Source organism: Corvus hawaiiensis, chromosome 1 (assembly GCF_020740725.1).
Source record: "Corvus hawaiiensis isolate bCorHaw1 chromosome 1, bCorHaw1.pri.cur, whole genome shotgun sequence".
Classification (NCBI taxonomy): Eukaryota; Metazoa; Chordata; class Aves; order Passeriformes; family Corvidae; genus Corvus; species Corvus hawaiiensis.
In genome coordinates, this window is record NC_063213.1 from 81,020,767 (window position 1) to 81,076,928 (window position 56,162).

The window sequence follows — 56,162 nt, forward strand, 5'->3', positions numbered from 1 at the left end:
GTTAATTTATTTTTCCTCCTCTTCAGCTTTTTTTGGACAACAGCAATTCAGGGAATTATTTGGTTTTGCTGCCCATGTGCAAGCACCCAATAATTACTTCTTTTACACAGGTTACTATACCTCACGACTTTCATGAACAAACTAACTTCAACATGGATTTCAAAAACTGAAACACTGAAAATATAAAGCAAGGCAGAAAATAAACCGTAAAGCAAGAAACAAAATGCTGCCAGATTAATTTTTTAAGTTTATTTTTATTCCCTTGTAGCTCCCAGAAATTTTCAGTAACAAACTAGTTGATTTAGAAGGCAACAAAAACATGACAAATATAACACTTGAGTACATGGCAACCCTCATTAATGTGTTTAAAACACATTTTAGAACATAGTGAATGCATATTTTCATTGTGTATATTACCTTTCACAATAATGGTTAACAAATTAAATTCAACTAGAACAGGAGAATTTTGCATGCCACTTTCTCCAGAATATTCAAATGAGAAGTTTTTATAACCTTATCCCATTTACATAAGAAGGCTTTCTAAGAGAGGCCAAGTGACCTGTGTATGACCAGCATTTCAGTTAAATCAGTTTTCACTCTCTTGTTCCAAAAGTCATCTGTAGGATGTACTTCTACTTGAACCTAAAAGCTTCATTCTTTAATTATTTTTATAAGATTTGTAAGCACTTCCAGCATCTGATACATTCTGTATTCTTTCAGTTTAAAGCATCATGAATAACTAAGCAGAAACAGAACCTCCCACATCTCCACTCTTGGGAGGAGTAAGCTGCACCAGACATTTCCATCTGCTGCACTCCCTGGACAAATGAAAATCCTCATGTTCTCCAGAGCAGCTGCCAGAGAGGATTAACACCACAGGAACAATAACACGAACAGAAATGAAAGTTAACAGGCACGTGGCTATCTCCTATCAGCTGTCATAACTTAAGTGGGAATTCTGTGTAGTCTTTGAATTTGTGACTGACTATCAAACAACTTTTATACTCCCTTATCACATTTGCCATGTTCCTCTCCACGGGTTGAAAAAGGAAGAGCAGCTCATTTTCAGTGTAAGACAGCTGGCTTCTAAATAAAAGACACTAATATAGGAAAAAACATCCCAAAGCATTAGAAAACTTTTAAGTAATGTCTCTCTTATAGTATAAACCATGGCAGGCATTAAATTTCAACTGCAAAAGAATTGTATTACTTCCCAAGACCCAAGATTTGTATAAATGGCTTCTAAGCACTATTACAAATATCAGCCAAGACACTGCCACCTTACTTTCCCAGAAGTTTCAACTGCCATTATTTTGGGGAGCAAAAGCTTAGCTCAGCTCTTACCACAGAGCCTCACTAAAAAATAAAAGGAATAAATCTATAGTTTTGGCAATTCTATCCAGAGTAAGTCCTTCAAAAAAAAGGACTGCAGAAGCTTCCTTTTTTTTTTAAATAGAAAACAAAGCCATGCTTGCTGAACTTTTACTATTTAAGATAGTACCTATTTGATACTTTATTTCAGATGTCAACTTCCAAAACACAGATTCAAGTTGTTGTAGATTTAATCACACAGATTTTGTCACTGTCCTGTTTCAAGATAGCATGGGAAACCTCCACAAGCAGCATAGGTTTGTCTGCTGAAAAATCACTTGTTTACAGCATCGTCTCTTGGCACATTCTGACTGGAATATTATAATGTCTGTCATCTTCAGTTATGAGAGTCACCACAGGCCAGTCCTCCTCCGGGTCATTGGGGTAAAGTGTGATGAACTCATCAGTGCTGTACTTATAGAGTCGGTACACTTGGATGGTGTACTGCAGAGCATAAGCAAGAAGAAACATTTCCACCTACATTGGAAAAAATAAATATTTGTGTAAAATTCAACATACCTTCGACAAGATTTTTCCCATAAAAATATTAAACTAATACCTATCAGATGTAATTTTTCGAAGACAAAAATTATGAAGTGAGAAGGCATATACATGAACATCTCTCATTCAGTATCTCCATCATACACCTCTATGATACCATTCAGTTAACAAGAAAGTCTTCAGACCCACAATGGCATAGTAGGAAAATAATCCTAAAGGAAAACTACTTTACATAGAGTGTCCTACTGCCACAAGCAGGGAGGAAAGACATTCTCTTGTATCAATATTCATCCTGTTAAAACACTTAAAACCACACAAGAGCAGGTTTCAGGCAATGATCCTTTCATTCTTACAGCGTACTTTGAACCTTCCAGCCAAATAAAAAGAAAATGGAAAGCCCTTACAAAGCCTGTTGACAGGAGAAGAAATTCAGAAAAAGAAGCTGTAAAAAGCTTCTACCTTTTCTCCTACAGTGGCAAGCATATCAATAACAATTCACAAAGAATCTTACTGAAATAAACAAATCTAGTCAGCACAAAAACAGGCAACATAACTTCTTGACTGAACTGAGCAGCAAAAGTCACCAATGAATCACCTATTTTCACAGAAACAGCAAACTCTCTGCAGTTGTCAGATTTTTAAGATTAAAAAAAAAAACCAAAACATAATACTTCCATGTTTCTAGTATTTACAATTAAGTAGTGAATCCAATGGGACTTTTTTAAAATGGATGCTTCCAAAATCCTTCAGACTATTCAGCTCATTAACTACTACTCTTTTCGGTTTGGGGCTTTTTTTGTAATATGTGTACCATTTATGCTACGTATAAAGCCGTAACTGTCATTAGCTTATCCCAATTCACCACATGTATGTGCTACACGTTGTCTTCATAATTTGAGTATCAGCTGTTATCCTATTTTTTAAAAAGCTAACAACTAAGAGATCAATACAAGTGTTCTATTAATAGCAAACCCTATTTCCAAAGAATGCGACCTGCCAGCCACAAGACAAAACCTGGTGTTTCAGAGGAGGCCCTTTACAGACTCTCACTACAAGCCAGCAGTTCTAACATATTCTTCCCAACAAAAGGCCACACACTTCAGCCAGCCCAACAAAAGCTGGGTGATTTCTTAAACCACTTGAAGCTAAAATCTCCAAAACAGGAAAATAATGCTGTATGAGCAATCTCTCCTTACTTGTTCAAGGCCTCCACTGTGACCAATATGATTCAAGTGATTTTGCATTAACTGACAAGGGTTGCTGGATGTATCCCGTGCAAACAGGAGCCAGGAGAAGACAGGCACTCTCCTTCCACTTTTATCGGCGTTGTATAATTCAATGGCAGTGTTAAGCATCAAAAATTTCAGTGCTTCATAGAGACTATACTCCTCCTCTTCGTTTTTAAACAATTTATCACAAGCCTCTTGTTTCTCAAGGGGATCCTTTATTTCACTTATATTCTTCCACTAGAAAAAACAACAAACAAACCATCACACACAACACAAATGAACAGCCATCACCCTGCAAGAGCTGCAAAAAGCCACTTGTGAGTTGTCAGATGCTCAGCACAGGCACTCAGAATTTAGCTTATGAAGAGCTTTGTGCCTTTTAAAAAACACTCAAGAATATTTCCACAACTGTATCCCTATCAAGGTCAGGCTGAGTTAGTCTGATTTTGCTTAAATTGATCCACAAGCAAAGCAAAAGGAGTGGATGCTAGAAATTGCTGCAAGGTGGCAGAACAAATATTGTTGTGGGACAAGCATTAAGGTAATAACCTTTTTGTTTCCTGCACCATAAATCCTACATACTTCGTATTCTTTACATTTCTGTTACTCAGAATGCATATTTCATTCCAACCCTCAAACTGCTGAATGCAGTATTCCAAATACTCTTAAAAGCCTTCATAAAAAGAGAATTTGCACTCACAGTAAGACAGGAACAACTGAATAGTTTTTAACAGGTTCCAGTGTTCCAAGAGGGTGAAAGCATGGGGCTAGGTAATATAGTATGAACACTTAAGGGCACAATCATGTTTCTATGACCCAGAATAAGTGTATAAAAATGAACAAAAACTACTCCTTTGAAATTACTTAAGTGTTGTGCTGTGTTTTTCTTCCCTTAACCTCATCCAGACAGCAAAAAAATTTGTCCATAGTATAAATCATTCTTTCAATACAAGACATAATAGAGGAAAAGAGCTACTCTGTTACATTAATTTTTTCATTGAAATCTGTCTAATTAATAGTTTTCTGCAGAGCTGCTTGCAAATTAATTCCAGCATCAGGCTATTGCAAGTAGTGAAAGACCAGATGCCTGGATCTGAAAATATGCTCTTTACTTGAATTTTTTGTAGTATACATACAGAAAAGGGACTTCCACTACTGAAAGCATCCTTACGATAAATTCACCGAATTCAAAAATCTTTGTCACTTTTCTTATTTTTAAGTGATGAAAGAATATACAAATACTTTTCCAACCTTTTTCCTTAGAAGTATTAAATACTCTTTTATTTCATCACTTATTTCTCCCATCTTCTTGCCAGGTTTCTGTTTTAGCTGCCACTGCTTGATCCAGTCATACTTGCTCAGCAAGTTTTCAGGAAGCTGGAAGTTGAGAGAAGAAAAGGCAGCTTAAGTCAAAAGTCTGAAAAGGAAAAGCCACCAACCTGCATATTTTATTTTTTTTTAACATTTTGCACCTTAAAACCATACGTCAGATGTCCTTCTGAAGAGATGTCACAGTAAGATGACCATAACCAAACACAGCTGGGTATTTATAATATTTGTTGGGTAACAGTCTGAATGCTGGTCTATTACTGTTTCCAGATCTAACAAACACACAAGCACTGGATAATCACCAAGTTACTCTTGCCTTTTTTTTTTTGTTGTTTTGAGGTTTGTTTTTTTTTTTAATTAAAACACTCCCCCACCAGCAGATAGACGACAGTTAACTGTGTTTGAAAGTGTCCCTGAACCAACAGAAGAGGATCCATCAGATCCACCCAGAAGTCTTGGTGGACTGCAAACTACTTTGTCCAGAACTCACGAACTGTTTCCTTTTCAGGGAGCACAATTCAAACACTCTGAGACAGGTTTTTTATTAAAGAAGAAAACAACCTGGGAATTAGCTGATGAATCGGATCATGTTTTAGCCTCAGAATTGCCTCTTTTACTGCTCATGTGCTACACCTGCTCAGTTCAGAGCTTTTACACTTCCCTTTAAGGACATCCTGGCAGTTGCATGTCCAGTTTTGTACCCTCATCCATTAACCCATCTTACTGCTAGAACTGCAAGAGCAACTTGTCTCTCACAATGGATTAAATACTTGCCTAGAGCAGCACTCATGCCCCCAGCCACTACCAGCCCATTTTCAGTTTATTAGGACTCCAAACCAGTGATGTGTTCTCTTTAGTGGCAACAATATGTGTCAGATAGGCACAGACCTTCCCCCACCCCAGCCAGACATCTTATGCTAAATGGACACAAAGAACTAAATAATCAAAAATTATATGCCAGTAACTTCTACAACTAGAAACGTGCATGTAATCACCATGTTAAATTAAAAACAAGAAAAAACAACAACAGTTATATTTGTACTGCCAGCTGTCACCATACACATTTCTCTTACATGCCTTCTGCTTTGATGCATAACAATTTATCATTTCAGTTTGTCTTGTAGCTGTACAGCCTTTTCAAAAAAATGTTAATTATCATATGACACTTTCCTCGATGAATCAGTAGCAAAAAAACCATGAACATCATTAAAAATTTCGAAGTACATAATTTTTAAAAAGTTTGCATGCTCTTTAAAGGAGCACTGGGAAACTACATTCTTTAGTCTGATAATGTGGAAATGGTTGAGAGCTTCAAGAATGTGTTTTTTACAAAAAGGAAAGCATTTTGCAATGTACTTGCAGTAAAACACTTCATAGAACTGTTTTTATCAGTAATTACAAAAATATAATCATTAGGCGTTTACTTAACAATGACAGTGGCCAGAATGAGAAATGTTCAGATTTCCTCTAAAGTTATACAGAAAGGCACTGTGCATCAGACGTTCACCATTCCAATTCCCAGCAGCATCCTGACAACTGGAACCATACTCCTCTCAAGTGGCTCACTTTTGTACAGGCAGCTTCTTACATGTTTGTTCCATGTTCACCAATACCATCAAATGGACTTTGTTAACACAAGAAAATTTCTGGAATATTCTTCTTCTACTTGTAGGAAGATCCCTGCTTTTCTTACACATCACAAGAAAATCATCACTCCACAAGAACTGTTCTTCATGTCAGGTTGGAGTTGCTCTTGCACTTATTTTAAGCAACATTTAAGACACAGGTAATTACACATTCTGCAAAGCCTACAGCATCCAATTTGTTACTCCACTTTCTAGAGAAACCATATAAGGCACAAAGAATAGATATTATAATTTTGAAAAGCTGGGGGTTTCTCAAATGTTAGAATAAATTGTCTGTATTTTTTGTTATTGCCAGCTGTCTTGTGGAAAACCTCTTACTGCCACACTACATGCAGTAAGAAGAAACCAAGAGGGCAAGATGAAGACAGACAAGACACATTCCAGTCAACACTACAGTAACATTTATACACATTATAAACTGGAAACCAAGGGCACCTGGACTCAATTCCAAATTGAAAGAATCACTGTGCACTAACAACAGTCTTGAACACTACTACTTCTCAGTTCAAGGATACTGAAAAGTGAGCATATATATCGCATAACAGAGAAATGGGATCATAAAATTATCAAATAGGTTAGACCCAGTATTACTCTACTGTCAGAAGATCAGCTTGACACATACCGTAGTAAAATCCTCACTCTGCAGCCACCTTGGTAACTGGGTAGCTTGGCTTAATGCCTGGAAAAGAGTTGCTCTGAAGGCACAATAGTTATCACCTCGTATTCTCCTTATAGAGGCAAACTTCTGAGCAACTGCTTCATAGCCCTAGAAAAATACAAAATCCAAAGAACATTAAATCATTAATAAAACATTTTAAGTATATATTATCATCCAAATGCTAATGCTATTTTCAAAAAAAAAAAAAAAAAAAAAGAAAGCTTGACACACTAGCCTTTTTGGAAGTTCAAATGCTTTTATGTCACAAATTATGCTTTGAAAAAACCAACTTAGTTCTGCTGAAAAACAAACAAAAAACTGAAGAAATCTAATAGATAGTTGTTTGATGTATTTGTTTGATGACAGAACATAAACATCATTGAAATATGGGCAGCTAACTCATGTAGATTTCCAAAAAATATCAAACATCACACACACAAGACTACACATCATGCTTAAAAGAAATTTCAGCAACAGTTAATGCTACTTACCCAATACATGTCACACGTAGTTTGTTTCTGCCTCAGGGTAAGTTTGTGTTTACGCTGAAATATCTTGACACTTGCCTCAGCACATTTGTTCCCTCCCTGCTGTTCCCATACACACAGTTGTAGCAGAAGCCACAATGCTGAAATGCAGCTTCTGCAGCTCAGCTACCCTGGCAAGGGCCAATGCCCTGTGTGTCTGTATTTCTCAGGGCAATCTCCTGAGAGTGGCATGGGGAGTTTTTGACTTTTGTAAGGTATTTTTTATGTTTACTCACATATATCACTAAATTTTTCAAGCAACAAAACAACTTTGCTTTATTTTCTACCATTCTAGCTCAAGATTAATATAAAAAAATTAGTTCAAAAACTGGAATAAAAAAAATCTCAGGAAAAATTTTTAAAAACCCATGCAATTCACCAATTTCAGCTACCTGCCTTCCACCTTAAATTTTGGTCATCTGCTCTGCACTTCAATAGTCCACAAAATTAGCATTTTATGTCCATAAATGAAATATAAAACTTCAATTGAAAGCAGTAACAAAGGACAGTATTCAAATCCCTAAACTATGTGCAGGTAGCTTTACTGAAAACACATTTGGAATGAGAACAAAGAAAAGTATCTGCCAGTTGTAAACCACTTATAAGACCTCACAACATAAAACATTGCTACAGCATTTCCTGTCTTAAAAGATTGACCCCATAGGAAATAACGTAGCAAACAAAAACGAAGAGCCTAATACAATTCAACAAAAATAGAACTGCTACCTTTCTCATCCTTTTTGCTACTGGTGTATTTCCTCTCCATTCTTTTCTGCAATACTCCATGATGTCCATTTCAGGTGAAACACTTAGTTTATATTCTGTCAAAACAGAACATGCAATATTATAAAGAAAACAGAACAAGGTAGAAAGCACATCAAATTTCTAAATATGCTATCACTTTAAAATAACTTTAGTGACAAATGAAACTGGCAGCACAACCTGTAGCTACTAAGTCATTATTACTATGGGAGGGGATAAAATCTGTTTGCTCTCAAAATGATGTGTGAAGAAAAGTAATGATGTAGTTCAACAAGATAGAGAACACTCTGCTCCTCTCTTCTGCAAAAGTTAATTGGCAAAGAGGAGAAATTAGTAAAGTACTCTTCATTTTCTTAGCAAGCAGAAAAATATTTGACAGAAGCTTCTCTTCTCATAACATAGACTATGTGACTGCTTTCCAAAGAATTCACATTAACTCGTAAAGTAACTACAGAAACACAGGGAATGACATACTAAGAGCAATTAATTTTACAGAGAATTGATCTTTTTACGAATCAAACTGTACAATGCACTCAGTCATAAGTAACTGCTATTGAACACAGACATCTGTGCACAAAAGTCCCTGGAAGAGAGGGTGTCAGGACATCACACATCAGTGCTACAGTGAGTTGCAATACTGTATTTGAAACTTCACACAAAATTCGATTGTACCTGATGAGTTTGTTTCACAAAGCAGTATTTTCTCTCTCTCTATTTCTTCTTCATCACGATACATGTCCTCCTCACTGCAATAAAAATCAACATGTACCTCATGTAACACCACAAACCTTACTCTCTTTTTCAACCTCTTCCCCTCTTTACAACTCAGGAAAGTATTTAAGTGTTTCTACCATTTTTTTTTCCAACTTAATTTGCTTTCCATCTTACCCATTTTCATAGAATCAACACTAGCTCTCAAAAGTAAAAAAAAGTTTAAAAAACCCTGTCAACTGCTCCCCTCCAGTATCTGTCACTAGGTTGGTAATAAATCATTGCCTGAATTTCTCTTCTGTGGTTGAATGGCTACTACAGTCAGTCCCTTCGTATTTCTGTATTTTACAGTATAAATTTGCAGAAGACACAAGCCAACATGTCTGTTTGCTGCATATACGAATAATGCACCCTATGCATCCAGCTAAGAACACGTTACTCAGCAGAGCTTTGGATCTACACACCACTGGGACTGACTAACCTGCCTAGTGCTGAGCAGAATACATGACAGAATACAATGAAAAGTGGCCAACCACCTGCATTTAATTTGAATGTTACTAACTCAAAGGAGAATTTCCACCATAATCCAAACTACGTCTTACATACTAGCTGAAATCCAGAGAAACATTTCTTCCTCAAATAATATGGGCTTTTTGGCCAAGGTACGTTGTCATAAGAGTAAAATACCTGTTATCTGAGCCTATATACAACATTCTGAAGTCAAGCTATGACCATGAGAGAGGAAATTACGCCCTACAAGAATACTGCACAGATTAGCATCTGCAGCTTGGATGTGAACATTACTGTTAAAAACTGAGTTCCATAGAATGTTCAAAAAACTGACTGCAAATTGCACATTCCACTCCTGAGAGGCATTTGTCATATAATTACATCTAGCAAATAAACTTCTAAAAAATAATCACAGCTTCACAATTAAAATACTTGAAAAAACATATGTCACCAGATGTATCAGTATCATTTAGGCTTACCACTACAAGAAGTTTACATTGGAAGTCTGTTTTTCAAAGAAAGTACGTAAGCAGAAAAAGGCTGCACGGTTATTATTTACTGCCCACTACTATTAGGAGCTTCTAATCTACTCCTCAAGAACACCCCAAATCCAAACCACAGTCTGCCTGCAAAAGACTAGGAAGAAATTAAGGCAGTGACCCTGCCACATCTTACACCACTAAGAGAGGACAAGCAATTAGGAAGACTGTGAGAAAGAGTTTCATGTAGCCAGATGGAAATTGGATTACTTTCATTAAACTTGAAAGGACGGACTACTAAATGATGGCTCTGTATTTCTTTTTCTTTATATCCAAACCAGCTTACTAAACCCATCTGCATGTATTTCCCTTGAGAAAAAGAAATCTTTGGTATAAAGACCAATGTAGGTTAATACCAGGAAACTAATCTACTGTACTCTCATATAAAACTGGTTTCGTTTTCACGCGCATGCCCAAGTAGCTGCTTGAAATATCATTTTTAACAACGCTAAATAATTATTAATTAAAAGAGAAACAATAGATACAGTAGGTATTAAACACAGTACTATCTGACAAGAAGAAAAGTCATAGAAATACTTGTTTCAAGTCCATATTCATGTTACAGTATGATACTGGACAAAGCCTAATTTCTCAGCAGAGTTTAAAATCCATTAAGGTTTGTCAAGAATTTCAACAATACTTAATAACCTTGAAAATACTATGAAAAAACCCACACAGTATTTGACAGCAGCATTCTCTAGCGTATCTTCTCTGTAAGCCAAGTATTTAAAATACAAAGCAACAACCTCCCACTCTGAGCATGAAGAAACCTGCTGCTACAAGGGATCCCACAGGGATGTCAGGGCAGGGAAATTGTTCCTTCGCGATACAGCCTTGAATAAATTCAGCATAAGATGCAGAACAAGAAGAAGTGCTCAACTGACTAAGTTAGTGAGATTACCCAAGAAAGAGGAAGTTTGGTGTAAAGGAAGCAGTGTCATGCCCCTTCTGCAGATATTATTAAACCACCTTCTTTCTGGGAGTTGACAAAACAGAAGCAGCCACAGACTAAGCAGTCACATGACAGATTAACATCCAGAGTAAACAAGGTACTGCAATTCAAGAGAATTGTTTTGAAAGCCAGGTAGCCAAGAGGTGCAATCCATCTGCACAGGCACTATCATTCCAGAGACTAAAGTGTGTCATAACACTGTTGTAGCACAGCAACTGTTAAGTAAATCTGTGGAAAAAAGAATGTGGAAACTAAAGCCTTTCCCCATTAATGTTCAGATAAATGATAGATTTGACAAATATAGTGAAAATAAAGTAAGAGGTGAAAAAGAATGATGAAGTGAAAACATGCATGCACAAAAGAAAAAAATAGTGCAAAGAGTTGCATGCAAATACTTAAATTGTTGAACTAGTTAATGGGATTTTGCTGAACCAAAGATAAAAAAATCAGAAATTTACCTTAATGAACTGAAAGTACCCTCCCCTTCTATACAAAAACTGTTAATATATTTTAAAAAATTAATCCTTACCTCTCCTCAGATGACTCCACTGCTGAACAATTACTAGTCACAGGTACATACAGTTCACAGTTTCTAGGTGCATCCTGATCCGTCACAGGAGATTTACTCATATCTCTCTTCTCAGGTCTCCCACTACTTCTGTATACATAGTCTTGTCTTATTTCTGATGTATTTTGCTCTTTCTGGCCTGCAGCTGCATTTGCTGAGACAAGTTCCTCAGAAGCAACACCAACTTCATTTGTATGCTTCACCAGCTGTGTGGGAACACTCTCTTTTTTCTCTTCTGCACCTGCAGAAAGGCTGGTTGGTTCTGTCATCCACCCTTGAAGATTATCCTGGCTTTGAAGAATGAAAAAATATATGAGGAGTTTCTCTCCCAGAACAAAAGCACATGTTATAGGAAAATTACATTATTTTAAGAGTTAACGTTATATTCAGAGAATTCAGAGGGTACACAAATTATTCAGAAACCGGAAGAAAATCCAGAACAGTTTGGTAAAATAAGACAGCACCCAAGCTATTTTCTAACTCATTCCCCTGACCATCATTTCTTACCATGGCTAAGCTGCACCAGTTCTTCAAACACAAGAAGAACTAGAATTGGTGCCCTGATTAAACACCTGCTATCCTTGAGGTGCCTTACAAACTCACCTGAGTCAACTCATCCATTGCACCAGGATCACTGCTTAGCGCAACAATCTTTGTCTTTCCAATATGATGCCCAGGGTACCAAGACAGGATGTCTACAATCCATTCTAGCAAGCTCTCCAAAGGTTTAGGATTTGTCCAAATACAGTAAATTTTCAGGGATATTTATCCTAAGTTGACAAATAATGCTCCCCAAAAGTTATGGGTTGCTTGGCAATTGTCACATTCATGTTCTAGACAAATAGTGGCTATCCAGGCTGGTGACCTCAGAGCTCACGGACTTAATATCCACTCCATAAAACTTAAAACTGCACACCACATTTCTATTTCTAGGTTAAAGCCTCCAACCTGCATTCTATCTTCACTTACTAACATACAGCCCTTTGGTATCCGAGCCCTCATGTATACCAAGCTGTCCCATAGCACAGAGCTCTAGAGCTAGAACTCTAGCTCAGGACTAGAGTTCACAGAACCACAGAATGGTCTGGAAGGGACTTTAAAGGTCACCTACTTCCAACCCTCCTGCTGTGGGCAAGGAGACCTTCCACTAGACCAGGTTGCTCAGAACCCCATCCAGTCTGGCTTTGAACACTTCCAGGGATAGGGTATTCACAACTTCTCTGGCAACCTTGTTCCAGTGCCTCACCACTCTCACAGTAAAGAATGTCTTCCTACTATCTAATCCAAACCTACTCTCTTTTAGATGGAATCATTCCCCCTTGTCACTACACGCCCTTGTAAAAAGTTCCTCTCCATTTTTCCTGTAGGCTCCTTTACGTACTGGAGGGCCACAACTAGATCAAAGCCCTCTCTCTTCCAGTCTGAACAGTCCCAAGTGTCTCAGCACTTCCTTACAGGAGAGGTGCTCCATCTCCCAACCAGCTTCGCAGCCCTACTGGGGACTCGTTCCAACAGGCCACTGCCATTCCTGTGCTGGGGCTCCCAGAGCTGGATGCAGCACTGCAGGTGGGCTCTCACCAGAGCGGAGCAGAGGGGCAGGATCTCCTCCCTAGACACCCCTGACCACGCTCCTTTTGACGCGGAGTCGCACGCCACGTCCCGATTTCTCCCGTCCCCGCTCCTCAGGGCAGGAAGGCCCAGGCCTGGCACAGCATACGGCCACCCGTGCCCGCCGGCGCAGCGCAGCCGAGGGAGGCCTCACCTTTCCGCCGCGCTCTGTCCCGCCCGGCACCGCTCCGAGCCGCCGCCCGAAGCCGGCAGCCCCCGCCGAGCCCCGGGGGCCGCTGCCGGGCCGGGCCCGAGGGGAGGGCGCGGAGCTCGGCCCGGCCGCCGCCGTTCGCCGCTCATGCCGGCGGGGCCCCGGGCACGGCCGCCAGCCCCGGCCCCGGCCCCGGCCCCGGCCCCGGCCCCGGCCCCGGCCCCGGCCCCGGCCCCGGCCCCGGCCCCGGCCGAGCGCTCGCCCGGCCCCTGCGCGGCCCCGCAGCCGCTTCCGCCCCGCCGGCCGCCGGCACCTGCGCGCCTCGCGCTGCCGGAAAGGGCGGCCCCGCCGGCGCCCTCAGCCCCGCGGGCGGGACGCGGCACCCGGTGCGCGGGAGGGAAAGCGGTGAAGTGAAACCCTCCCGAGCTGGAAGGCAGCAGTAAGTTCTCGTAAACAGAGGAGAGGGCGGAAATAAGAGTTGCTTTCCGGCTGCCAGACGCTCCATGTAAAAGGAAGTGCTCGTAGGATGCAGGGTATGTGTGTGTGTGGAGCTCGTACAGAGCTCGTCAGAGGCTGGAAGTCGCTCTTCTGGGAGCAAGAAAACGCATCACCACATTTTGATACACCTTTGTGAAACTCTAGGCAGGAGAGAAACGCTCACGGAGAGTAAAAATTACATGCTACTGAAACATACCCATTATTTAAAAAAACCCCAAAAACTCAGAGTAAAAAGTCGGAAATCTGTAGAATCTGTGCTGTGTGAGAAAAAGTCCACTGCAGTTTGGGCGTTTTGGGGGGAGGGGGGTCTTCACATTGAAATTTAGCCTGAAAATGAAGAAGTATTTGTCTTCTTTTTGAAATTTCTCTCGTAAGAATATGCTTTCTCTGAGTATGGCAAGTGATACTGAGACTGGAGGCAAATTACTACAAATAAACTTGTCAGCAAAAGTATTTGAACTAACATGTCTTTAGAGTATCAAACAATATTGGGAGAACATTTTAAAGGTGGAGTTCAGGTAGTAAAACCTCTAAAAGGTTAAAATGGCAATGATAAGTAATTTGCAACGTCATGAAACTTAATATAAACCCGACATTTTTGTAAACAAGCCTTTTTGTTTTCTTTTATGCTCTAGACATGTGGAAGTATCATGAATGTTTGAGCAGAAAAAAACCCATTACCTTAGGTCTCTTTTAATCGCTGCTCTTCTTGTGGATCAAATTCATGTTGGATTGCTCTTGACAATGACATGTCCTTTGAAAAATCTCTTCGTTTGAACAGCTGTTTGACTGACAGGTTTGTCTCAAAATGCATTCTTGTTTCCCACGGGACACTTCAGAATTACTCCGTATCAAGCAGCTAGTCCACTTGAAGTATAGCCAGCTGTTTCCCATGTTGCCATCATTCAAATAATTTAGATTTAGTAGCATTTAAGAGCCATTACAGTTGCCTCCTTTTTAAGATTAGATACTTTATTTGTTAGGGTTTTTTTGAAAACTTTAAGGCAGAGATGTTTTGGCTGACCATTTCACAATCCTTGAGAGAAGTGCAGAGCAGAATAGGTGAAGCAGCAACCTAGACCTATTTCATCGTGATGAGCAAAATAGAGCGTTGCAAAATGACCCTGCAAAGTAGTTGAACTGTACCTGAGTTATGAAATGAAATTTGCAAATTCTGTGTATGTTCTGTTTGGAACTGTTTCCTTGTAACAGAAAGTTCCTGAACAGCAAATTGTATTTACTTCCTTTCTTGAGAAGTATTAGATGAAAACTATGCCATGATGTCCTATTTTGGGCTGCACTACAGTAGTGCTTGCCTTGTGAACTTGAAAGAATGGGTGCAGTCTCTGTCATTTGGTATTTAGCTGCTTACAGATGGGGCTTATGTCAATCACAGGATTAAGTGTTTTTTTCTCTGCATCACAAAAAGACCAAAACTAAAAACCCAAAGAAGGTATTTTCCTGATGAAACTTTGTTTTTGAATTAACTGGAATGAAGTATCCCAGACGTCATCAGCTGAATAAACAAATTTAACAGAAAAGTCCACTCTCTCCGCTCTCTCTGCCCTCAAGAAAAACTGGGGAAAAAATTCATAATCTTCAAATTGGATATATGCCACTGTTCAATTGATAAAGGTTATTCAAGGGAATATTCATCAGTTTTGCCTTTATGTAAACTACTTCTAAAAATAGGGTTTCTCTCTGCCTCTTGTAAACAATATATTGCAAGCATATTTGACACTTATTTTCTCAGCAAGGGGTATTTGTGCGTCTAGTGTTGATATGTAATAGATACGTCAGATATAAAATATCTGGAAATATTCAATAAGTTCTGTGGCACATTTCCCAAGACAGAGTGTGGCAAAAGAGTTGTGTGTTAGTCATTGCCTTCCAGGTTGCAGAAATTCCACGAATAGTTTCAGCTTGCAAACAAGAACCAGTGTCTTAGGGACTGAAGGCAGTAGCTGTTTAAGGACATGCAACGACGCAAAACGATTTAACACTAAAGGAAAAGAAACTGAGATAATGAAAGTGCAGTGTTTATACAAATATGTCTAGAATAATGCAGGCTAAACAAAGCAAAACATCTTTTTCGTGTGTGTTACAAGTACTACCAAGTTGAAAAGGAATTCAGCATAAAGTCTTGAATTTTGCTTTCTAAAGACTGTGGAAGTGATGAACACTTCTTTTTTCTGAGATGATCCATTTTTAAACAAACAGACCCCTCAAAACAAACAGACCCCTTTGTGATTTGTGTACTCAGTTCCATTCTAATAGGTATACTTATTTAAAATAAAAAAAGTCTCATTTGCTCAAATTATGTAACATTTCTGAGCAACAGATTTACCTAAACTATTCAATGCATTAGAGAAAACAACTATGCAGTGCTTTCTTTTTTTGCACACAGCTGCTTCTAGTGTTTTGCATGGATGGTGGAGAATGTTAGTCATATTTACTTTCATTTAGAGCTTGGCCCCTACATGATCAGCCATATCCATTGACAGTGCTGTATTTTCCAACAGAGCCAGTTGTCCGTTTCAAAGTCTTCAGGGCAGAGATAGAATCTTGCTTTTCAGTCTTGGTAAATAATAAATGTATGTGAACAAATTAGAAAAATACAGAAATTACGGATCATAAGATTTTCCACAGGATTCTGTTGAGTTTCTGAAGTTAGTTTGAGAGAACAATGTTGACTTATTCATTAAAAAGTCACTGTATGTTAAGATCAAGCAAGGCAGACTTCTCTATACAGAAAAAAAAAAGAGCAGCTGTTTGCTTCTCTTGAAGATATTAAAATAGTCATGTTGTTATTTAAGATTATTTTTTGAGAATGGGGCTTAAGCAGAATTTAGACATGTAAGCCCAAGTATTTTTATTATTTCCAAAACACCTAAAACTTGTGTTTTCAAACTTGTATCTTCAAAGTAGGCAGTGAACTAAGTGTAACTAAAGTCTACAGTAAAAACCAAAATGCATGCCTGTTGTCCTGTATGTGATCTGTTAGTAGCTCAGACTATTTCACTTAGAAATCTAGTTCTTCTGTTGTCATAATTTCCAGTGGAGTGTCTGGATAGCTCCTGTACCTATGGGAGAGGTGAGATTCAGCCTCCTAGCTGAAAATAAAATTGAGATTTCAGTTCTCAACCCCAAGGTACTAAGATCAACACCACAATTATGTAAATCCAAATGAAGAAGATCAGCAAGCACTACTTCTAGTCTAATGCAATTCTGTGTTATAAGAATAACTCATAGTTTTGCAAGAACATATCTCTGGCTTGCTGGTCACACCTGGAATGGGTTCAGCAGAGTTTACTTCCTACTGTAAGTTCCCTATTTATTAAGTGTAAGGTACGACTATCAAACTAACTAAGAAAGTTCATGAAAAGACACAACAAAGACATTCAGTGCAGTACAGGAGATCATATTTTGTAAGTCTGAAATATTTCTGTACTTGGTACTTTCTGGTAAAGGACACTAGCGGCTGAGATTTTGATACAAAAAGAACCCATCAAACCCCATGAAAATATATTTTTATTCTTTTTTCCTTATTTAATGCATCTTGATGCTTGCCAGTAGTTGTTATTTTCTTTGCTAAACTAATTACAGTGCACTACTTGAAAATGGCTCCACATTTTTCAGGAGTATGGTTAGAAACCTTTGGGCAATCAGTTCTTGTGACTGTAGAGGAATACTGTTCAGAAGAAAAACAGATGGGGAAAACCCACCAGTAAGAGTCAAATGGGCAATACAGTATCCATTTATATACTTCCATAATTATGTATTACCCATATGTGCTTTCCTCTAGCATCCCTGAATTTGTTAGAGCTTTTGGAGATGTATTCCTAAGAAGATATGTCTCCTCCCTGGTACATAAAGACAGGTATATAGAGGTGCTGCTTTCCACTTTTATAGTTTCCAGTTTTATATTTCCCTAGAGTGAGCTCTAAATTGGCATGCTGCTGTCCAGCAGGCAGAAGGGTGTTTCCAGCACCCTGTGTTCCTTTTTTAAATGACTGAGAAAAATATGTAGGTTGTGGCTTTGGTGCAGGGAGTGGGTTTTTTTCAGTCCCTCAAACAGAAAATGGAGAATGTGTGAGTCATATCAATGTAACCTATACATCACTGCTAAAAATTGTGGCTGTTTGCAAGTTAAAAACCTGTCATTATTTTTTCACATGCACCAGTCTAAACAATTAAAGTTACAAGCTTTCACAAAAAGAAAAAACAAAGGCACCTTTGAAAACCTGCTTCACTTCTTTTTAACAAGCTTCATTTGCACATTTGAAAATGTGAAAACAAATTGAAAAACATTATTAAAATGGACAAATTGTCTATGAATTTGATAAAAATATTTATTAAAAGAAGTTACAGTATGATGTAGCTATTTTCTTCATTATTAAACTAAGAGTACCTCATGTCCTCCAATTGAAAAATAATTACAGAAACTTTGTTTTAGAGTGCTCTCAGTAAACCAACATTCTCAGCAATTGTTATGTCAGAGTAAGCCAGCAGAATGTCCTGACTGTTGCCCAGACAAAGAACACCCTTAAGTGGCTCAATCAGTTAACTAAACCTGCCTAAACACTTTGTGTATTTCATACCTTTTTTCCTCTACAGTTTCTGCATTAAAAAACAAACAAAAAAAAAAAAAGAAAAAAACGGATAGAGGATATATAGTCTGAAGAAGCCAAATAGTGATACTAAATGCAAAATTCTAGCAGCTTTATGAGACAGAAATTTACGAAACATACAAATGAGGGTTGGTTTATCTTTTCCACCCATAGTATCAAGCATGTATTTCCTTTACTGATTGATTGAAAATTCATTTTCATTTAAGCTTAAAGAGAAAGTTTAGAATTAGAGTTACTGCTCTGTTTTTCACATTGAATCTGCAAAAGTCGCTTGCATTTTTAGGGTCATGAACCTGCCCGACCTCCTGAGAGTAACAAAGAAGATGAAAGACGAACTGTAAGAAGCAAACCCACCATATGGCCTGACTGGAGAAGAGATCAAGGTGCAGTCAAGTGGTGAGTTGTCACATTCTGCCCGGGGACTCTGACATGTCTGCATCCATCACATTTGCCAGGTCATGTGATAAAAGTTCATCTGCACACTCAGTGAAGAGCACAGAGAGACCACTCTCGTCAGCTATACAGTTGGAAAGCCTGGCTGAAAATCTAATGAGAGGTGTCTTTTGCAGTCAGATGTACTTCATAAGGTAGCATGCCATTACGGTCAACACACTGAGAGAAGCAACATTAAGCTGGGTTACTGAACTAATGAAACATCCCAAAGAGTACACCAGCACCATGATAAAAATTGTATTTTAGTATCAAAAATCAAGAAGCTAAGGGTTTTTTATTACAGTGATCAAATTCATTTGACCATGTTACTGTTTTCTAAAAGAGAAAAGAAGTGGTATTTTGCTCTAGTAAGTCAATAGATCAGCCTCAAGATCTTTTTCAGTTCATTAATCAAGTGAACTCAATCCATTCATTTGGAACAAATCCGTCTCAGCTGATGCTCATAAGTCTACCTAATGAATAAGCCTTTGGAGCTGCTTGGATGTGGCTGCCCTTGCACATACCTGCTTGGAACAAGGAATGTGTTTATGCCTGCTGTGCAGCTACTCTCCAGCTGACCAGCTCCTCAGACCCCCACTTGTTGATGGTAGCTCCTGTCAGCTGCCTTTGGTCCTTGTTCCCTGATGAGAAGCAGCTCTCCATTTCCAGCTTGACCTTGCACCAGCCTTCCTCAACAGGGAAGACCAGGCTACTGAAGCTCTCATCCATTACCCCTCTGCCAGCTGTGGCACTTGGATTGGTTTGGGGGATGGTATAAGCCTTCTCAGAGTGCAGCTGGCAACATACACTGGCTTCCACCAAGAAGGAGACGTTCAGCCTCAGCCACAGCATAAACTCTTTACTGTGGTACTGTTCTTAAACCTTCTCAATACATACACAAAATCTTCAGTTAAAATATCAATAGGAGGTCTGAACTGATCCATAAGATATATTGAACTAGAAAAGAGCAGAGAGACCCCTAAAGGAGAGATCCTTTGGAAGGCTGTAGCACTAGGATTAAGTCTCTGGGCAGCAGCTCACTTCCTTAAAAAAATTTTTAGAAATAAAACTTTAAAAAAGTACATACAGCTCATATTACTGAGTATGGAAAGGAGCATAACAGTACTGGAAACACGATGGCCTTACCCAATTCTGATCCACTTGGTGGCTGGATCTGAAGCATAATGGCCTGCTTGATTTTGGAGCTTTTATGATGGGAAAAGTCCTTAAGTCTTCTCTCTCTCTGAATGGGGAACCTGTCTAAGAAGTGAATCTTCTGGAAACTCAGCACGACAGAATCCAAGACATAATATTTATGTTTTGTTTTTCTGGAGCTCTTCATCCTGTACTGAGGAAGCTGGTAAATTAATCTTACTGTTGTCTTTAAAGGGAAAATTTTCCTCCAGTTCTGTCGTTAAACTGCCAAGAGATCAAGCATAAAGGCAATGATAGCCCAGAAATACCTTGAGGTCCTTTACATGAACTATATTGTATTGTTCTGCTCCGGGGTATTCATGTAGTGGCTGAATAGATTTTATTTATAGACACAATTTGCTGTGGACAGTGAAACTCACTTGTTCCTAATTTTCTGCAGGCCTTATCATTCTCCACATAAAACCAAAACCTTCCATAATTCTATCTCAAAGAGTAATGCTTTTTCTGTTGTTTTGTTGTTGTTTGCTTGTTTTGGTTTTTTGTTTGGTTTTGTTTTTGCAACTACAGGATTCTGGGCTTATTATCTCATCTAGAAGACAATGATTCTTTGAGCATATATATCTACCTAGCAAATAGTTATTGTACCCTGTCCCCTCCCTCACTTTAGCTTTAGAAGTTGTTGCGAACTTCTATGGAGAGAAGAGAGGCAGCTATCATGCCCAAATAATAAGGAAACATTTCCTATGAGACAGGTTTAATTTAAAAGCTGTTGGGTTATTGGGATAAGCTACATCAAACAAAAGAAATTATTATGTCAAAATAATAAAAAGTAATAAAAATAATAGAAGTATTCTGGTTCCACGGGTACTTTTGCATGAGGTCTTCACTTTGGATGTTTGTATATCATGTGACTAAATGTGTGAACAATTTCTACAGACAAATTCCCTATGTCTATATGCAGCTGATATTTCTAGTACCTTCTGAGACAAATGTCCAAAGCCTGTTCAGGTAGAATAACTTTATGAAAGGAAGAAGCTTCAGGATGTTTCTGCCATTTGTTTTCTGACATCATCCGCAAACATTTGGAGCTGTCAGACTTGGATGCTCTTATTGGATCATCTGTTCTTAGGTCTTAACCACCTGCTTCTTGCTGAACACCAGCTCACAACAAGGAGTTCAGTCTGGTCACAGGAGTATCCTCACCTCACATCTACAGTGTTCAGTATTGACAAATTGCTCTGGAGCAAGACTTGCAGGGTCTTGTAGAACAACGTGGAAAACTTTTTGATCTGTACACTTGCTGAGAAGCTTTTCCAATTAAAAGATTTTTATTACTTTGTTAAATCTTCCAGGTAAGGAGTCTACTTGTAATTTGAGAATGATTCACCAGACTGAGCTTGAACATTGTAGCGGTCCAGGAGCCTGCAGCATTTGAAATGTAGGGAATGCACAGACATAAAAAATGGTGGTAATTCTCTAACATTGGAGCAAATCCTTTCCATCCCTTGTCATGGTACATTTTTTATGCTTAGGATGAGGGGTACAATAATAGTGGGCTTCTGTTTCCCTTTGCCTTTGGGAAAACTAGTCATCTGTGGTGATTCTCTATTCTAGCAATAAAAAACTAACCTGTTGTTGTTTTCTGCATTATTCTTCTGATGTTTGTTGATTTTGGGGTTTGGGGGTATTTGTGTGTGTGTGTGTGTTTGGTTTTGATGGGGTTTTTTACCTCTGGGTTCTTCATTTGTCTCTCTGAATTTTCAGATATTTCTTTTTGACTACCAGTGTCAGATAATTTTTCTATCTAAGGTTTATTTCTATCTTTATTGGAATCAATCAATCAATCATAAAAACCCAGATCCAAACCTAATCTGTGATCCTCTTGCTTAGATCATAGAATAAGCTAAACAACATTGATGGTCCCGATTTGTGCTATCACATCAAGGACATGCAAATGTGGTTGTCTTTAGCTGACCTTAATTTACCCAGTCCAAATTTCTGCAGATATTTACATGAAAGGTCCTATGGTAACACACATCATCTGGAGACACAAAACACACCAAGACATAAGCTGGCTGCATATATGCTGCTGTCAGGCTTAAGAAAAGCCATAGTCCCTGATGGTTTGCAGCCAGACGTGCATAGAGAAGTGGCCACAGACCCTGGGGTATCCCAGACCTAAAATACTGTCAGTTTTTGGTGCTCCCCTACCCCTCTTACGAGCTGACAACACTGCCTGTCAAACCCGTCTTCTGCATCTCAGACCAACCTTGCACGTAGGGATAGATTTTGCCTTGGAGTGTGGAAAATGCTCATTTACATATCAGCTAAAAAACTGGACTTCTGGAAATAGATAGATCTTGTTGCAGTTGTTGGGTGTAGAGACAGAGGAATGTCAGGCAGTAATGGAGCTTTTTTATAATTTTCTCTTTACAAAGTGCTCTTGCAAGACTGATGCAAATGCTAAGCCTTGTGCTAATATTTGGAATACAAGAAGGAGGAATTAATAATCACATTATGGGAGAGATTAGAAGACTGAAGACGAACCTTGAAATGAGTGAGTGGTATCTGTTCAGTTTACCCAGGAAAAAATTAAGGGTGGTTTGATCATGTTCTGTTCGAAAGATCAATACATCCTATCTTGCCTTTTGGTCAAACAGAAAAAGGTGTATCAGGATTCACTGACAGGTAGAAGTAGCCAGACAGCTGAAAAAAGGCATATGTTTTTAAAAGTACAGATAATTCAGTCCCTTTCCCCCTCAGTTTCCCCAAAAACTGTTAAAAAAAAAAAAAAAAGGCTCAGCTGTATACTCTTAACTGAAATTAGAAGTGCAGGAGGAGAAGGGACTCCACTCAAAGGCTGCAGGTTTTAATGCTTGGCAAGAAACTGGGAATTTCTAATTGCTGGCAGCATCTCAGAAGAAACATTTACTTTGTTACTAAATTACATCCATGTAAGGCACTAAAATGATCTACACTATAATTCCTTTTTTTTTAACAGCTTCAAAAATATAGCTGTCATGAAACCACTATGTTAATATCCAGGTATTTTTCTATTAATAGTTCACATTTGTGACTCACAAAGGTACAGTCAACATACTGATATTCATTTATGTAATAAACTCTTCATCAAAACCAGTATTTCATGCAATGTGCTGGCATTTTGTTCAGGTTTATGTCTTTTTTTTGAAAAAGGCAATGAGATAAATAGGCTGGTAGCTTTCCACACAAATGGTGTTCTCTTTTCTTTTTATTTAAATCATATATCTTCCTTCCTTCCCCTCTTCTTGCATTTCCAAAGTGCTGGGCTACTGGCTGCTGTAACTCCAGCAGCCCTAATTTCATCCTAAATGTATCATACTTGTTCTGTGCAGTATTCTGGAGCTCTAGATGAGTTACACTTGCAGGACCAGATGTTACAACTATCTTTTCTGACTAATGCTGCTGGGAATTCCATTTGTTAAACTACTCTTAGTCTGAAAAAATGTCTTTCATCCCTTTACCAAATACATCTGTAAAAACATTTCTACAGTTTGAACTGTCACACCTTTTCTTTTCTTCCTGCCTTTGAGTAATTCAAAGAGCAGTTCTATGTAGAAAGGCAGCACTTCTGGAGCTGCCCAGAACAGAACTAAAATCTTGTGTAGTTTGCATGGGTTCTTGAAAAAAAACAAACCAACATGATCTGCTCACATCTTTTGTCCAACACTCATGAATGCCTTGTGCTACTAAACTGAGTAGCACCTATGGTGGCTACTGAACAGTTTTGCTTGTGTTCCCGTGACTTTGGTGGAAGCTCAAAGGAATGCCTCAATTCCAGATATCTCTATCTGCAGCTTTCCTGAGTTATGCTCACACCACGTGTTGTGATGTGAAGAAATTCACCTTCTTGGGTTTGCTCAGCCTGTAAGTTTGACTCCCACTTTTCTCCTTACTTAGAAATTGTATTGAGATTCAGATGTCTATCACTGAGGACTCTTAAGCTCCCGTGCTCGAAGTTAACCTCAGAAGGCTAATGAGGTAGTTCAGTATTTCCCTAAATATACCTCTGGGGACCCTCAAGACAGAGATGTGGTCCAATTTGATCATGATGGGCTGTTCACAGCCTGTGAATCAAAAGCATGTGGTTTCACTCCTGTCTCATTCAGAACTTCAACAGAAGGTGGCCAAAGCGTATCTTGGCTGTATCATTCCTGCTGCAGCTGCAACAGAAGCAGTGAAAATGCCAAATGTGGGGACACAACCAACAAACAAGAGGAAGCCTTAAGTGATCAATACAGGAAAGGCAAGAAACATGTTTACTCTTCTGGAGAACCCTCACAGTGGTGAAGTCTTCTGTGTTGCAAGAGCAGCTGAGAGCAGCTTCAGTTACAGTAGGCACGATCTCTTCATGTGTCACGTTTTAGGCTGCAGGGAAGAGGAACTGCAAGTACACTTTCTGTGGATATTACACTGGAAAATTTTCCCATCTCCAGTCATAGACTGGCAGTTCAGACTAAAAAGTATCCATGGACTTGCTAAGTCTTCCTTCATGAAACTGCTTACTTCTCCTAGCCATGTCTTTTCCATACCTCCTACAGCCTTTAGGTCATTGCTTGAGATACCATGTATCTCCTGTGTGAAGTCCAGAATCACTACAGGATTGATTTCAATTCCTTATCTTCTGAGCTTCTTCCTTCAGACCCTTTTGCTCTGTTCTAATCCCTGTCCTGTAGAAATACAGACACGTGATACCACATTAAAGAAGCAGAGAGGGAAGACAACAAAAACATAGATTTTACTTTTTCCCTTTTTTCCCCTTCCAGTAGCATGGATAGAAGCTACATTAAGCTGAACAGATGTTTATAAAATCGTTAATTAACATGTAACATACCGAGTGTTTTAGAGCTTATTTATCCCAAGCCAGCATCAGAGCAGGTACACCCTAGAAGGGGAAGACTGCAGCCAGTGAAGGCTTCCCACTGAAGCATAGGAAGGCAGTGAGAGACAGAGAGAAATCACCAGATTCTGAGTGCACACCCCCCACTCTGCTCATTGCCTTACTGATGGGACTGAGCATGACCTGTGGTAATAACAAGGGGAAGGAGAGGAGTCTGGAGTGATGTTGAGCCTGGGAAAGGGGAGGGGTGTTTTTTCCCTAAGCATTCTGACATTTGTGTTTTTTAAAGTTTCCCAGTACCTAAATCTGTAATTAATTACTAATGCTAATTGCCAATAAATTAAGGTAAATTCCCCAACTCAAGTCTGTTTTGCCCATGAGAGTGCATGAGAAGTGATTTCCCTGTCTTTATCATAGCATAAAAGCCTTCTTGATCCTCTTCTTCCTGGTTTTGCCCCATCCCACTGGTGTGGGAGTGAGCAAGCAGCTGTGTGGGTATGTGGCTGTTGGCTGGGGGGAACCCACCACTGGGGGCAAGTGTGACAATCAAAGAATTGAACAGAGCTTATTGAACTGCATTTTCTGATGCTTGGAAACCATCTAAAAAATAGCTAAAAAATTCTTATCATTTGTAAGACCACAGAATCACAGAAAGGTTTGAGTTGCACAAGCACATTCAACTTAGTTGCCTCCCCATTTCAATGAAGCGTTGAACTATGGCCAAAAGCTTCACTAGAGAGGAACGTATTTTGGTTAATTGGCCTCCCAAGGCATTTAACCTCAGAATTATGCAAAACTGAGGTACGTCAGAAGATGAAAGCATCTGAGACCCATTTTATCTTTTTCATGCTTTTTCAATTTTCCCTCTCAGCAGCGCTGTTCAGCACACACAGCTTCCAGCAATGCTCCAGCCATCCTCCTCACTCATGGGCCGTGGCTGACACAGAGCTGACCCAGAGCTCTGTGGTTCATCAAGAGAGATGCAAATCAGCCAAGCCCCAGGGAGAGAAGCTTTCTGCATTTATCTCCTGTCTCTCCTAGGTACATCACCTCCTGCCTCTGAGGCATGTGGGTCTCCTTGGATATTTTCTGACAAAGCTCTCAAAACCCCTCTGCAAGGCTCCCTGCTCCATCCCTGGCCAAAATCAGGGTTGGACTAACACCACAAGGCATGTGAACATGAACAAATGTCACTTAGTGAGGCAGCAGCACCCCTCCAGCCCAGTGGCCATGCCAGGCTCCTCTCCAAAATAATTTCAAGGGACCACAGAGTTGTATCCTTCCCTCTCACGAAACCAGGCCCAAAATGAAAAGTTTCTCTCCTGCCAGGGAGGCCTTCAAGAACCCTGAAACCCTCACAAAACAAGAGGGGGAGAGACCAGGTCTTCTGTGGCACCAAAATTCCAGCTTTACCTTTTCTTCAAAATCAGGAGCTTTTCATAAAAATGAAGCCTCCAAAACACATTAGTGCTGTAATGGCACTAAAATAAAAGGGTCACAGGTGGGACTGTTGTAATATTCTTGAAGTATAAAAAACAGTGACATCCAAATCCCAAAAAAAAAAAAAAAAAAAAAAAAAAAAAAAAAAAAAAAAAGGTAGGTCTTTTCCATGCTTTTACTGGACAAATCCTTATTCTGGACAACTGAACTATTTTGAAATCATACATATGCCTTAAATCTGTGCTTTACACAAGTTTAAAACTGCATTTGAAAACTATTTCCTAGACATTGAACTCAACACCCTGAGCCAAAGCAGGTGAAGTTAACAGCTACAAAAGAACTACACTGAGCAATTTTTAGTTAGCTTCAACTTAGCAGCCACAAAGTAGACAAGAAGCAATTTCAGTGTTAGAGCTGAAGAATGAAGACTGACACTATTTCTTTTGGAGTTAAAATGAAATATGGAATGTGGTTCATACATTTTTTGAGATGCAGTTTTTAAAAAAGATGACATTCAAAACCCAACACTTTTTACTCCATTGCAATAAAAGATACACATTTCTTCAGCTTCTCTGTTAAACTCATTTAACACACATTTTCAAGTTTGGGGAAAAATCCAAACCCGACACTGAGGCTTCAGTATGGTTTCTTCTTCTTGCTAAATTAAAAATAGTAAATAATAAACGCATCCTGACTTTAGCTGCCTACAACACTGCATTTTAAAAAAATCATCATGACTGTGTGCTTCTGGATTTGAACAGAAAATTTGTCTCTGCCACTGACTGGAAAGGCCCCTGGCACTTACACAGTACCAGTTTGTTTCAGATTCACTTTACTGAGGATGATTTTCTTTTTTATGCATTTTTCTTATATACACACAACCCCACACATATATATATACATGTATTTATTTATATGTAAGCAAATATGTACTTTTTGCTTTATATATATGTAAAATATATTATCAGGGAACCTGATTAAAACTCAGTGCAGCCTCAAATCTGTCTCAGTGTTTCTTAAGGAGTTCTCTCTGCATTTACCTCTAAGAATTGTGATTATCCTCACTTGAAGCTCCTCTATTTTCACCTCCCATTTCTGTTCCTGGCATGATTTGGCTGGCACCTCTGACACCTGATAAGGCGGCAAATCTGTTTCAGTATGTCCTTTCCGGATACTTGGGACAATATTAGTCTCACCTAACTTCAAATATCTAGGGCAGAGATTTATGCTGGTCACTGCCAGCTCCTGCTACAGCCAATGAAGAGAACCAGTCCCTTCTAGAGACCCACCCCCTCTGGCTGTCCATGTGCCATTGCCTTCCACTGACAAGGCAGAGAGCCCTGGTTCAGATGCAAACATCCAAATTGGCGAGATAAATTCCACTGTCTTATATTTTTATTAATTCCCCACTATTAATATGCTCAAGGTCACAAAAATGTACATTTTCACAATTTATCACTTTCAGCTGTAATGCTTTTGTATTCCGAAACACAGATAATATGTAAATCATTAAAAAGTCCACTACAAAAATACATACTTTTTTTGGTATGTCTGTTTGTACCAAAACAAGAATAAAACAGACAAGTTTATTGATAACTGTAAATGCTCCTGTTGATGCAAAATAGATAACAATACTCAATTACATTTAGGTATTATAACTTTTTCCCATGCAGAGCAGAACCAAATCTAAAGTAAGAAAATTATTTCATTCAGTGAAAAAACTTCCTTTTAATAAATAAAGTACTTGCTATGCAGGTTTTGATGAGATGAAATTATTACAGCTATCAAGACTTCTTATTTAAAATCTACAAATCATTCAACAAAACTGAACTCAAACTTTCAGGAAACAAGACATCTACAATGCAGAACTCAGGTGTTTGTATTTATAAATATATATATATATATACACACATATACACACAAATAAAAGGAGCATAAGGAATAAAATTGCTTTCCTTTACACAAAGGAACTGAGCACTGTCCACTGACTCCAAGCATTACCATGAAGAAACCTCATGCAATTGCTTTAGCTCCTGCAGGCTTTGTTCACATTTTTGCTACTGGCATGCATTTTATCCTGCAGGTTTAAAAAAACAAACCTGCCTGTCCCCATACCTCTAGGATAAGGGGAGGCTTTGTTTCTTAATAAATCCCACCCACCCTCTTCAATACAACCATTAGCCTGGGGATTGTAAGCTTTTCACAAATATTTTGTGAGATCTAATACTTCTTCAAGTTAAGGTCCCTTATTTTGAAATAATCAAAACACATTGATTCTTTTAGAAAACAGAACTGAGCAAAATGTTCCATCTAATAAGGTAAATCTCATTTACTTGTCCTGGACAGACTTCTTTAAACACAGAGGTCTAAATTAAAGATAGCAATTCTAGGCAAGGAGATTAATACATAATCTGAGGACACAACATGTTTGCAACACTGCTGAATTCACATAATCCACAGAAAATTACTATTTTCTGAAAATGCAGTGTTTGTGCATGCATTCCATGCACAACTTTCTCAGATTACTTGCAAAGGAAATCTTGGCAGGTAATGTTGAAATCAGCCCTTAAAGGATTTACAAGTTGACAAAAGCCATACGCAGCTACTGGGTCTAACTCTGTTGCGTGTGACCTATTAACGCTGCCCTTTTTACCTCAGAGAAAGCAATGTACTTTCCTGACTTACACAGGAGCTCTTCCATTCATCTGGCACAGCATTCTCGTGTGTTGATTTTTTCCCCCCTGTGTTACAGTTGTTCACCTTCAGGTATCGCTGCTGGGCGCAGACAGGTCCGTTTCCCATGTCTGAAGTAAGTACAGCCTGCAGCTGCTTGCTCTGCCTGTCCCTGGAGAGAGGCGTTCCAGCAACAAGGGAAGCCAAGTGGATTTGAAGCAGCCATGCAGAGGCCCCAGTTTATATCCTCCCATCCCAAGGCAATGCAAGTTAAATAGCCTGGAGTATAAACTGTGGGACCCTGGGAGTTGCTTCCTGTGTGATTCATCCTCCCTAGCTAGAGACAGACAGGAGTAGGGAAAGGCAGTCATTGCTTTAGGCACTTGAGTTTAACCCATCCATGGATGTCAGAGTAAACCCTTCGGCTAGCAGTGGAAAACCCAGCATGACCTTTGCCTTCGTTGTCAGGCAGTCCAATTTTTCTTGTCTGACAACCCTCAAATGTTGTCATTTTTTTTGCCCCAGACAGTACAGCAATATATTTTATATTTTTTATGGCTGACTGATGGTGAACTGGGCTGCAATGGGAAAGCAAAATGTTTACACAATAAACCCATAAATCATTTTGTAATCATTAATGAGCATTCTCAAGATTTTACTGCTGCTGATTAGAAACCTAATTCACTGGAATTGGTCACTCACTATATTATACAAAGGAAAAAAAAAAGTCACTGGTCCTTCACGTTCTGAAAAGGGGGATGTGATAGTAGCAGTCATCCTCAGTCAGGAGAGAGATCTCATTCCATTCCCTTCGGTATTCATCTGGATAGTTTACTTGAAATTCCTCAGTATTAAACCTATGCAGTCTGTAAACTCGTATCCTTACTTCAAGTAAGTATCCAAGAAGAAACAGTTCAACCTAAAAATGAAAGAAGTCTGTAAGACATTTATTTCTAGACTTTGAAAACTAAACTGGAGATAATCCAAGTTAAGGCAAGTCATTTAGCTTCAAAACAGCAGACAAGGAATAAAAGGGGGTCCTTTTGCGAGTGGAATAAGAAAATTAAAAGTTTGAGGGCATTCCCAACAGCCCTTCCACTTCTCTTTTGCATGGAAACATTCCTCCTCCACCTGACACCATACAACATAACCTGCTCCCAAGCCAGCTCACACAGCTTATTGGGGAGTCAGAAAGAACTAGCTGTTACCAAGATTGATACACCCTGATAAAATGGGAAGCCTGCCACCTTGTGATCACTTGCTACATATGGAAAACATAATAGCAAAAGGAGAAAGTTTCCTGGTACTTCACATATATGAAACTGGAGAACTGGCATCTTCATTGATACTTCTTGCTATGGATTGCTTAATCCGGAAAAAAGGTTTGGGAAAAGTTCATATCCTTGGGCATAGCCACAGACCAGAACTTGTCCAGTTATAATCAAACTGCTCCTAAAGCTGACTGCATCATGTAACAGTTGATAACTGAAATTGATTATAAAAAATAATTTAATAATTTAAACCATTGGAAAGTGAAACCATATGCAAAGGGTAGTGGGGAGTTTAGATGTCAGCACTTAACTCCTCACTAATTATTAAATAGGAAACAAAAACCTTAACATATAAAGGTGAATACTCTAGTTCTTATTACCTACTCTTAACAGACATTAGATCTCACCAGAACCAAAGGGTGGAGAGAAAAAAGAGTGATGCTACAGGGTTTGGCATAGTGGAACAGATAGGAAAAGCAGAACAACAGGTCAAAACAGCATAATCTAAAATTATTTTACATATCAAAGTTATTATTGTTCTAAACTATGTCTTATTGACAGCCTGTAGCACTTTTTGGTCCAGTCTTACTACATTTTTTTTCCTGGAAGGCTTTCCTAAATCCATTTCCCCATATCTCAAATTTTAAAAAACTGGCCAACCAGCATGGATGGTGTATGATAGAATCACCTAATCACTACAAAGATAGAATAAGTTTTGTGATTTGTTTTTCATTTATATCCTTACCTGGTCTAGGCAAATAGAGTCACCTATGGAGTTCAGATGATTCATCATGAAACTCAGAGGGTCAGATGAAGAGTCACGAGCAAAGAGAAGGCTAAAAAGGTTGTGTACGGGTTCTTCCCTGCTCTTTATCTGCTCATAGGCTTCAACAACTTCATAGAGCATGATGAATTTTATGGCCTCGTATAGTTTGTATTCCTTGTTCTCATCAGAAAACAGTGCATTACACAGGTTTCCTCTTTCTTCATGATCTCTTGTGGCACTTATTTCAGCCCACTGGAAAGCACACAAGAATATTAATAAAATTATTACAAATTCTATTTGACACACAAAAGATTGAAAAACAGGAACAGAAGCGTGGTCTAAGTGTAAAGCATCTATTAACCAACACTGCCCAGTCCCAACAGCATTTGCAGGCAGCAGCCCCCAGTGCAACCAAGGCCAATGGTTTGAGGTTCAACAAGGCCAAGTTCTGGGTCCTGACCCTGGGTCACAACAACCCCAGGCAGTGCTATAGGCTGGGGGAAGAGTGGCTGGAGAGTGGCTCAGTGGAAAAGGGTGGAAAAGTGCAGGTGCTGGTCAACTGCAGCTGAACATGATCCAGTGTGTGTGCCCCGGTGGCCAAGAAGGCCAAGGGCATCCTGGCCTGTATCAGCAGTAGTGTGGTCAGCGGACCAGGGTGTGGTTGTCCCCCTGTGCTTGGCACTGGTGAAGCCACACCTGGAGACCTGCGTTCAGTTTTGGGTCCCTCACTATGAGAAAGACATTGAGGGACTGAAGCCAGTTCAGAGAAGGGCAGTGGAGCTGGGGAAGGGTCTGGAGCACATCTTACAAGGAGCAGTAGAAGGAGCTGGGGTTGTTCAGCCTGGAGAAAGCAAGGCTCAAGAGGAGATCTTATCACTCTCTGCAACTACCTGAAAGGAGGGTGTAGCCAGGTGGGGGTCAGCCTTTTCTCCCAAGTAACATGTCATAGAGCAAGAGGAAAAGGCCTGAAGTCTTGCCAGGGGAGATTTAGATTGGATACTAGGAAAAAATTCTTCATCGAAAGTGTTGTCAAGCATTGGAACAGGTGATCCAGGGAAGTGGTTGAGTCACTGTCCCTGGAGATATTTAGAAGTGTAAATGTTGGCACTTGTGGGCATGGTTTAGTGCTGGGTTAATGGTTGCACTTGATGATCTTAAAGGTCTTTTCCAACCTAAATGATTCTCTGACAATGGAGCTGGGAAAGGCAGCAGGGAACCCTGTTAGTGAAAATAGGCAAAATCCATCTCATTGGCCAAACACCATCTTTATAAAAATAAAATGAAGTTGGGAGCTAGACGTCATGCCCAGTAACAGCATAATCCATCACAGAGTTGCTTTGAAACAATTTTTTAATTGCAAGGATTTATTCATTCTCCTGACTGGAAACCTTTTTCTTTAAAAAAAATCCAGTTTAAATGCTTCATGCATATCCTTTTCATGCATTTAAACTGCATTTAGCTAAAAGAACTACAACAAGCTAAAAATAAAAGCCAAATAACCCAACACTGGGAAATCCAAAGACCAACCAAAACAAAATCATAACTGCACATAACCACTACTAGGCACACCTCAGGAAGACAGGCAGCTGTCACTTTGGCACAGCAAAGGTGCAGGCAAGGGACCAGATCTCTATTTGAATTCCCTCTTTTTCTTACTAATGCTTTGTTACCAGAGCTTGTATTAGTCTGTTTGGGGTTTGGGGGGGTTTTTGAAGTTAACAATTACTATCACTGCAGATGCACAGAAACCCCGGAGGAGCTCAAGAAAGGTGCAAGGTCTTGACAGGCCAACTCTTTATCTCTGCTTCAGAAGGCTTTGGGGCTACTAAATCTCCCCAAGTTTTAAATACATAAATAAGAATTATAGTCCTGAGTCGGGAATTATGGCAATCTGGCAATGCTGAGCAGAGGGGGCGGTGAGGCTGACAGCTCTTTGCAATCAAGTGCTTAAGCTTACAGAAAGAAATTGAAGCAAAAATGGATAATTACAACATTTAATGGGGGTAGAAGCAAAGAAAACACAATAGTTTTAGAAGAAAACGCACTGTTTGTTTCCTCCTTCCCGTCAGGGGAGGGAATCCAGAAGCATCTCATACAGCATGTTTATTTTTAATCAAAATGATGAGATACTGCAGGAGCCACTTGATAGCAAGGGCTAGCTGTGGGAAGAGTGGCCTCCTTAACTTGCAGAGGACTCCTGAGTACTTGCCCCAGTGGATCACCAAAAGCTGGATTCCCCTGCAGTAGAGGTGATGGCCTTCCCAGCAACTCTGCAGTCTGAACCTGGGAGGGAGGCCTGACTGCCCCACAAATATGTAACCAGGAGCAGTTCCTTAACTCTGTCTGAACCCATTTCTCAGGGCTTTTATTTCTCCCAACCATTTCCTAGATACTCACATTTGTCTTTAATGCCTCCATACATTTGCGCAACTTCCCAAAGGCATTGGGACCTGTGTATCTTTCTGGCCCAAAACTGTATTGCTGAATCCAGTTACAACCTTGAGAATACAAAAGCTTTTCAGGGAGCTGGGAAAAAAACAAAAGGCAAGCTAATCATAACCATAACAAGAAGTAGAGTATAAGTTTATATAAACTTGTCTACATAGAATTTACGATGTGGTTCTATCAGCTGTTTGTACAGTTCAAACAACCAAGTAAATGGACCTCACAACTCAAATGCTGTGAAGGAGGATCCACTTAACTGCCAGGTCCTTAAGAAACTTTTAAAACAGGGACAGCCAAAAAAAAGATGAAAATATGCTGTCAGCAAAATATATAACTCACACTTTGAAAAGCTGGATACTTCCAAATTCAGAGAGGTATTTAGGATTACAGACACCTTCCAGTCTGCACACACACCTCTACAGGCAGCAGCTATAGATCCCACCTCCCTGCCACTATCTCCTGCTGTAGCTCCTGGAGCCCAGGGCAGGATTTCTGCTGCTCCAGCAACACAGCAGCTCCCAAGTGACCACTGAACTTTGCATGGATGTGGATGGGGAGGATTCAAATAACCTGTTGTGTTTAGGGAGTGACATCTAGCAGGATGGCAGTAACATTCATCCATTCACTTTTACTGTTGGTTTTTTTTTTTTACATCATTTAGACTCGTGTTCACATTGGTGTATTTAGATCAGGGACAGTTTTTCAATTAAATGTAGTTCAATGGGTTTGAAAAACTTCTCTTTAAATTCTGATAACGATTCTCCACTTCGACAGCCAACATATCACTTTTCACACTGAACAGAGCTTCCTTCTGCTGTGCATGGATAGCTGAAATGTGTTCATTTAGGAAATGAATTTTACCTTCAATATATCTCTTTCCTTCATCCACGAAGGAAAAGGAATGCCTTGGCTGAATATCTGAAAAAGCACCGCTCTTACTACACTATAGTTGTCCCTCTTGAGTTGTCTCAGGTATTTGATATGACAGCTTCTATACAACTCTTCATATGCCTAGAAAGAGACCAAGAAAAATCAGCAATAAAAACATTAAATCTTGGAAAAAACCCATGTTGTTTGAAGTCCAATTCCAAACAACTCATAAGAGGGAGCTAGGGGAACGAGAGTGTATGTTTTTAAGATTTATATACACAAAAATGTTAAACACCATGTTTTTGTAAACACCTTAGACTGGCGCTGCCCCTTAAGAGCGATTCTGCATTCTTTCCAAACCCAGCAGCTTGTTCAAGTCTCTGCACTGCTGCTACTGTAAACATTCACATGGTCAACCAAATTACAGCAGATCAGCAAAGATTTCTGTGTCATAACAGCATTAACCTCAACTGCTTTACAATTTGTACTGACCTGTGAGATGCAGCAGCAAAAGGGCAGGAACAGGTATCTGGAGAAAACTCCTTTTGGCAAAAACATCTCCTTACATTGACCTGAATCCATCGTGCAACACTGACCTGAGGCTGAGCAGATCTGGGAGCTCTGTGCTGAAGCGGACGGCCCTTGTCCAGCTACACACTCTGCATTACCTCTGGCTGCCATCTGAGCCCTTGTGGAGACAATTCTGAGCAATAAACTGGCAGAGAATTAGGGAGAGGACTCTACAGTCCCACTGGCTGCTCTATCACTTCCAGTTTGCTTCCCGAAGGGGACAGCAGGATGGTCTCAATCCCTCATCCTCTTTTATCTTGGTTGCCTCATCACCACATCCCACCACCACTTCTCAGCTGCACTCTGTCCCCTTACTCTTACTGTATCAGCGGAGATAGTAAGCCTACAGAACTCTTCCTGCTGGGGGAGCTTCCTGCTGCTTCAGCAAGGTTGAGGGCCTCAGAGAACGCTCTTTCTGGATGACCTGCCTTATCAGCTCACCATCTAGGTGGACCACATCCAAAAGAGGAGAGCCAGCACAAAAGAGGGAGAGGGACTGCTTAGCTAGAACAAGGCGAGAAAGACAAAGAGACAAGGCAAACATGGGACTGCGCCTTTTGGAGACAGCAAGCATGTTATGCTGGTTAAGGATCTCATAAGATCTCATCCTAAAATGTGCTCCTTTACCATGGCAACTTCTAGCTGATGTAACCAGACATCCACTGGCTGCTCCATACACAGGAGTCTCCTTTTCAGGTCTGGTCATCCAGAAGGCTCATGGATTTTCTGAAAGGCTTTTTGCCCAGTATGGGCTTGCAAATTTATCAGAAGTTCTGCTGTCTTTTGTTACTTGCTCCTCCAAATAGTTTTCAGCCTCGTTTGTTGTTCTGTGAACTTTTGGCACTGCTGTGTTCTCGCATTTAACATGGCAAAACTGGATCTTTTCTCTGTTCATCACTTGAGCACAACTCCAGCTTTTTGAAAACTATCCTCTTTTTTCTACAACCCCCTTATGCTACTGTTTATCCTTAACAGCTTCTTTTTACCCTTTAAGTCCTTCTTGGTATGCATTTGCCCTGTGATTCTGATACCATGACCTAAAGCCACATACATGTCAAATACACTGGTGCAGTCAACTGCCTGTCTTGCCAGCAGCACGCTGTGCAGGGGAAGACACAGGCAAAGAAGCACCTGGGCTGGGGTGCAGAGCTGGAGCAGAGGGACTGTGCCCAAAGGCATGGGATGGCCACCATCCAGCACCCCAGCTCCCTGCCTGCTGGGCACCACCCAAGCTGGCACAGGTCAGATGCCAGCTCCTGCCCTGCCTGCCCCCAGTTGCAGCTGACGATGGTGGAGAGGGGAAGGCTGCCAAGCATGGATCTTCAGAACTTGGAAGAGAAATGGATGTGGTGCTTCCTTCCTCCCTGGAATAAGAGTTTTTACCTTAAATCAAAGGCTGGCAAAGTGACAGTACCTAAGACCAAATTATTTAGCACTGGGGATGATTTCTCCTGTTAAAGGTCGCTGGTGCTAGAAGAGGGAATTCAGAATATACGCAAGACTAAAACCTGATCTGCATTTTGACCTGTACTACTGCACTCTTTATTTAGACCCATGTTCATGCTGTCCCTTTTGCTTTTCATTTAACTAGCCAGTGTAGCAGGCTTTGATAGCTGCTGCAGCTGTTTGCACTGGGAGTGCTATTCCTTTCCCAGGTGCTGATTCTCCCCTGTCTTCATGCAGAGATTAAAATTTAACTCTTACCTCCCTCATCTGTTTGGCCTGCTTTGTTTCTCCTTTCCATTCTCTTGCACTATAACCAAGTAGATCAACTTCTGGCAGCACACTGAGATTCCCTAAATTGAGATTGATTCACAGATCAGTTACGTTCTGCTGTTCTGCAACTGAAGGGGCGTTGCGGGGGTGATTAATGAATGTGGAGTGACAACAAAAAGCTTACTTATGAGTTTCCTCTGAAGATAGTTGCTCCACCTGAAATATAAATGATAGAACAGGTGTCAACAAGGAGGTGTCAATGGTCAGTATTTACTGAAATAAGCAACAGTGTGGAAGATTAAAGTCTGCATAATAAAAACCTACCATTTCAGTAGCCGTGCTAAAAAGCTGTATAGCCTTCTGCAATACCAAAAAACAGTGGTGAGCAAAGTCATGCTTAACATTAGCTGCACTTTCACTTTTTGCCACATGAGACACAAGGATTCCTTGCTGGCTGTTTTCCAGGACCACACCTCATGCCTTCCTAAAATAGGGATAAAAAGAGAGAGGGAAGAATCTTAGCACTATTTTGAAGTACTTGTTTCTATTTGTTTTCTTACAAAAAGAAAGATCATTCAAGTATGATACCACTTCAAATGAAACACAAAACATGACATGCAAAAGATTATATTTTACTTAATACACATAATTTATATACTTAGTTCTCCGAGGTTTAGGGATTTGGGTGCACATAGTTCACATTTCCATGCTTTTCTGCACACAGTGAAGGCTACATATATAGTTAAAATGGAGTCACAGGGGGACTAGTCTCAAAGACACTGCTCAATAACAAAAAAACCCCAAATTACTTTTGTTTACTTCAGCATGTGCTGATCTAGAGACCTGTACTGTCATTATTTTGTCTCTAAGTCATGGCTTTAAAGACCAGGGGTTCCCTAGGACTTACTTGTAGTCAACAAATGGGCCATATAAGGCAATATTAGCTGACTAAGCATCATACAACTGCCTGGGGAATTAAAGGAATGCTCCTGCCTCAATTTGGGTAAGTTTAGGGTCAATTTAAAACTCCAGAGAAAGATCCTCTCCAGGGATTTGGTAGAAAGAAGCTCAGGAGATCATCACGAAGGCGGAGCATGCTCACTGTTCTTCACAGACATAAACAAGGACAAGATTCTGTCGCGCCCTTGGCATTACAGACAAGGTTAGGGAAGGTTACAGTTTTTTGTTGTTGAGAAGAAGACCTACAAGTGAGAGAGGGCCTGGAGACTAAATAGTTGACAAAGGCAGTATCTGCTCCCTAAGTGAGAAATTTGTCCTCTGGAAGAAATTTGAATATAGGAAATTCCCAGGGCTCATGATGAACAGCTGCTCTGTTATTAACTTATTTATTGATTTAGTACAAAACTTTAGGAGAACTCAACTTTTTATAAAGACATCCGCAGAGAAGGCTGAAAAGATCCTTCTCCAGGGAATCTACAGAGGGAATTACTCATTCCACATAGTTTTATGTCAGCTGAACTTCTGCCCCTCCTGGCTTTAACAGGAAATTTAAGAGGGGCTTAAGTTTTCCAAGTAAGTTAAGCCCATGCACTGTGGACAACAATCCAGTCAAAGAGTTATATATCAATTCCAACCTTAGCCACAAGATAAACAGTGATGCGCTCATTTTTATGGGCACTGTTGCATGTATATGGAGCACTGCTTATACTTGGCTTTTCCCAATAATCTGTTGTTTGAAGAAGTTTTATTACAAGATGTTGTGCTAGTCATCTGGTGATGAGACCCACACCTCATCTTGCCCATGAACTAAAAGCAGGTCAAGAGCTGTAAATAAAAAAGTGTCAACAAACTGTTAACGATGTTATCAGAGGTGGGGTTGGGGTGCTAGTTCTGAAGCTCCAGGAAATGTTTATTATTGATGCCAAGTAACAGACAACAAAACCTCAGGTGTAAGTTTGGAAATGGAAAACCTCATGGAAAAACCAGATACTCCCACTTAAAACGCACACACACATATACACACACTCACACTTCCCACTGAGGGACACCAGTGGGTACATTCTCAATAAGCACACAAACTTCTACCTAGAGAACAACTGAGAAATAACAATCCCAGCAGAATCAAGCCATCACAATTTCTTCTCTCTCTTCTGTAGCATAAAAGTATCAGCACTGAAAAAAACCTCAGTGGACTGTGAATAACTGAACCTTCTGTCAACTAGAACGGAACCTGATGGCTCACAGACATTGTTCAGCCCATAGATCAGTGGGTATTCTGGATTTACACTGTTGTATGCAAACCAATGATGACTGAAATTAACACCAATTTAAATACACAGTATCAAAGGGAAGTTGCAGCAGACTTTCATTTCATTACTTAAAATGACTGTATGGCCCACTCCCACTTTTGATTCTGAACAAACTGGGTCTATAAAAAAATTAAGAGCTGATCCATCTGTTAAAATTACATACTTTGCATTATGGAGTACCAAGAAATACATGTGAATGCAAAATTTCTTCCTTCACTCCTTCTACAGGCAGAAAGATGAGAGCTCCACATCAGCTTTTACACTGAATCAAGCAATCTTTTGAAAACGTTTTGATGGTAATAATCCTGAAAAAACCTCAGACTATTGGAGTTCAACAAGCTCTCTTCCAATGCACATGGTTAACAGGTGCTTGAGCAACTGCTCTTGAAGGAGTGCTGGGAAGCACAGACTTACTGATTTCCATCAGAAACACAAATCAGTGTCAGAGAACGCAAGATAATCAAATATTGCTCACCCTTTTTTATTTAATATGGGGGATTTATAAATAGGTATTTCCCTAATAGAAAGCCTAGTGGGTGAGTATTTTTGCTACACTTGTATTGCAGCATACCTTGGACTTCATAAACTTTCCCTCCTGTCATGGGAAAGCTGCTGTTCAAACAGCACTTTGTGATTCAGTTAATACTTTCAGTGCTTATGTCACACTTAGAAATTAATTACATTTTTTATTCAAGTAAATGACATTTAGAAGTAGCAGTTGGATTGCAAAGTACTGCTGGTAAAAATACATCATAAGCATAAATTAAAAAAGGTGGCAGCTTAAAATAGATCTTTCCACTCCCCCTCCCTGCACCCTCCAAAATTCTTCAGAAACCAATGAGCAATTAAATTAATAACACATTAGTGGGGGGAGTAAAATAAACCCATAGATTTTTAAAGCAAATCCATCCTCTGGGATATGGGCACAATTCATCCAGTTCTTCAGGAGGCAGTGCCAGGAGCATTTGCTGCTGTGACCAGCTGCTGGGCTCCCATCTTCTTGAAGACTGACTGTGAGCATCAGTATAAAGACAGGGAGGCCTGACTCTTGCCATGCAGAAATTTGGAAGAACAGAGGCTGAACAGTGCTGGAGTAGGAGCTGATAGCAGTGTTTATCTTACAATGCAAGTAGTTCACCATGCTTTCTTTTCATGCCACCTCAGCTTCCTGCTAGTGCCAAGCCTTAAGCTTTTTCCCTCCTGCAAAGTCAGCAGGAGAGACACACAGAAGAAGACAACCAACAAAAGAGGCCATAAAAAAGATAAGTAAGAGACACCTGCAACATGTTTCATTCTCAAGTAACTCAGGAAGAATCTCTAAAGGATTTGCTTCACATTTGACACTCTCACAACTTTTTTGGAGGCTGCCACCTTAAATACTCATAATTGACAAAATGCAAAATGTCAGAGATCAGCTTGGGAACTAGTAGAGAGCACTGTATGCACTACTGAATATTCCAGCATGTCTGATGGCACATTCCCCCTTTACTTTTTTTCTCCATGCCATTAACAAGGCCATCAGAAAGATAACAGAGCATCTTCCCAAATGAAAACCTGACAGAATGATTTCTTTTCGGGACATTCCTCTTCACCCTCTTTTTGGTACTGAAAGCAGGACACAGGACTTGTCACCATAAAGTGGCCAGGTTTCATACTCCCATCACACAAAACTATGTTCCTAGTTCCCTAAAAGCAGGTATACCCTCATTCAAAGAGGGAGGCAGAATGTGGGACCCCTCTGTTCCAGCCATCCTGCTGCCCACCTGTAGCATTCCTTCTCCCTCCTCTGTTGGGTGCAGAAGTAGGCAGGGAGATCCCTCAACTGAGACATGCACAGCTTGGCATGGAGATCCAAGTCTGCCTGTGTTCATGGTGTGCATGCAGAGTTCTCTTCACGTTGTTGCACGTTGCTTTTTTCCAGATTATACACCATCAATACCAAGGTATGTTACAGAACAGGCTAAGTCCCTCTTTCAAGGGAAAACAAACAAACTTACCCTTATAGAGCAAGCACAAGCATGATGCACATGTGTACAAAGACTTCAACTGAATGAGCCAAGAGGAAGACACAGAAAAATTATTATTATTAATTTTTCAAATTCAATACCTACAAAAGATTATATCCCATTAGAGTTTAGAAAACAGAAATATGCTTTTTTAAGTGGTGCCAAGAGATTACAAACTCTTTGATTTCCCAGTTTATTATCAGCACCACACCAAAAACATAAAAAATACTGAAAACAGATCAAACACATACCAAGATATGTGGGAAGCACTGCTTAATTCAGTAACTATTTCATTACAAATCCCTTCCTTTACAGAGTAAAGCAATGTCAACTTGTTAAGCAACATTCACCTGTTCTAACAAACAGGAGAGATGAGGATCTCTCCTTGGTATAATAAGAAAAAGAAAATAATTTACAGACAAAGATGGTAATCGTCAGTGACTTATCAAAAGTTCAACCATGTCTGCTGATCAGATCTCTTCTAATAAAAAAAAAAAAAAACAAACCAAACCAACAAACCAGAATCCCAACCCCAAACCATATCTAGAATCACACAATTACCTAGCAAACAGAATAGTTTTGGTAACACTGAGGCCCATCAGTCGCAAGAAGGGTTTTATTTGCACAGCTGTTCTGCATAGGGCTGTCCCAACTGCCCTCTTAGCTCCCTCAGTCTTCTTTCAGAAAAATACAGAGAATATAGAGCAGGCAGCCTTCTTCGGACCCCCTGATCATCAACAGGAACTGCTGGTGTTAATGCATCTATCCAGCTGGGACACATACTTATTCCTACTGTGCAGCAACAACCATAATGTGTTCTTACCCACCATGTGATCATCTAAAATATACCCTACTAGAGCTACCTTTACAAAACCAATTTCAGCTATATAATCAAGGTATTAATGCATGCCTTAGCCTGCACATACCATTTCTCTCTACAAATGCCTATGAGAACAAAAGGAAAGTTCAATTCTTCGTTTCCTGTACAATTCAGCTTCCTTTTTAAGGCACAGGGTGCTTCATCCAAGACCTTCAGATGAATAACGCTTAGCCACACTTCCATTTAAGTAAGAAAAAACATGAGAGAAGCCTTCTGAGAATTTACAGTCCAGAATACTGAATGAGAAACACATGAAAAGCATTTCATGCCATTAAAAAACCATCAATCTCTCTAAAACGGTTATTCCTGAGTTAAGAAAAAAAAGAAAATAATAAAATAATCTTTTAAAGAAGAATCCTCTGAAATCTCTGCTACTGTTTTTTCTTAATGTGGAAAAAAATCTGTTCCCATCCAAAATTGCTATTTAATGCCTGTACACTTCAAACAGAACTTATGTAAATGCACTAAATCTATTATTTGAAAGAAGCCCACTCTAAGAATTCTTATTCTGCCTGCTGCAGAGTTGCATGCTGAGTCATTCCTAATGCCAGTCATGGTTGTTTCACAATTTTCAAAATACTTTTCTTTTTCCTTTTTTTTTTTTTTTGCCATGCTGAATCCAAACTGACAGAATAAAGGAAGTACTTTCCTCCTGAACATCTTAAATCTAGCTGACAAGTATAAATACCTTGGGCTTTTTATGCGGATGTGTCTAGATAACTGAAACCTGGTTAGGGGGGAAAAAAGAAAACATAACAATTATTTTCCTCCTCCTGATTTTTAAATCTTGTTTGCTAGACAGCACAAGACTTGTACCTACCACCCAACCCTCCAAGAATGCACAGTCATTAGGTGCTCAGGAGGCTGGGGATACCACAGGCAGCATCCCTCCTGGTTTCTCCAGGCAGAGGTCCAGTGGCAGCTGCCCCACTCCTGGGATTCCCCAGTGCAGGAAGTGTCCCTGGCCCTGCCTGGATGCTTTGTAAGCACATATCACAGGACAGTCCAAAAAATTTTAAGCTACCTGTTAATAAAAAGTTATCCCAACTGGTATCCAGGAAAACAGCAGGATCAAGTAACCCATGACAAACAAAAAAATCAACTCTTCTGAGCTTGTTTACTGTCCAAGGAGAAAGCCAGGCCCCTCTCCGCAAACTACATCCATGTCGCTCATCATTCCCATCTCTGTACAGGGTCTGACTGCTGCACCCCACAGAGATTTTGTGTCTGTCTCCAGAGCATGGCCCTCTCCTAAGTGTACCCGATTCTGTGTGCAGGCCATGCAGAGCTGCATACTTTTCACGTGGATTAGTAAATACAAATAATTTATAATTAATAATCACAAAAGGTTCCTATCTCCTGGTGGTACACCAGATCACAAAGCTTGTGCTTCCTAAGCAGCTATGTGCAGAGGTTATTCCAGCAATGTTATCTGTTTCCTTGGGAGTTTTACTTTGTGTCTTGCCCTCCTTCCAAGACAGATTAGAAGCACAAAGCAAGGCCAAAGAAAGCAAAATGTAAAAGCCATCACCCTGAATGCAAATGGCAGAAATTGGTCTTGCATCTCGTTCCCCCTGCCTCTCAGTGTCCAGTCTAACAAAAGCCAAAACTTCAGCTTTATTCTGCAGACCTCATGGTGTTTGTATGAAAGCAGCTGGAGTGTTTAAACCCTGCTCTCTCTTCATCATTTCAAGGGCAACACTTTAAAACTGGCATATTTTAATTAACTCAAGCACACAGGAGTCCTCTGCCTTTTTGTCAAGAGTGCATTACCAGGCACTTCTGGCCTAAAATCTTAAGCAAAAAAGTCTTGTTGAAAGGTAAAACTGACTGCATCAAGATAACTTAGATTTCAGTTACTATCACTCAGTGTAATACCAAAGTCATAGCTAACAAAAACATTTCATAAAAATGTGATTCAAGAACTCAGAATATTCTGTGTGGGAGCTGTCTACTTGTAAATGCACATTATAATTATTAGTAGTATTATTATGCATAATAATATCACTTGTCATTATTGTCATTGCTAATGCACAGTTGGTATTTTTACAGACATTTGGATGCAAGAGAAGTTTCAAACGAAGCACTCTAGGCATCAGTTGCAGGGATCAAGAGACCAAAGCTCCCTGACACCTCTGCATTTGCACAAACTGCCTAAAAGCTGGACAGTTATGTGGCAAGGACTAAATAAAATACGAATCATGCAGCCCTGTAAAATATAGTTAAGTATGACCCTGCATACTGAGCTCTTTTTCAGGGGCTGGCACTTGGCAGAGGCATAACTTACTTTCACTTGTAAAGTAAGAAAATTAAATACAGGGTACTGGATAGTTTCTGACGTGGAACCCAGCAGTATAATTTTTAAAGTTCTTCATTTATATGAAATCCCCTATTTTTAAGGCCTTGGCCTTTGGCAAGAACATCACAGCTGAAATTCATGTGCAGGAAATGACACAAAATGAAACTAGAATTGCAGGACAATAAACATATCTCCAAGCTGCTCACAAACAAGCCCATGGCACGGTGCTGTGCTCAGAGCAAAACTGGGGAAAATGGGTAGGGCTTCTCTTTGTCATACAGACAGACCTGAACCAAGTTTTTAAGTTTGCAAAAGGCCAATTTTGCACAAACTCAGCAATTAAAACCTTGCTGACCATTCGAGGGAGGCGGTTCTGCCCTCCACTGTCGTGAGGCCCCACCTGCAGTACTGCATCCAGTTTTGGCACCCCCAACAGAAGAAGGATGTGGACCTAATGGTGCAAGGTGTTGGGGTCTCCTCCCCCGCCGTGTAGCCCTGGGAGAGGGGCCCTGAGGGCACAGACACGGGGCTTCCCTGCCCCTGCTCAGCCTCGTTCCCGTTGGTTGGTTTGTGTTCCCTGCGCGGGCAGAAGGACCCTTGGTCCCGTGACTGGAACAGTTCCTCGGCAGAGCTCCGGCCATGCGGCTGGGGAAATAAACATCTCTGAAACATCTAGCAAGAGTCTGTCTGTCCATATATATTTCCTTTCCACGGGACTCCTGGTTTGGTATATGTATGTTGCAGGATCCCCACTGCAACATAATGGTGGAGAATTGAGAGCAGAACGATCCCCAATCCTTAAGCGACTGATTTGTGTGAGTAAACCCTGGAAACTTTGGATTCCTCTTCTTGGTTTTGCTTTGCTATTCCATATCTGAACTATGGAAGAACCGTGGGAAGACTCTTGGCTTTCAGAGCCGCATATGGACATTTATCTTAAACTTAAAATGATTCTTGAACAACGATTTGTAAATTTTAGCTTGATTCAAGCTCAAAAAGAACTGAAACACTTCCTGGCACGGTTGTTTAAGAACTTTTTCTATGTTTCTTGGGATTTAATTCTTACGAAGGGCTTTTGGAAAACCGTTTGGACACAGTTAATACTGGAGTCAAAATATATGCCGATGGAAGAATATTTTCGTGAATATTATTTAGTTACCGAGACTGTTGAGCAATGTCAGCTGTGTCCTGGCGAAGGGAAGCCTGGCGCAGGGACCGTGCGGCCCAGGCCACGTGCGCCGAGCGCTCTGCGAGCAGCAGCGAGGCAGTTCCCGCGTGCGGGCGGAGCCACGCGAGCCGCAGTGTCGGGGCTCTGCCGAGGAACTGTTCCAGTCACGGGACCAAGGGTCCTTCTGCCCGCGCAGGGAACACAAACCAACCAGTGGGAACGAGGCTGAGCAGGGGCAGGGTAGCCCCGTGTCTGTGCCCTCAGGGCCCCTCTCCCAGGGCTACACGGCAGGGGAGAGGAGACCCCAACAGCAAGGTCCACAGAGGAGGCCATGAAGATGATCAGGGGGATGAAGCACCTCTCTTATGAGAACAGACTAAAAGAGCTGAGGTTGTTCAGCCTGGAAGGCTCCTACAAGACCTTACTGCACCTTCCAGTAGCTAAAGGGGCCTACAAGAAAGATGGAGAGGGACTTTTTACAAAGGGATGTAGTGACACGACAAGGGGTAATGGCTTTGGCCTGAAGGAGGGCAGACTGAGGTTAGATATTAGGTAGAAATTCTTCACTGTGAGGCTGGTGAGGCACTGGAAGAGGCTGCCCAGAGAAGCTGTAGATGTCCCATCCCTGAAAGTGTTCAAGGCCAGGTCTGATGGAACTCTGAGCAACCTGTCTAGTGAAAGGTGTCCCTGTGCAAGGCAGGGGGGTGGAACTAGATGGTCTGTAAGGTCCCTCCCAACCCAAAATATTCTATGGTTTCCCTGGTGGCAGCTGACCTTCAGGCAGTGCCAAGTACCTTGCCTTGACGCTGCTTTGCTGCACAAGATGCAAGGGCAGACTTGATGATGGTCAAAGCCTCATGGACATCACATCATATCAAGGCACTAGTTTGATGCTAAGGTACCCATTTCTCACTTTCATAGCACTGTTTACCCAGCATGACTACCGTGCCCTGGAAACATGAACGCTAAACACTTAAAATATGTGGGAAACCCCAGCAACATATTATATATGGACAAGGAACCAGAGACGGGGTCCTGCTGAAGACCACGAGTGGAACTAGCAAAAGGACCAGAGACTGACCATACACAGCCACATCTTGCCACACTTTTAACCCTCCACCATCACAGAACATGGCTCAAATAAGACAACACAACTTTTCTGCTCAGTCTACAGCATTCTCCTCAGAAAAATGTTTGTTTAAAGGAAAGTGTGGGCAGTACAGGTTGCCTTGTTTGACACATCCCTCTGCACAGGTACATAGTGGCATCTGTCCTCACTGGTGACATGGGGACAGGAGCTAGAGACACACTTCCTCTCTCTGTCAGGAGATTCCAGCATGTCCCCACAGACTACAGAGAAATCCCAAGCATTTGGGTCTGGATCTTGAGAATGCCAAAAATGTACAGTGTGTAGAGCAGTGAAAAAATGAGAAGAAGCTACAAGCACAGCATAAGGCTGAAAAGAAACTAAAAGCTACGGACTTAAAAATTTCTCAGAAAATTAATGAAGAAGCCTGTAGAAGTTTTGAAGTATTTTACAATGTTTGCCTCAAGAAGTGGTCAGCAGTATCCTTATTTCCTTTTTGTTCTCACATATGCTGGGGAACAGCTGTTTCATGCTTTTATGTTATCAGGCAACAGACAGCCCAACCATGAGTTTTACTGTTCATGGGAAAAAACCAAACTTTCCATCAAACCAAATTCTGTAATATGCAAACTAAACTCTAACACCTCAGAATTGGTACAAGATCCCTAGCAACAAACTCCCCTCTTAAAACTGTCAGTGACTGCTGTTACACTGCTGCAGCTGAAGAACTGAAACTCGTGTTTTCCATCATGAAACGCTGACATTTTCTCTAATAAGTAGCTGTTTCTCTGTCTTTCTGGAGGGTACAGCATTGTTGTGTCTGATCCAGATCACTGCAACCACGCACTGAGGAACTGGCATTTGCTATGCCAGGAATCCCATGAACAGAGCACACGGGCAAAGTTCCCCGGTACTGCTACAGGCTGGCACCATGCCAGCTGCATCACCCCCAGAGTGCGGAAAGGATGCCCTGTGTTCACCGGGCCTTCCCAAATTCCATCAAAGCAGAAAACAGAGCCTGAAGTGCCTCAGGGCCAGATGTCAGACAGCAACTCAGATTGGTGTTTGACTTAGAAGAGTACTAGAACTCTCTTAGAAGTCAGACTGACATAAAAATGCCATTAGAATATGACTTATGCAGCCCAAAGGTAATTTATAAAAAATAAATTCACAGCCTAAAACAAGAGCAGATTAAGGAGCTCCTCAAGGTAAATTTTATGCCATTCTAATCACACCCAAATTTAGTTATGCAAGTGTAATGAAAGCAGTGTGATTGTATTACCTTTTGACTCCTGAGCACTGGTTATTCCCTGTGTTTTTAAAACAACTAAATTATACCCATAGTCATCTGCCCTAGGACAGTTTGGCACCGTGACTCCCACAATTCAGCTGTGCAGGGTCGGGAGGTGCAGCAGAGGTATTTCTGAAATCTCAAGCTCATTTGCCTGGGTAGTCATGCAAGATCAAACATTTTCAAACATTAAGCTCAAGAAAAACTGCATACATTTTTGAAAAACCCTTTAATGTTTGTTGTCTGATAATGCTGGTAGATGAGAAGATTCAACTGGAAACTATATCTAAGAAACAAGGTGGACAGAAAGTCTTGATGCTGAATGGGAAATCAACACCACCTAGGCAGGCAACATGTTCCAAACAGTTAAACAAAGTGAAAAAAACCCTTATATCCAAAAATGGCAAAAAAATTTCAGAACTACAAAAATTTAATTTTTTTTAAATTCCAAATACAGATACTTAACCATAAAAGCACTTAGATTTAAATGCTGACCAGCATTTTCATGCTGCTTTTTCCCTTCAAAACCAATTCTAACACCCTTCACAACCAATTCTAACACCCTTCACCTGATAGTGTTTTAGATAGACAGGCAAAATGGCATCTTTTCCTCTTACTGTATGGAGACCCCCTCAGCTTCTAATCAAATTATTTGTCCACTAGCAAAGAAATGAAATTCTTAAAGAAGCAAACTTCACTAACTACAAAGGAACTTTCTGAGCCTGTCATTTCTTCCTGTTTCATGTATTTTGCCTCTCTGTTTCACCACTTGCTGAAACTGGAGCGGGCCAAAGGACCCAAGTGGGAATAACGGTACTTGTGCATACTAGCAATGGAGCAGGTAGCACCATGCTAGCTTGAACTCACTCACTAAATACCACAGAAATCTGGTTCTTTCTCCACTGCAAAAATGAAAGTATAAGCTGCATACAATTTGTACAGCTCCTTCAAAAGGAAGACAAGCTGGTTTAGTAAGAAAGACAGTGCAATGAGAGCTGGATGAGTAACCATCAAAGCAGAAATGTATCACAGAATGTACAGTACAAAAGCAAGCTAGCAGGGCATGGTCTCTTCAGTCTAAAAGATCACTTCTCAGTGACGTAAGAGATCATAGAATCACAGAATCATTTAGGTTGAAAAAGGTCTTTAAAATCAAGTCTAACTGTTAACCCAGCACTGCCCAGCCCACCACTAACCATGTCCCTAAGTGCCACATCTACATGTCTTTTAAATATCTCCAGGGATGGTGACTCAACCACTTCCCTGGGCAGCCTGTTCCGATGCTTGAACACTGTTTCAGTGAAGAAATTTTTCCTGATATCTAATCTGAAACTCCCCTGGTATGACTCGTTACTTGGGAGAATAGATTGACCCCTACCTGGCTACAACCTCCTTTAGGTAGTTGTAAAGAGCAATAAAGTCACTCCTGAACCTCCTTTTCTCCAGGCTAAACAGCCCCAGTTTCCTCTGCTGCTCCTCATACGCCTTGTGCTCCAGACCCTTCACCAGCTCTGCTGCCCTTCTCTGGACACACTCCAACACCTCAATGTCTTTCTTGTACTGAGGGACCCAGAATTGGACACAGGATTAGAGGTGTGCCCTCAGAAGTGCTGAGCACAGTTGGGACAATCCCTGCCCAGCTCCTGCTGGCCACACCATTGCTGGTACAGGCCAGGATGCCCTTGGCCTTCTTGGCCACCTGGGCACACGCTGGCTCGTGTTCAGCCATGCCTGACACCGAGGACCACCTGCAGCTGGCCCCTTCCTGGGTCCTCCTGAATCACACCTGCATTTATGAGCCCCTTTTTCCTAAACCTTCACGCTTCTGATGGAAACAGAAGCCAGTCCGCAACACGTAAATCCATAGTGCACACAGTAAGGAAAAAAAAATTGCCGCCCCCGAAACAAACAGCCAAGCCCCGGCCGAACACCCGAGCTGAAAGCGGCGCACGCTGTTGCTTTCAAACCACGATCCCCACGCAGGTCGGCGCTAACTCCGCACCCAGGACACAGCAGTTCCCCAGGGAAGCTCAGCCCGGCTGGCACTCCCGGCATTTCCCCGCACACCCACGGCCGCCTCTCCGCAGGCGGTGCCCGCAGCCCCCGGCCCCGCCACCACACGGGCGGAGGGCACACCCGGGGTGGTCTCGCCGGGATGCCCTTAGGAGCAGCTTTCCGGGAATCGCGACTTCTGGAAAACAGCCCCCAAAGAGTCAAGTGGAAAACAAAATGGGGAAAATAAACAGCAAATAAAGCCGAACTCTCATCGCGACTTCGGGGACCCTCGGGGACCCTTCGGGCCCGCCCGCCAGCCCCGCCGCGCCTCACCCGCTCCGCCGCTCCCCTGCTGCGCCTCCCGGGCTCCAGCCCGGCTGCAAAGGCAGCGCCGGCACCGCCCGGGGCGGGGATCCCGCGGGGCCGCCCCGCTCCCGCTCCCGCTCCCGCTCCCGCTCCCGCTCCCGCTCCCGCCCGGCCGTGCCCGGGAAGCGGCGAGGAGGGATAACCTGCTCTCCCATCTCTCGGCCTGTCTCCCCGCGGAGTTCTCCATTTCCCCAGCAACCCTTGTCGCTCCTCCGCCAGTGGGATACAGTTTGTGCTTGGGTGTCACACTACGCTGTTTTACATTTCATAGCAGCATGGAATCATACAATGGTTTGGCCTGGAAGGGGCCTTAAAGATCATCTAGTTCCAACCCTCTGCCATGGCCAGGGACACTTCTCACTAGACCAGGTTGCTGAAAGCCCCATCCACTCTTAACTCTTCTAGGCATGGGGATGCCTGAAACATTTCTAGGGATCCTAGTTCCCTGAATGGAGACCAACACCATCATCACCTGTTTGAAATCTAGCCATTATATGTAAACACAACTTAATAACTTTGAAGTTGTTGGTTGGTTTTCGTTTTTCCCCTATCATTAAATGTTGATTTCCTCAACAAATCACTCTTTAACAAGATGGAGTGCATTCATCCAAAAAGAAATTCCTCTTTGCCAAGTATCTTCCCTTATAATGGGCTTTTATGTGTAATTTCTCCCAGATATGTAGAGAATTTGCATAGACTGGTGTACTTTCTTTTCTGGTTACATATTAAAGAACAGTTTTCTTCCATCTCAATAAGGACTTTGCAGGAAAAACAGAAAGGAATTGTGATGGTCCAAACAAAGACTTAAACTTTTACAGAGTTACAAGCAGTTTGCTCCAGTACAAAGCTGAGACAAACTTACACAGTCTTTTTTTATTGGATTTTGTTTGTGTTTGTTTGGGATTTTTTTTCCCCTAAAATATCACAAGATATCAAAATGGTTGAAGATCAAGACTTTTCATGAAACAGTGAAGAGATTTGTACTGCCTGGCATGAATATCAGATTGTTTCTCCCTCCATTTCAGTTAATCTGGCCAAGGAACAAAATAGGCAAAACCTGCTAAATATTGGTGTGCCAAGCATTCACTTAGGTGCGCTCACAGAAAGCCAGACACATTTATCCATGTAAAAGAAAATCTAGGCTTAAAACTCAGCTAAAAATAGCGAAAGCAAATAGTTGACTTAAGAGGCCTAAAGCTGTCAGTTGTGTAACAGCACTGTCTGCTACTCCATCAAAAAATCCATCCGGAAAAAAAATTTCTAAATGCCACCTCCATGCCTCTCCGCAGCATCGGTTACCTGGTGCTTTCTGTCTGGACTAGCAGATTGTGTTTAATGTAGCTGTGTCTCAGGAGCTGCAGCTGAAAGAGATGCTGTCAGGATATAGCTCACCTGAGTATAGTATCCACCTAAGAAGGCTCAAAGTGGCTGGAATTTATTTCTGAGCCACATCTTGTCTGCAGTTATCACATACTTCAGCTTCCCTTTCCAGCTTTTTTCTTGCCTTGGCCAGGCCAGTGTTGGTGGCACTGGGTGGTTTAGCATTGCAGCTAAATCCAGGTTTGCCTCTTTCTGCCTTCTCTTAACCTGTGTTAAGACTTTAGGATTTAATTGGTGATCTCTTTGTGCTGGCAGGCTTGAAAGTTAATGTTTATCTGGCTGCTGACTCATCAGAGGAGAGAGATGGAATGTATAGTACAAATGCTACAGATCAACCACCGTATCCGTGAGTCCTTCCCATTTCACAGCTCTCTGCTCTCACCTCCGTGCATTTATTGAGCACTTCAGTGCAATCTGGAGAATGGCCTTGCCCTCTATGCATGGGAATAAGCTCTGGGGCAATCAATCAATCAATCAATCAATCAGAGATAACTTACTTGAAACTCTTGAGAGATTTTTTTAAACTAACACTGTCCATTGTGTCTTTTCTTCCACCTTAAGCCGTTTCTGGACCTCTTCCCTGAGTCACAAAGAGCTCTCTAGGACCTTTTTCCATTTGCAGGCTTTGGCAGGAAAATGTTGTCTCTCCTCCTTGTGAGTGAGATGGGACAGCCTCTACCTGCCTCCCTCCTTGGCACGGGATGTATGCACCACTGTAAAACTGAGCCAGGTAACACTCCTGCACTGTTGGACTGTCTGTGCGTGCTGTTGCTGTTAGCTGAATGTGGGTTAGGATAATCCTTGAGAGAGCAAGCAAGATCCAGGTCTGAGCTGGGATCAACAGCAGAAAGGGAAATAGCAGCTAAGTGGAAGGCAGTTTCTTTTACAAACTTTGCAAAATTGGAAACATGCTGCTACAAAGGTTCAGAAAGCTTCAGAAAACATCAGCTGCTCCAAAATGTTTCAGAGAATCATAGAGTGTTAAGGGCTGGAAGGGACCTTGAAAATCATCTAGTCCCAGTGCCCCTGCCATGGGCAGGGACACCTTTCACTAGACCAGGTTGCTCAGAACTCCATCCAGTCTGGCCTTGAACACTTTCAGGGATGGGACATCCACAGCTTTTTTGGGCAACCTGTTCCAGTGTCGCTCCACCCTCACAGTAAAGAATTTCTTCCTAATGTCTAACCTAAATTTCCCCTCTTTCAATTTGTATCCATTCTCCCTTGTCCTGTCACTACAGTTCCTGACAAAGAGTCCCTCTCCAGCTTCCCTATAGGCCCCCTTCAGATACAGGAAGGTTGCTATGAGATCTGCACACAATCTCCTCTCATTCAGGCTGAACAGCCCGAACTTCCTCACCCTGTCTTCCTGGAGGTGCTCCAGCCCTCTTATCAACGTCATGGCTGTCCTCTGGACCTGCTCCAACAGAACAATGTACAGAGACAGAGAAGGCCTTACACAGCCCATGCATTCAACAGGTTTCAGCAGAAATAGTGCATCCTCCGCTTTCCCTCTGAGTAGGCAGCAGCTCCGCAGGGACAAAGGGGCAGCTCCACGGAGCTCAGACTGGAAGCAGCCTAAGCTGGATTCTCTTCCTCCAGACTTCCTGGTCATGGCATTTTGCATATGTTTGTGATACTCAAACAAGGCTAGGTCCTCATGGCAAAGTTCTACTGCTTAGGGATATTTATGACATTTTCTTCATTTGGGGGAGAATTACGAATTTTCCCATAACGTGAACCTCCAGGCTTTTCTCCAGGTCATGGCATTTCCAAGCTGCAGCCATGACTGTGACTACCTCCCTCTGCTTGTACCCACATGAGACTGCACAGCAATTACAGCAAAAGCTTATACTGAAAGCCATTGCTAAGCAAGTGTGAAGACATTTTAACCGTGTCTGTTTAAACCCACAAATCAGCAGCCAAAGCAACTGCTGTGCTCATCTGAAGGTGAGCAGCAGAATTACAATCATGGCACAAAGAATGCAACAATTCAAAACGAGTGCTGAGACAAAGGCAACAGCATCCAAGCCAGTAAAAGTAGGAAGCCTAGACACAGAACTGGTGACAGGCTCCTCCTTCAGTTTTTCAAGCCCATTTTTAACAGTCAAGAACCATTTCCTTGTTTAACGTAACTTATTACTACTATCAAGGTCAGGTAGCCAGACACATAGGTAAAAGTAGTACCCATGCAGCTGTAATCAGCAGCACAGGATTTTTCTCAGCTGATCACCAGCTTGTTGACATGCCAAAATTTATACCACAGCAATATGATCTTACCAGCACTTCTCTCTGAGCTAATTCTGCTTCGCTTTTCTTGTTCAGTGAAGTGGTCTCTGTTCTTGCTGGCCTTTCTGTCATGTCGCCTCTGCATCTCCTCTCCAGAGTATCAACCCCAGCTGGATTTCTCTCCCCTGACTGCTTTTACTGGGGTTAGAAAATGAGTCTCTACAGACTCAGCTCGTCTTCACAGATCAACAAGCTGTGAAAGGATCTGGCTTCCTGTTTCATTTCCGTTGAAGTTTTCAAAGTCACACAGGCCGTCTATGCTTCTCCATATCCAAGCCACAAGAAGAAAATTGAGCATAACTCAGCTGTTTATAAAGGTCACACTGCTACATTCCTCTGCATCTCCCAAGTTGCTGCAGGGATGGAGTTTGCAGGGTGTTTTTCAAACTGTGATGTACCACCCATACATGATCTCTATCTCAGTGGTAGTCCACAGAGAGTCACAGCCTCTCCCTTTCAGCTCCAATGCCGTGTTAGATTGCTAAGCTCTTAACATTACTTATCATGCAATCAGTGTGACTTCTGTAGAAACAGTCGGACCATGAAGAGGAAACAGGTGGTCCACACGAGCATCCCTTCCCTATTAGTTGTGGACATGCTATGTAAAAGCAAAGTTTACACAGATATGGTTAAATCACTTCATAGATACAGTATTTTAAATTGGAGTAAGCAAAGGGTCCTTCGAGAGAGTCTTTCCTTTTCCCTCCTCACTCATTGTTTTAAGTTAAATGAGACAAGTGGTTTCTTACAATCTAAGACTATTAATTCCTTCTTACTTATGCTGTTGGAAGATATACCACAATACCACAGCTTACAAGTTCACTAAATCTAGTCTCCCACTCTGAGAATACCCATAAGTTCTTGTTTCAGCAGGAGAAGCAGCCACTTGCCCTTGCCTCCCAGAGATTCCTACTCTGTTAACAGTTGCTTCACATTTCACATGCATTTAAAAAAAAAAGTACAATTACTGCCTCACATTTTCCCTTTCACTAGAATGTCAGTTTCCCTTTTTACCACTTTTATTACAGTATTTTTGTCAATTTAGTTCTAAAATGCTATTTTTCCATTCTCACCCTAGGATCAGGAGTGTTTATTTAAAAAAAAAAAAAATTGAAAGGTGGTGTTGGGGATAGAACTGTTACCTATATTACATTTTTTCTGTTTGTTTGTTGGCACCTCAGAAGCTGAAGGCAAAATCTGCTCTCCCTGCTCCAATCCAAGCCTTGGGCCCCATGACTGCAGGCCTGCTAACATTTCGTATTTCACCATTTACTGTGGAGGACAGAGGAGAGGAACAACAAAGAATTTTCTTTCTTGACATGTTCACTTGCTACCTTTGAATGCTTTCATGCTATTCATGCTCCATGCCAGTGAGCATCCAAAGGCCGCAAGTGAATTCTTAAAGACAGTGTTTAAATGTATATATATATATGTACGCACACATGCACGCGTTTATATGTATATAGGCATATTTTTTTGGTCTGTGTTCTGTTCCCATTAGCAGAACGAGATAGTTCTGAGAGCAGAAAAACTATGCACTGGGTAGAGGACCAGTGCATCTCCAAGGGAAGATCCTGAAAGAAAATTAGTAGGACAGAAGAAAGAAACACTGCACGTGCCCTTTTTTGCCTTCCTTGTTCAGCACTGGGTTTTTGGTTTGTTGGTTTTTTGTGGTTTTGTTTGTTTTTTTGTTTTTAATAAAGCAAAAAAAGCAAGCTGTTTAAATTTTACAGTGAAAATTAACTTTCTTTTCTGCATTGAATTCCCTTTAGTTACCTTAAATTCCTCTATTGTACTTCTTACTTAATTTTGGTCGGGTAGTTTGGTTTGCTCTTGCCATAAACTGTTCTGGGTATTTAGTACTTCCTACTCTTCATCTCTTCTTGCAGTTTCTACATTCTTTAACCCATATACCATAATGCCCAACCAAGCATAGCTGGTTCACCTGGATAACTCTTTAATACCTCTTTAGGCTTTATCCAAGCAGAAAAAGCATGGATTACCTCCCTTTCCTGCTCTGCTGGGGCATAAATATTTGCCCAAGATCTGCATTTCTTCCATACCCCAGTGAGCATCTTTAGGGCATGGTGAAAATGCTAGGACATCTGAACACTGTGGCACGGATCTAGGAACCTGAAGGAGTTTTGGAAAGTGATGCTGTCTTTGCTCCAGCAGGATTAGGTGACAGGCAAAGAAGGGCTCCAGAAGGGCAAAGAGGACAAACCAGGACCTTCTGCACCCCTTCCTTGCAGGAAAGCCCCAGCTGAGCCTTGGACCTGGACTAAGTTACAAGAAATACAGCATGAATTCCCCATACACACCATGCACCTTTTTTCTTAAATTAGAAACAGCTAAGAGGTTTATGCAAGATTATGGGGAAAAGAGAAAGACAAACCTTAAGTGGAGATGATGAGTTTGGTATGCTGGAGCCACCTGGGCTGACAGAATCCACAAACCAAGAATAGCTGTGTTTTACTAGTGTTTGTTTGCGTGCCTGCCTATTTGCACTCTTTATCACATTCCCAAGCTGACAAGGAAATTTCCTTTGTCCACCCCCACACTTCTGCGGTGGGTGTTATCAGACGGCCTCTCCTACCCACGACATTCTCTTGTATTTCTGTGAGATGCACCAAATGAGCTCTGCACTTGACTTCACCACAGCTCACTGTGGGTGTTCCCCTGCTAACCAGTGATAGGGGAGCTCTTGGTCTTCAGCAGCAGCT

The 56,162-nt window shown here is 41.1% G+C and overlaps 2 protein-coding genes and 1 long non-coding RNA gene across 9 annotated transcripts; 1 reads left to right on the forward strand and 2 right to left on the reverse strand.

The window, feature by feature from the left end:
• Window positions 1–234: 234 nt before the first annotated feature.
• Window positions 235–13,244, reverse strand: OTULIN (OTU deubiquitinase with linear linkage specificity). Of its 3 annotated transcripts, none has more exons than XM_048311611.1 (8): window positions 13,066–13,244; window positions 11,265–11,594; window positions 8,696–8,769; window positions 7,988–8,082; window positions 6,699–6,842; window positions 4,353–4,478; window positions 3,069–3,338; window positions 235–1,848 (listed from the first exon to the last, which is right to left on the reverse strand). In XM_048311611.1, exons 1-8 carry the CDS (start codon window positions 13,209–13,211, stop codon window positions 1,654–1,656), a joined length of 1,380 nt encoding a protein of 459 aa, XP_048167568.1. In that variant the 5' UTR covers window positions 13,212–13,244; the 3' UTR covers window positions 235–1,653. The 3 variants fall into 3 exon arrangements, with proteins under 3 accessions (XP_048167568.1, XP_048167576.1, XP_048167584.1); XM_048311619.1 differs by having other exon boundaries at window positions 11,265–11,590; window positions 13,066–13,125; XM_048311627.1 differs by lacking the exon at window positions 13,066–13,244 and adding an exon at window positions 12,882–12,983.
• Window positions 13,245–13,372: 128 nt separating this feature from the next.
• On the forward strand, window positions 13,373–25,692 carry LOC125329527. Of its 3 annotated transcripts, XR_007205198.1 has the most exons (4): window positions 13,373–13,595; window positions 14,196–14,356; window positions 18,475–18,587; window positions 25,529–25,692. It is a non-coding gene; the product is annotated as an uncharacterized LOC125329527 (long non-coding RNA). The 3 variants fall into 3 exon arrangements; XR_007205197.1 differs by lacking the exon at window positions 25,529–25,692 and having other exon boundaries at window positions 13,373–13,501; window positions 18,475–21,425; XR_007205196.1 differs by lacking the exon at window positions 25,529–25,692 and having other exon boundaries at window positions 13,375–13,595; window positions 18,475–21,425.
• Window positions 25,693–27,470: 1,778 nt separating this feature from the next.
• Window positions 27,471–53,619, reverse strand: OTULINL (OTU deubiquitinase with linear linkage specificity like). Of its 3 annotated transcripts, none has more exons than XM_048311635.1 (8): window positions 53,431–53,619; window positions 36,733–36,892; window positions 36,593–36,624; window positions 36,397–36,488; window positions 34,114–34,263; window positions 33,205–33,333; window positions 30,787–31,059; window positions 27,471–29,689 (listed from the first exon to the last, which is right to left on the reverse strand). In XM_048311635.1, the coding sequence occupies exons 1-8, from the start codon at window positions 53,522–53,524 to the stop codon at window positions 29,510–29,512; spliced, it is 1,110 nt and encodes a 369-aa protein (XP_048167592.1). In that variant the 5' UTR covers window positions 53,525–53,619; the 3' UTR covers window positions 27,471–29,509. The 3 variants fall into 3 exon arrangements, with proteins under 3 accessions (XP_048167592.1, XP_048167608.1, XP_048167602.1); XM_048311651.1 differs by lacking the exon at window positions 53,431–53,619 and adding an exon at window positions 49,914–49,985; XM_048311645.1 differs by lacking the exon at window positions 53,431–53,619 and adding an exon at window positions 49,738–49,836.
• Between the last annotated feature and the right edge of the window lie 2,543 nt (window positions 53,620–56,162).

Excerpts from the sequence above, each read along its gene's own strand:
- OTULIN (XM_048311611.1), bottom strand. The coding sequence starts at position 13,211 with ATGAGCGGCGAACGGCGGCGGCCGGGCCGAGCTCCGCGCCCTCCCCTC. Across the intron at positions 6,843-7,987 it reads TAGCAAAAAGGATGAGAAAG|GGCTATGAAGCAGTTGCTCA; the intron begins GTAGCAGTTCTA and ends GTATTTTTCTAG. Across the intron at positions 3,339-4,352 it reads TAATACTTCTAAGGAAAAAG|TGGAAGAATATAAGTGAAAT; the intron begins GTTGGAAAAGTA and ends TGTTTTTTCTAG.
- OTULINL (XM_048311635.1), bottom strand. The coding sequence starts at position 53,524 with ATGCAGAGGCGACATGACAGAAAGGCCAGCAAGAACAGAGACCACTTC. Across the intron at positions 36,893-53,430 it reads TAGCTCAGAGAGAAGTGCTG|GAAGGCATGAGGTGTGGTCC; the intron begins GTAAGATCATAT and ends TCCCTATTTTAG. Across the intron at positions 29,690-30,786 it reads ACTCTATTTGCCTAGACCAG|GTTGAACTGTTTCTTCTTGG; the intron begins GTAAGGATATAA and ends TTTCATTTTTAG.